This window comes from Pituophis catenifer, unplaced genomic scaffold (genome assembly GCF_029215685.1).
Source record: "Pituophis catenifer annectens isolate HBS135680 unplaced genomic scaffold, rPitCat1.0.hap2 SCAF_1, whole genome shotgun sequence".
Lineage (NCBI taxonomy): Eukaryota > Metazoa > Chordata > Lepidosauria > Squamata > Colubridae > Pituophis > Pituophis catenifer.
The window spans coordinates 258,684,148-258,756,236 of record NW_027256881.1 but is presented as its reverse complement, the minus strand read 5'-3'; the positions used below and the strand labels follow the sequence as shown (position 1 = coordinate 258,756,236).

The 72,089-nt window shown below is 37.7% G+C and overlaps 1 protein-coding gene across 1 annotated transcript; it reads left to right on the top strand.

The window, feature by feature from the left end:
* The first annotated feature begins 27,944 nt into the window (after positions 1–27,944).
* On the top strand, positions 27,945–46,695 carry RCN1 (reticulocalbin 1). Its single transcript, XM_070957511.1, has 6 exons — positions 27,945–28,459; positions 35,883–36,076; positions 37,527–37,705; positions 39,879–39,939; positions 45,147–45,346; positions 46,373–46,695. Exons 1-6 carry the CDS (start codon positions 28,218–28,220, stop codon positions 46,478–46,480), a joined length of 984 nt encoding a protein of 327 aa, XP_070813612.1. The 5' UTR covers positions 27,945–28,217; the 3' UTR covers positions 46,481–46,695.
* The last annotated feature ends 25,394 nt before the right edge of the window (positions 46,696–72,089 follow it).

Here is a 72,089-nt window from a genome sequence, read left to right as displayed (position 1 = left end):
ATATACATATACATATACATATACATATACATATACATATACATATACATATACATATACATATACATATACATATACATATACATATACATATACATATACATATGTTTATAAACCAGTGTTGCATCTTTTGGTTCAGGCTTTTTGCTTACTTTGTCCAATTTTTTTTTTAAAAAGGATTTGGTCCTTGATTTTCAATTATATTTAAACATGGCAATACAATTAATGTAGTATATGCTGTGTGTGCATCTTAGAGAGGAAGTGAAATTGTGTGCTTATTGATGTGCCATATACATTGAATCTGAGACAGATTCCTACTATTGTTGGAAGGAACACTCTTCAGCATTTCGACCCTTTTCCCTGCCCCATCTCTTGTGCCTATTTAGGTTATCTCAAAATAATGATGTGGCATCATGATATCATTGAACAAATGATACAATTATGGGATTATTTCATGTCTCCTGACCCAAGAATCTAAGTTACTTCATTGTGTAATGATGTCATGATGCTCCTTTCATTATTTATCTCACTTTGCTTCCTGTTGGCTGACCTCAAAAAGCTAAGTAGAGCCGCTGGTGAGTACCTGAATAAGAGAACATCAGGAAATCCAATGGGAATTATTTAAAAGGTTCCAGAAGTTGCCCTGGCAAACCACATCCATATTGGTGCCAAGAAAATTATATGGAAATGTCATATGAAGTCTAGAACTGAGCTCAACTCAAAGCAGACGTTCCCCAGTAATGAAAGAAAAGAAACTTAGATGAAAGTATTTTAAATAAATTGTTTAATGAAAGAAAGAATTTTAACAGTTCTGGAGAAAACCAGCCAAAGATAAAAGCATAAAAGATTACCAAGAGGCCTAAAGATTCACTCTTTGGAATTTTGCTCGTTCTGCTCAACTTCAATGCTGCTTTTGATAAACTCCAGTAAACCTTACAAAATCTGGACAATATAGACATAGGCAAACATATTTCCATAAATATCATCAAACAATTTTGCACTTTTCATCTATTGACCCATAACAATGTGGACTTGCCCCTGGGACCTTCTCAGCAATAACCATCTTCTTTTCCTTTTTTTGGGTGCTATTCCCAATACTTAGAGAACACACAGAGCAATATGCTTTACAATATTTTTGTCTTATGTGTGAACATGTTTTTGCAAACAGCTTTTCCCATAATGTCCTGTATGATCCCACAGCTAAAATGTTTTTGTTAATGTTGTTCTTGTTGTTGTTAACATGAAGAGAAATTTAGTGACCAGTTTGGCTTTTCCTTCTATAAAGGTAACTTAGCAGAACAAACAAATCAAATTAATATCCAATGTCTGTGCACTTTTTTTTTTTTTTTGCAGGAAGGACATTGTTCCTTTACCTATCGGCCAGGAAACCATAAATCAGAAAATTGTATGCTACCAAAATTCAGCTGAAGCATTTACCAAAAGGCCATAGCAACCAGACACAATGTGTATACATTTATGCATACATCACAATGTAATAATCAGTGTGTAATCCAAGCTGGGGTGTTAGTTAAATAAAATGTGAAGGCTATATTAATGAACTCTTTTGGTGTCCAACATAGCATTTCATTTTCTTTCATAGGCTGCATAATGCGGAGCCAGAGAATAAATTATAAATGAAATCCCCATCATATGTTTATAAATACACTAACATTAGCATTTTACTTCCTCATAAATCTAGCCTAAATATTCTGGCGCAAGATTGAGAGCTCTGTAAAACAATGATATATTCTCAGCTCGCAGGCCTTGCCTAGTGGCCCATTCATTTCTACCGCTGCTCTTCAAACATTACTTCTTTTGCTCGTGCCCCCTCATTTAAAATCCATTTTAATTTAAAGATGCTCGGTGCCGTCTTAGTGATACATTTACTCATCCTAGTTATACATCATGGAGCAGGGAAAAGAAAATTGTTTAATCTAGAGATACGGTTCAATGTGGTCACCATTGAACAGTGGAGTAATTACCAGATCAGCTCTGCTAAAAATGCACTCAGGGTGTTCTGTGACCTATCATCTTCTAATCTGCATAGTGAAGTATAGCTTCATAACTATAAATTGCTGACTTAATTAAAACCAGGACCTTTCTGTCATTTAATTACAGGGAGAAAGGTTATTGCTTAAATGCAATTTTCCAAATGTGATTTCTTAACAGTTATTAACTGCTTCACCATCATTTATTGTTTCAGATTTTTCAATTTGAAAATAGCCCCTGTGACAGAAGTAATGACTTCATGAAAAACTCAATCTAGATGGAGCTGAGTAGACCCATTTGTTTCCCGTAAGTGGAGCAGACAGAAAACTTGAAAATGTCACAGAAGGATCCTCTGATTGCTCTCACTTGCAGGAGTAATTAAAAACCAAAAGGTTGTTTTAGAGGTGAAGGGAAAAGGTTTGTGGCAATTTCGGGGTTTGATCCCCACTGCTGAAGGAAGGTACTTGTATTATCAACCCTAGGGAATGAGGAGAGGTAGACAGTCCCGCCATTATTAAATAATATTAATTCAAGTTACAGACTAAGATAGGTAGACCTATATCTATTTTAAATCTGCAGGTTAAAACATGGGGCTGAAAAGGAAGGAAAATGGGGTTCTCTAGAAATGGCATATATAGTAGTGAGTGGAATTTCCTAGAAATGTGCAGACTGAAAGCAAAAAATGAAAGTCCTAGAAATATTCTTTAACATGGAATTTCCTCCATAGTGTGAGAAACTTCTCTAATGCAAATGATGGGAGAGGGGACTCTTTTTGATACTGATATTCTTCTTCGTTACCCTGTTACAAATATGAACTGGATAATAACGGAATCTGATAGTATACTATAACACACTGTCAGAAATTCTGTTTGAAAGTACATGTTCACTTGGTAGATTTGTAATGTATGAATTTTTGTATCGTGCTTAAAAAAATGGGAGGTACTGTACATGTTTCTTGATGTTTTTGCTTACAAAAATATCACAAAATGTGAATGAAAAGGAAAACTGAAGATTTGCCTCATCCAGAGATGATCAATTTGCTGCCTCAAAGATCCTGTCATTGTTGTGTTTTTATTGTTATGATTGTTTATACTGGATTTGGTATTTTTATCCACATATTGAATCCTTCCCATGGGATAGGCAGATCTTGTTATTTGATGTTGTTGTTTGACAGTGTCAAAGATATTATCCCAGGATATAAATTGTTCCAAGTTCAATTGATTGATGACGATTTTGTCAATGTTGTGATGTTGTTCCAGCAGTGCCCTAATTGTTTGGGATTGCACCCAAGGAGCCTGTAACTATTGATATTATCTTTACTTTCTTTTGCCACAGTCATTCTACTTCTATTTGTGGTCTTTGTATTTTGTGATTTTTCCAGTTCTTTCTCTTCTATTCTACGGTATGCAGGCTATTACTATTACTACTACTACTACTACTACTACTACTACTACTACTACTACTATTATTATTATTATTATTATTATTATTATTATTATTATTATTATTCCAGCAATTCTCAAGTTAAAAGTATCTATAAAACTTCAAAAAGATAGTTCCCTGATGGTCAGACTAAATGAGATTTTAGAGGTCTTGAACCAGATTTAACTGTTTTTAAAAAACAGCCATTTTTTGGGGGGGGTGCAATTTAGGTGAGGGGAAAGGGCTAGTAGGAAAAAGGAAGTGTTTCCATAGAGATGAAAGGAGGTTGATAACAAAAGAAAAACAAAAACCCCAAACTGAAGTGGAACTATAGGATGAGAAATGACCAAGTCGCTTAATGTCTGTAAAAGAGGGTATTGCAGTCTTATGCAAATCATGAGGTAGTGGTGCAGAAAGTCCGCAGAAAATGGGTTGACCCATTATTAGATTCCTAAATAAATGAGCATGAAATGTTTTCTTTCTGTCCTTACCACACGAGGAGCTTGCCATAATTAGTCTCCGTCTACAACAGAAAGAAAACTACAATCTCTGTGGTCCTTGTAATGGTCTTTTTGGACCACTGGATATATTTTTTACCATGAAATCCTATGAATACATCCTCAGAAGTAGAATTCCTTAAGATCAATAGGACATTTCTAGACAATTTCAGTATGGGGTTTGCAGTCTAAATTTGGTACATAAATGCAGGATACCATTTGGATTGGTCACTGGTTTGATCTCCTGGTGACCAGCCCAGATTGGATACTGCAACATTATCCTGGGACATATATTTGCCTTCATTCATGATAAGTTATGATTAATATTTATATACATTTATATTCTCCCTTTCCTCCAGCTCTTCAGTATGGTCTATATGACAGCCCTTTCAGCTTTTCCCTGCTCAATTTTATTTGTAATTCAGAGAACTGATTTAGTGTATACAAACTAAGAACCAAGAAAATATAATTAGGATTCAAGCTGCTTGACAGATAAAGCAGAGAAATAGGTAATGGCTTCATCTTGTTATCAGTTGATTATTTGTCTCCTGGATGAGATGGGCTATACTAATCAGGAAATAATAAGCTATTCTATGGATGCCTATGTTTCCTTAGAATTAAGGAGTATTTCATTGTATTCAGATAACTTTTTTTCCCATTCTACCATGTGTGTTTGTTTGTTCTTTGTTGTATTCTAACCCAATGTACAGTATATGTTTCCTAAAGACCTCACCAAATTGGATACCGCATTTTGAATGAATGCTAGGCAGTGCAGAAAAACTGTATCAAGTTGAGAATAAAATATTTGGTTAAGATAAAGTATGTCTTATTAATAGTGGTACATGTATTAAATTTACCTACTTAAAAAAGGACAATCTCAGATGGACCAAGAAGTCATCAAAAAAAAGATATGATTATTTCAACCCTTTCCAATTTCAGCAGCTTTTGGAAAGTATATGGAAAGCATGTCCTTGTAGCTTAAGCTAATAAGTGAATGAATAAGGAGGTATTTTTATATTATCTATAGTATCTAGAATTTATATTTTCAGATCTAATTATCCTTTCAAATTTAATTAGTTAAATATTGACATAGCTTGTGTTATGATTTTTAATTTGGAAACTAAAGGTGAAAAAAATAAAGTTGAGAAGCCTCTTCCTTTCTTGTTGTTTCTCTGTCTTATCTCATAAGTAAGAGTCAAATAATTCAAACATAAACACTGAGACACACAGAAAGAGCTTTATTTAATTCAATGAAGAGATGACTCATGCTCTCCACAGACCCATTCAATTGGAAAAGACAGCTAAGATTTGGTAATTTGGTCCAGGAATCAATATTTACAAATTGGCAGGCTATGTAACATTTCTGAGTTGCTCTATGTGTATTCTGTATAAAAATACATGTCTATCACATAGGCACCTTCATGGCTGCGGACTATGTTGTATGAACTCAGGTTAATCGTCTGAAAAAGATTACGAACCTTGTTTTGGTTTGATAAACTGTCAATTGTTAAACAAGATTATTCTGAAATCTGTAGTTTTGTGCATTTGAGCGAAGGGGCTTTTGAAGAATTTGAGGGTTTAATAATTAAAGTCCTTGCCATCCTCGTCTCTTCCCACAATTCTTATTCTGTTCTGATCAGAAATTTTCATTAGTGTTTCATTCTCTTCTTTTCCGTTGAAGCACTGTCTTGTGCTGAAACAATTAGCAGTACTTTACACATCCTATCACTTGACTGTTTGACAAGCAGTGTGAGTGAACTAAATTGTGAGGAATTAAAATTTCTGACAATTCCCATTACTTCTAAATTGCTGATAAATTAAAGCATATTTACTTCTACAAATATTAAAGGTTGTTTAAAATTTAAACTGACTTTATTTTATCAGGATGTTCTGCCATGTGCTAATTCAAAATGACTACACCACCTTATTTGAATAAATTACCAAGTCATATTCCTAAGGACAAAGACATTTCCTTCAGGCAGAAAGGATTTTTTTTTTTTTACTGTTTGTATCAGTAATGAAAAAAAAAATCCTAACAGCAGACACATTGATGACTATTTCAGGACAGAAGACAGATAACTTGTTTATTTCTTTAACCTGAATAGAATAATGGTTCCAGTTATTAGTATGTCTGATATTTTCAATATTTATGCTCTGTGAACTAGGATCTATTGGCTCTGTCTATGATATTAAGTGGAAGGAAATCATGTAGTCCAACTGAAGTAGCTGAAGCAGTTCAGGAGGCCAAATACTTTGTTGAATGCCTTATCCAAGAGTGGAGATACAACTCTTTGGCTTCTCTTGATGGTAACTTTCTCACCCAAACTGACTGATCAGCCCTTAATATCTAACCCTAGCTAACACATTTTAAAATATTAAATTATCACAACCAGCAGATACAGGGCTTATGTGAGATCTTATAAGTGCTGGCATAAAGCACAAAACCCATTGACTCTTTATAAGGATTAAATTCAAACACTTGCAGAGGTTTAACCTTTGGTGTGAGTAGAAAATTGCTCATGCAGAATGGTATTACTAAGGCTAGATGACCAGGCATATAGCTATAGCTTCCAAGGTTTAGAGGGCTTGAAATAAAACCATTCATGCTCCTTTCCCTCTTTGCAGAGAGGAAGGGTAGATGAGAGGGCGGGACACCGGGAAGGAGGAGTGGGTCAAAAAAAAAGCTAGAGAGAGTAGGGACAAATTTAAGATGACCTCCAGATGGCAGTTCCTGTTCAACCCTGGCAGTGCCACTGCTCGTGGATTGGTAAAATAGATTCCAAGCTATTCTACATTGATTTTTCTTTTTTGGCGGCAACTCAGTTTTTTGCATCCAATTTTACTCCCTATCCTAAATCACAGGATTTCCTCCCTTGTGCATCCCTGTTTACATCTGGAATGGATTTGGATGAAATGCTGAAGTTTTTGTATTGGAGTCAACATACCCCATGAATAACCATGCAACCGCTGAAAGCCAATTAACGAAGGAAAGTTTGCCAGTAGACCATGCTTGAAAAGACAATTTATCAGCCATTCTGATGTTGCATCACCCGGTCCTACATGCTGGCTTTTCAGGAAAGGAAGGCTAAAGGCAGCCTGTCTTTGTGAATTACTCAGAACTCCTGTGTAGGTTGCTGATGTCAAACTGTGAATTGAAGAAGCCCAATTTTAGGCCCAGAACACAGATAGCAAACTCAAGTAGAAGTCCTGCAAATAATAACTGGTTTAAAGCTCAAAAGATGAAAAACATTAGGCAAAACATTCTGGTCAATTTGTATATTGTCACCAACACCCCAAATATTTCTGCCTGCAGCCATAACAAGGTGTGCTTGTTCAGAAATCCCACATATACAGTATGCCATGGGTTTATATATGAAATACACCAATTCCAAATCAAGAATATGTTGTGATTAGCTATTCTTTGTGAAGTGAATGGTACAACATCTTCAACCTCTCCTCCCACATTCCAAACTAGGTGTGCTCTAGAGTGGGTAAGATTATGTATATATTAGTGTGGGATTATGATGAAATTTAAGGTTTAGAATTTGTAAATTGGCATTTGGTATCAAAGTGTGCTAATTGCTATATTGTGCGCCATTTCCTTAATTTACTTTCGTGCAATACTTATGATTCTTGTATAAAGTTCTCAATAAAATTCAGTTTTTTCTACTTTACAATCACTCCAAGAAGGAACTGAGAAGTGGTAGACCTTAACCTCACAGGTTACCACTAAATCCTTGAGCCTTGGTACTACACTAAATCCACTAGAGCCTTGGTACTACAGTGGTTTAAAGCACCCTGTTATTAACACAGCTGCCTGCAATTTACTGCTGGTTCGAATCTCTCCAAGGCTCAAGGTTGACTCAGCCTTCCATCCTTTCTAAGCTAGGTGAAATGAGGACCCAGTTTGTGGGGGCAATAAGCTGACTTTGTATAAATATACAAAAGTATGAAGGCTATTGCTTAACGCATTGTAAGCCGCCCTGAGTCTCCGGAGAAGGGCGGCATATAAATCAAATTTTTTTAAAAAAAAAAATCCTACATGAACACTGCATAGTTATATCATGAAGTTACCATATATTGAGTTTGACTTGAGTGATCCTTGATCCCAATGACCTGACCTGTTGTGAACATTTTGATTTAATTAATTCATTTATTTTCAAAATTATGCATCTTCTGTCTTCTGGATAGATTCCCAACTGTGAGTCTAAGCACTAAGTACAGACAAAATAAAAAGTAGTGAATTGTGTGAAAACGCTATTACCTTAAGTTTGGTAGCTGCACCTAATTATACACATAAAAGGATATTCTCCATAGCTATTTGGCATCCAATTCAATCATTTCTCTTTCTCTCTCTCAATTTCTCTTTGAATTTCAACGTCGTTCAGCAAGCTTCATTTGAGATTCCAAAAACAAATGACTAGTTGCTTACTATTACTGCTTCTCTCAGATTCCTTTATAACACAAATATACTATGAATGAGTGAATGCAAACAAGCTTTTCTGCTTCAGCTTCACTGCCTTAAAAAACATACATGTATGATTTCTATGATCTGCACTTGTTTAGATTTGTCAACCATATTACAAATGTTAACAAGAGAAAAAAAAACACAGCATAGACCTGAATGTGTGCAAATAAAAGTAAAGGCAATACAGTAAGGAAAAGTTCTGATCTTCAAATATATAAAATGTTTAAAAGTTTGCACTGTTTGATTTAAAATAATTTTTTAATCATGAATTTTGTAAAGAGTGCAAAAAAAAATCTTAATGCAAGACTTGATGGGAGGTTCTTAAAGATTATATAATGTTGTTGATGGCTTTTTTGTCACTGTTACTTGGAACCATAACAGCATTGAAATTTGTTCCAGATGTTTTTGTCAGAATCCATGTACTATCCTTAGCAAATAGCCATGAAGTAAGGGACTCAGTGGCTAAGACGCTGAGCTTGTCGATCGAAAGGTCGGCAGTTCAGTGGTTCAAATCCCTAGTGCTGCATAATGGGGTGAGCTCCCGTTACTTGTCCCAGCTTCTAAACATGCAAATGAACATGTTTCTTTCCTTGGAATGTGATCTTCCAGCAACTGAAGCAGTTCGAAAGCACATAAAAAATGCAAGTAGAAAAATAGGGACTACCTTTGGTGGGAAGGTAACAGTGTTCTGTGCACCTTTGGCACTTAGTCCTGCCAGCCACATGACCATGGAGACATGTCTTTGGACAGCGCTGGCTTTTCAGCTTTGAAACAGAGATGAGCACTGCCCCCTAGAGTCGAGAACGACTAGCACATATGTGCGAGGGGAACCTTTACCTTTAAACATACCAATTTACAGTTTTCCCTAGAGGAAGTGGTTGTGGAGCCAGTCCAACATTTGGATAGTGCAAGACTTATTTCTCATATTGATAAAAGAAGAGCAGTTATTAAAATAATAAACAGAGGTAGACTATACCATCTTCACACAAAAAAACTCAAGTCTCCTCCTCTTTACATAAAAAAAAAACCCCAGGAAAATAGTTATGGATAGAAGAGAATATTTGTAGCTTAGAGTTGAACTGTGGGGTCCTTGGTGCTCCCTGAGCTTGATTGTTTTCTGTTGCAGATATTTCATTATCAAACTAGGTAACATCATTAATGCATGTCTGTAAGAAAACAAGCTCAGAGAACACCAAGGACTCCACAGGAAAATAGGTATTCCCCTCCCCCAAAAAATCCTATATACAGAGGATTCCATTTCACCAGAAGTAGAAGGGATGGAGTGTACAAGGGGCAGGGCTTCTGCATCCAGAAGCTCTGTCCTACTATAAAACTGGAAATGGAGCTTGTTAGCTGATATTCAAAAGCTCTTCTCCAGTATACTGGAAGAGGCAGGGCTCACAAAATCATCTTACAGATCACAATTCAGTCCAGACCAATTTATTCCTATTTCTGTTCTGTTGTTTTCTGTGATTTCAAGACTCATTACTTGTTGTTTTGATTTAATTGAGCCTATTGCTTATAGTAGTGATCCAGGTTATTTAAAAATTCATGTTGTGTCAAATATAATTATTCTTACGATGGACATCTTTGTGCAGGAGGACATAGACAAGACACTGCTGATCTATAGGTGTCATATTTGAAAGTACAGCAGTTGATGGGATTCCTTATCTTTCTTCTAAACAACTTTAGAAATGCAAGATTGTTTTAATAATATTAGTAATCATAGCTCTTACAGTCTTGGGGTAACTGTTTCCAATTCCAAGGAGAAAAGTCTGACACATTGTAAAAGCAGTGAAATACAGGGCTGCAAAAATAATAGAATTCTAGACTTAGAAATCTAACTTCCCACTTGGAAGGGATCATCACACCCAATGCTCTGCTTTTAATGAGAGCTACATTTTTCAGGGGCAGAAATCAAATGTCTCTGTCTCTGCTTAGCTACTAGCAAAACAGATCCCCTCCCCTTTCTACACCAAGTTAGTTCCATTATAAAATTCCTTTTAGGATTTGATTTATGTATTCATTTTCTAATGTTGAGCTGAAATCTGCTTTCTGGCATTTACAGCTATTGAATCAACTCCATCTTTCTGAACAACATAACCTGCTTCACCTTCTCTGATAACACTTTAGATATTTGAAGAGAGTTATCATATTTCCTATTAATCTTCCCTTTTTCAATTAAACTTCCTTAAATAGTTCCTTATGGAACATTTCTTAGATTCTTCATCTAAAGTCACCATTCAAAAAACAAAGTTCTGCTTAATATGTAACACTTCAGATGCCCCTGGCCATCAAAAAATAGAGCAGAATTATTATTTCTCATGATGTGGACTCTATGCTTCTTATAATGCAACTAAAATTGCATTAGCATTTTTATCAGTTACTGCATATTACCAGCTCCTTTTCAATTTGCAAACTGCTTGGATACTTAAATCTTTTTCATACATATACTGTAGATGCCCAACCAGGTCCTCCTGCCCCTGCCCCATTCTTTATTTCTCATATAAAGTAAAGGCAGATTCTGGCCAACGGATCTTTCAATAGTTGCCATACAATAATTCATGCTATTGATCAAGTTACATATATATGATTTGTTCATAAGAAACCTACATTATGCTATTATATATATTTCAAGTTCTTGAAGGATCTTGACAGACTTGAACATTGGGCGCTATCTAACAAAATGAAATTCAACAGTGAAAAAAGCAAGGTTCTACATTTAGGGAAGAAAAACAAAATGCACAGGTACTGTATATGTGGTACCTTGCTCAATAGTAGTAACTGTGAGAGGGATCTTGGAGTCCTAGTGGACAACCATTTAGATATGAGCCAGCAGGGTGCAGCAACTGCCAAAAAGCCAACACAGTTCTGGGCTGCATAAACAGAGGGATAGAATCAAGATCAGGTGAAGTGTTAATACCACTTTATAATGCCTTGGTAAGTCCACATTTGGAATATTGCATTCAGTTTTGGCCGCCACGATGTAAAAAAGATGTTGAGACACTAGAAAGAGTGCAGAGAAGAGCAACAAAGATGATTAGGGGACTGGAGGCTAAAACATATGAAGAACGGTTGCAGGAACTGAGTATGTCTAGTTTAATGAAAAGAAGGACTAGGGGAGACGTGATAGCAGTATTTCAATATCTCAGGGGTTGCCACAAAGAAGAGGGAGTCAAACTATTCTTCAAAGCACCTGAGGGTAAAAGAAGAAGCAATGGGTGGAAACTAATCAAGGATAGAAGCAACTTAGAACTAAGGAGAAATTGCCTGACAGTTAGAACAATTAATCAGTGGAACAACTTGCCTGCAGAAGTTGTGAATGCCCCAACACTGGAAATTTTTAAGAAGATGTTGGATAACCATTTGTCTGAAGTGGTGTAGGGTTTCCTGCCTGGGCAGGGGGTTGGACTAGAAGACCTCCAAGGTCCCTTCCAACTCTGTTATTCTATTCTATTCTATTCTATTCTATTCTATTCTATTCTATTCTATTCTATTCTATTCTACTATAATAAATCTTCTTTTTCACCACATTAGGTCAGAGTTGGTTCACTTGAGTTCTACAACCCACTAATGTAGGTAAATGTCACACAGTGTTTCTTGTATAATTATGTTTGTTGTGAAAAGATTCTTTCGCTTATAACCTGGGTTCAAGTTATTCTGGACAATGTTATGCTATCTTTAAGAGGATAACTTGGAGAGGACACATTTTTTAAAAATATTACAATAAACCACTCCAGATACTTAATGTGAATGAACATTCAGTTTCCCTTTCTCTGCTCTGAGCAGTTTCTTACCCACACTTAGAAATTAAGATGTCTCCCAATGCATTGGATTATAAAAAAAACATGGCAGTATAGAATTACATATATAATATGGGAAACCTTAATTTATAATGTGCTAGGAGACTAAATAAAATGCTATAAGCAAATGTGAATATTGGCAAAGCTAGTTTGAGGATTTTACAAGTTATCTATTTATTATCAGTGAATACCTTTGGCATTACTTCATGGTCCCCAGAGAGATTTTAATTGAGATTGCTTCCATCCAGCTTCTACCAGAGACAAGGCAGCAACACAGCAGTGTCCTTGCCTTGTCTCTGGCAATATGTCACAACAGTAACAATCCCCAAGTTAATATAAAGGGTAATATCTTTACAGGCCAACAATGGTACAGACATAGCTCAAAGATCAACCATGTTTTCTCTGAAGACTTTACCCTTTCTAGCTGGCTTGATAAACAGAAGAATCATATTATAAAATGCTGCCACTCTGTAACCAAATTCCAGATTCAATGCATCAGACATTAATCAGAATCAGATTTTAATTTTAAATGACCAAAAGCAAAGACTCCAGCAGCAGGATTTGATCATATAATCAAACAGCTGACATAAGAAAGTCCAGTTGCAGTAACTGGATTTTGGTCCTTATTGTAGTTTATCTGAAAGTGTAGAAAATGGGATTATTTTGTAATTTTTACTGTAGTCTTCAGAAAACCTTAATGCAATTATTACTAGAGGTTCAAGTACATTCCTGCGCACGTGTGCACACAAGCATGTTCTTATTGAACTTGTCCTATTGAAATACAAAGGAAAATTCTGCTGTACCTGTGGGCAGAAATGCTCAGCCTTTAAGAATATGAGTTAGCACAGGAATCCTGACTAAAAAAAGGCAAAAGCGATCATTATTGTTATCAGCTGAATTAGCCGGATGCAGATGAAGCTGCCTACAAAGCAGGAGAATCACACAGGACTCTGTAACTTAGAGTCAACTTAATTTGGAGGAACAAAGTACATGTATATGACAGGAGGAGAGAATGTTTACTTCATTGAGCCTTTATTACATGTAACCAAATGTAGAAGCTACCCCTACTCTTTAGGACTGTGATGATGAATCTATGGCACGCGTGCCAGAGGTGGCACGCAGCGCCCTCTCTGTGGGCACATGAGCCATTGACCCAGTTCAGCTCCATTGTGCATGCATGTGTGCCTCCCACCGGCCAGCTGATCTTCGGGTCTCTGACATGCATGCGCAGGGGACGGGGTGTGTGCAGAGGGCTGTGCGTGCATGTGCATGTGTGGGGCAGGGGGCATGGGCGGGGGATCCACATGTGCATGCACGGGGGCGCATGCCGGAGCATGCATACATGCATGGGGCCGCGCACATTTGCATGGGGACTGCGTGCACATTGCATTTTGGGAGTTCGGACATGCTTTGGGCACTCTGTCCGAAAAGGTTAGCCATCACTGCCTTAGGAGGAAAGGCTGAATATAAGTCTAACATATATTTCTAATGATAAATGTATGTTTCAAAAGGTACAGGAAGAAAAGGCTCTTGCCCTCATAGTTTTATGTATATACATATCATTTGCAGCTTGGCTTGGCCTTTAGGAAGGTGCTCTCTCTCTCTCTCGCTCTTTCTCTCTCTCCCTCAAACATTTTTAATTAGATGTCAATATGCTCTTATTATACAGGAATGGGATGTATTTTATATGTATAATATTCATACATGTATGTGTGTATGTTCATGTGCATGTGCATAAATTTCACTAGTTTCCTTCTCCAAGTAATGTAGAATGAATTAGTGATCATTTTGAATTATTGAGGTTATGAAAAGGGGGAATCTATGATAGTTAACTGATTTTATTTGTACCGTTATTGACATCTGAAGACTTTATTGGATTTTTATTTCTGTTTTATGGGTATTTATGTTAGTGTGTTATTACATTGTTGATAAACTAAAGAAGAACAATAAATAGGATCTGCAAAGTCTAAAACTACGGTATAAAAGTGGTTCTTTTACATTTCTTCCAGCAGGTGGCAATACGGTAGTACTGAACAAATAATAAATAGCTTTGCAATTAGTATATACAGTTACTTTAGGGTCTGAGGTTAAAGTTAACAAAAGAAAGGCCAGAAATGGGGAAAAAAGTTAAAGAAAGAATAGAAAAGGTCAAATACAGATCTAATGTTAAAATTTGGACACATTTTTCTTAATCATATATTCAAATAAAACAGATTGCAAAACACTTACCTGGAATTAATTTCCATTAAGTTCCAACAAGTGTATCTCTGAACAGATGCATCCTGAATTATGCCATTATTTTCAAAAAAGGAAACTCTTTGTTGTCTTAATGTCATAAATGCTTGCACTTTCTTTGGCTATTTACGAACAAGATATCAAGTAAAGGTACAAGTAAAAGCATTGGAAAGCTAGGTAAATTTTTCCAAAATGTGAAAATTAGACCGAGAAATAAAAGCTTTCCCCATTATGAGATGCTCCTAAAAAGAAAGGTACATGGATTTTATTTATTTATTCATTCATTTAGCTTTGAGGTCATTCAGCTCCACATTAACTCATTACATTAAATTGTAATTGCAACTGACAACTAAAAAAGAAAATAAGACATATATAAGTAAAAGAATTACGGCTGGAAGGCAAAACCAAAACCCAGAGGAGTTCAACCACCATTATAAGTCAAGACCTGGAAGAACAACTGGATTTTTAACAATTTTCAAAAACAATCAAAAGGATGGGAGGACTACAGATCTCCAGGGAGATACCCAGAAGCGGACTGCTGCCAGTTCGCATCGGTTCATGTGTACCAGTCGTTAAGATTATGTGCAGTTTGGCGAGCCAGCAAATCTCACCACTGGCTGGCCCCACCCTGCCCACCCCACCCTGCCAGTGGTGGGATTCCAATTTTCCCAGTACTGGTTCTGTGGGCGTGGCTTGGTGGTGGTGGGTCATGTGACCGAGTGGAGATGGCCAACTTGACAGCACTCATAGCCACACCCACTCAGTCACATGACATCCCCCCACCAAGCCACGCCCACAGAACCCAGTAGGAAAAAAATTTCCCACCCCAAAGTGGCTCTCAAAGAGGTGGCTCAATATCTCCATCCTGCTACTGCAAGATATCATTTAAATTTGGATATTCTATTACAAAAATCAGCTGGCACTTCAGGCCCAAGATATAATATCCCCAAACTCTTGCAACAGCTCATAGGCAGAAGGAGATAACTACATTTCTTAAGGAAATGTATCTTCTATCTAATAATAATATTTTGATGTCAAATGTTTAATACTAGGATTACTATTTTTCTTGATTAATTAATATTTAAATCTCACATTTACTCCTAGTTTCACATATTTAATTGATTGATAACATTTTGTTTTAATTATTATCTTCAACAATTTCTGTTCAAATATAGCATACTATATATCTCTTAAGTATTTGCAAAATCCAAAGACTTCTATATAATCAAGGTAAGGAACCAAGGCTGTAATCTTTCGTTTTACTCCTAGGATGTAAAGTTTTATGTAACTTACTAGTTGTTACTAGATTTTGTTCAAGAGAGAGAGAAAACATATTCTTAAAATCAGTATTTTAAAGAAAAACAAGAAAAGGAAAACAACATTTCTATCAACTCCTGGCTATACTCCTTTCTGCTATTATTTTTTTTATCCCAAACTACCTCACAAGTATGGTATGAAGAAAGATGTTGAGAGACTTTAGGTCCCTGATTCTGGACTCCTAAAGGAAAGGCCAGCTATATATAGAATAATAAATAAAAATCTCTGTAGAGCTATGTAATGTTCTCCACACTTGCACTGTGCACCTATTTCCTTTCAGGCAGCTCTATTCCTCCCCCTCTTCATTTTTAACAAATAAACCTGCTCTTCTAAAACAGAAAGTCAGCTTGTTATTTTGAAGCAGTGAGGCAAAGCATGCAACACAGAGACTACATTCGGCTTGCAGAGCAGATGTCTACAGATCACTTGATGTTAACTTCAACATAAAAGCTATTCTATTCCTGGGCTTGCCTTATTAGATGTTAAATAATTGTTTATGGTTGGCACATGAAGTTTTAGAACCTTACAGAGGACCATCAGCGTAATTCCAATAAATGCATTTGACAGAAACAGTTCTTGACCATGATGCAGTCCCGTGTACTGTTTATTTCATCTACAATTCTGTTCTGCAAACTAAAAAGTAATTTGGCACTTTCCCCCTCCCTAGGAAACCAGCATTTAATACAGCCACTAACACTATCACTCAATCACAACATTAGACACACTGGTTCACTGACATTTACTATGGTGTACAATAGGGACTAGATTACTCCGTTTATCAAAACAATCTCCTCGCTTCACACCTCTGTTGTTTGCTAATACGTTCTAACTTTAGCTTTTATATTCTTGTTTAATCTACACTGAGTGTCATCAACATTATTATTGTACTATTGATAAGCTGAAATAATAATTGGAGCCTCTTAACTGATATTTTACAGACTTAACTGCCATGTCCATACAAAGACATATGGGAATGACTGCTTGAAATATTACAGCTCCTGTTATAATCTTTTTAATTGAATTCAATGACAATCTAATGCAAAACTGATTGAATGGGTGCTAACGGGAATTAAATGTGCAAGACACTATATGAACATTTGTGAAACAAGATCTTGCCCTCTTGTTCATAGACTGCTGTCGGAAGTCATTTTGATGATGTGCTGCATTCTTCAAACTGTGTTTTTATCTAATTAACTTTTTGCATCTGTTACAGTCAAGTCAGAACTGTAGAAAGTTGGAACAACAATACTGATTGAGGCATTACATACAATTCAGTTGAGATGCCTAGTCCAATTGCTTTCTGAAAGAAGTACCTATTAAAATAGAACCACCACCATGTTTGTAGTGGGCTTAGATTTGTTTATGTCTACTCGGGTGTAATCCAAAATTAGAAATACAAAAATTACACATATTGTCATCTTCCTATCTTAAGCTGCTATCCAATACTGAACTCCAAAGCTTCAGGGATTAGTAAACTGAAGCAACTGAGTTTGGTTTAATGACTAAGATTTTTTTTAAAAAAAAGAAATATCTTTCTGAAAGATATATTAATACAAAACATATTATTTTCAGTTTGGCAGACAATACGAAGCTGACAGAACATGAGTTGTCCTGTCAATAGATATGATATGATTGATCCCCAGATAAAAATCAGTTCAAATTTAAAGTAAAGCTTAAGTTTTTCTTTGTTTTTTCAAGTCATTCCACTAAAACTAACATTGATGAATGCAGCCAACATCTCTTACCATTCTGAAAGACAGTTCCACCCTTACTTACTTACTTGTTTACTTATACTTATTTGCTTATACATTTATAAACTTAATTGAATTTATAGGCTGCCTGATTCTTAAACAACTCTGGGCTCTTTATAAGCACCATCTGAAAACTTTTTTCTCTTTTGGGTCTCATAAATTTCACTTTGTCCACTGATTATCTATGAAGGGAAGGAATACATGACATTATCCTCTACCTGCCTCAGCCTCTCAGGGAGGCATCCTCCACCCATTTGATCAGAAGTAGTATTTTCTATGTTGGTCTGATTCACCTGCTGCCTTTCATTTCATTGTAAACGAACATCTCCATCCCAGTTGGTTATTCTGTGCTGTAACAGGAATATCCCAACTCCACTACTCACTGCTCTGCAAAGGCTTTTTTTTTAAAAACTTTCAAGATTGAGGTCAATTCTCCTGGGTAAACCAGGCAGGAAACACAGCTAGATGAGCAAAAGGCTGCATTAACAGAAATTTGTAAGTCTAAAAGTACAAAACACCACTACTTTTAATTGCTTAATACTTTAGGGCGGATCCTTCCTAAGTTTCTTTCTCTGCCTGTTAAGCCACTGAAGACTCTGCTGTCTGATTGTATCCTAAGCAGCATCTCTTCCTCCCTTTCCCCATTCCCACATCCCATTACAAAGAGGGAAGCCAGACTGGTTTAACGACTGCAGCAAAAAAAGGTCGTAAAAATATAATGCTTCATTTAACAACCAGATTGCTTAATAATGAATTTTCTAGTCCCAATGATGGTCATAAGTCAAGGACAACCTGTCGTTGGCTTATGTAGGGAAGTCCAGCAGTTTAAGACTGCATGGCGGGAAGGCTCTTAGTCTGAATAGCTTGAAGAAACTGCGGAGAGTTTAATGTCTGCTTTCATGAAGAAAAGGCTGTGACCAGGAACAGTTTTTGTCATATGACTGCTTTTACAATTATTATTAATGACAGAAGCATTTTTCTCTGCAGGTGTCTGCTGTCTGTGATAAACTCAACATTTTCTTGAACATTATGGCATAAAATAAACTAGCAGAGGGAAGTAACCACCGAGGCAGAAACTATGAAAAGGAGGGGAAGTAGCAAAACTCATTTACATCCATCTTTATTTATCAAACTTTAACAGATTTTTGACATGTTTCAGCTGGAGGTAATTTAAAAAAAAAAAAACAAAACCTGGCAAACTATGCCTCTTCTCTTTTGCTAAATGTTTTGTATGAAATGTTTCATATAATTAAACTTTCAAAAAGATAGTGATGGGATGGGAAACTCCTCCCTATTCTCCTTGTCTGAGCAATGAAAGTAGAATAGTAACTTTACATAGTAATAAATATGGGAACAAAGCCTTGGTTTAGCTTCAGGTGAATCCTTGTGAAACAGCATGAACTGGACTCATCTACAGTTGTTTGTTATTTGAGTCTTTGTTTATCCTGGAATATGAACCATTCTAGTTCTTATACATCTATCTTATAGCCAAGAAACTGAAAGCCATGCGAACATTCATTCATTATCCAGCCATCTCATAATGCTTTACATTATCATGGCGTTTAGGGTTAAATTCTTCAGGTTAGTTTAGGGCTTTATGGATTTTCTGAATGGAAGTTACAAGATAGGCTTACCATCACTTGAGAATGGAACTTAGTCTTGCTTTTTAGTAGCTTGGTTTATGGCAGGGGTCCCCAATCCTTGGGTTACAGCCTACTACCAGGCTGCGGCCCATTCAGAAACAGACCACTGAAGCAGTGGGCAGGTGAGCATGCACATGTGCAGCTCAGGGGTGGGTTCTACTTACCTTTACTACTGGTTTGCAGCAGGGCCACGCGCAAGCACAGAAGCTTCTGCGCATGAGCAGAAGCGTTTTGATGACGTTGGGGTCGGTGGGCGGAGCCTCCCGCTGGTTTTACTACCGGTTCTCTAGAACCGGTGTGAGCCAGGGGCAACCCACCACTGGTGCAGCTCCATTTGCTTGTGTGTGTGTGTGCAAAACCATCCCCTCTTCCCCCTCCTGCCGGTCCACAAAGCGGGAAAGGTAGGAGACCACTGGTCTATGGCTAAGACCTCAGCTTAAACAAGGTAGGTGCTCTTCATTCAAAGCAAATCTAACTAACTAGGTTATGCATGCTTTTAAAATGATAACCTAGATATGCTTTAAATTTTGCATGAGCCCAGCACCTCTGTGCAATTTAAGAAAAAAATGTTTTTTTCTCAATTTCCATCTCAAAAAACTGTGATTGCTTTAAGAATTATGTTATTAAAATGGTAGTTTCCTTTTTCAGACTCACACAAAAGCAAAATGTCCAAGTCATTTTCAAAACATGTTATTATATAGTGATGGCTATTCCTCAACTATGCTATTTGAGGAACAGAAAGAGGACATTATTCTAGCTCACTGCAGTACCAAAGATGCATATAGTAAGTTCATTGCTGAGCAAGAAACTGAATCCCTATTTTAATAAGCTTTAATCTATTTCAGCATTTCCTCAACTGCTGGTCCATATGTGTTGTATCACAAATAGCATTTGGCAATAGCAATAGTCCCTAGACTTATATACCGCTTCACAGCCCTCTCTAAGTGGTTTATAGAATCAGCATATTGCCCCCAACTGTCTGGCTCCTCATTTTACTGACCTCAGAAGGATGGAGGGTTGATTCAACCTTGAACTGGTGAGAATCGAATTATTGGCAGTCAGCAGAATTAGCCTACAATATTGCATTGTAACCACTAAACCACCACATCCCTTTAAATGTGAATACTACCAACCAATATTACTAAGCTGCAGTTTCTGTCATGCTCAGTCATTGTGTGATCAATGACCTTTCTGAGGATTATGAGAGAAGGGTGTTCAGATCAGTGTTCTGCATTGCCTCCTCAGTCCCCATTAGCGTTCAGACTAAGATACATTTGATGTTACAAAATTTGAGAGATAAATTAAAAGCTCATTGAGTTATCCTCTAGAATATCTGTAGAAGCAGCTGCCATTGATCAGGCTGAACCTCCTAATGCCTCTTAGTCTGATCAGCTGAATATTTTAGCTTTTATGTGGACATAGGTAGACCATATTAAAATATTGCATCTAGTTCCTGGCACTGCATTTTAAGATGGATATTGACAAATTGGAGTATGTTCAAGGGAGATCAATTAAGGTGATAATGATAGAGAAAAATTATGAAAAATAGTCAGAGGCATTGGATATGTTATTCTGGCTATGTAGGGAGATATGATAGCTGTCTTTAAATTTTCTGAAAGCTTGTCCCATAGAAGACAGGTAAACTTGCTCAAAGTTGTACTAGAAGATACCCTGTTTCCCCCAAAATAAGATATCCCCTGGTAATAAGCCCAATTGGGCTTTTCAGTGCATGGCAATAAGGCCAAGCACTTATTTCAGGGTTCAAAAAAATATAAGACAGGGTCTTATTTTTGGGAAAACACTGTAATAACAGAAAATTTAAATTACAATGATTTTTGCTGAAAATCAGGAAAAAACTGATTTGTTGACTTGCTGGTCAACAATGAAAAATGCATTTTTTGAAAGAATAGAGTTTATTTTCTGGAAATATTTAAACAGGATCTATCTGACAGAAATACTGGAATCTTTTACTTGGCAGGGAATTGACCTTACACCCTATCCAAAATTCCTCCAAACCTTACATCCTATCATACTAAATACAATTAACACAAACAGCCTAGTCAAACTAGTTCCACAATACCTGTTGAACATGCTCTTGAGTTTCAGCACCTCTTCAGATAGGATTGCAGAAAGCATAATTTAGTGTATGATCATCTGAGCCTTCAGTCTGGATTTGTTGACTGTCGAGCCTTCTTTGTTTCTCTCCCCATCCCCCACTGCTTTCTGGGATGATCTTGGGAGAGATGCTGCCTAGGGAGTGATCAGATAAGAGAGGGCATAGACTGCAGAAACATTAATAGGCAAACATTCATATTAATCAGTCTGTAAATGAGATGGCAGAAGAATTGTATTGTAAGATTTGCAAGATTCTGTTAATGTAGCCTTACAATAAAGAAAATTAACCCATCTGGTCATGTTTCCTGTCTGGGAAGGCTAACACTTGTACTTCACTTTTATGGTAGGGAAAAGGTTCCATCTCTGATATTCAAAATCTAATCAGTAATTACTTAGAGGCTACTCCCAGGTTTGTAACGACCCTTGAAAGAATATAGTTTGGTTGTGCGAACTGTGTATATGGGATTATGTGGGAAATACTGAATGCTATTTATTCAGGCCTTTTAGTATGCAAATCAACTTATCAGATTCTTTGGGGATGATCTTGGGTCATACTAAAAATATAACAATGGAATTGGTGAGACCAGAATACAGTCATTAATTCTAGTCTTGAAATCATTTCTAAGCCAATACTGTTGGATTGAATTATTTTCTGGATTTATACTAGATTTATATTAGAATATGGGGACCAATGAAAGACAATCACCAAGCAATATATGCAATTGCAGTCATGATGACATCTCCTAGTTGGAAGGAAGAATCTCTGCCAGCCATATGGTAGTGCAATGTTTCTGGATCTTGACAACTTTCAGATGTGTGGATTTCAGCTTGGTGGGGAATTCTGGAAGTTGAAGTCCACACATCTGAAAGTGTGCTAAGATTGAGAAATGCTATGGTAGACAATAATTACAATTGCTCAGGCTTTGTTCAAAGGAATGCACGTGGCACTTTGTGAATTATCCAGCTGCTTGACATATGCAGTAGTCAGGCATATATTTCCAATCTGTGATACTGAATAAGGAAACAAAAGATTTGTTAGTGGGAAGTTAGTCAGGAGCATCATTAGAAATGATGTTTTGGCTCCACATTTTGGAAAGGATTCAAACATTTAGAATAGGTTCACCGAAGAGCAATGAAGATCATTAGAGATCTTTAAACCAAAGTTTAAGAAGAAAGATTTGTTTATTAGATGTATACCTAACATAATAGGGAAAACCAGATGTACAGGTACAATATAGGCGGTACCTGGCTCAGCTGCAATACTTGTAGGACAGATTTATTGTCAACTGTAAAAGTATCACAAGTAAGGCATATATTTTCACTTGACACAAGAATGTGGCAAAGTTATAGCAGAGTTTTGAGTCGCAGCTGGAAAAAAGTACTTTTTTAAAAAGCCTGCATAATATTATACCTGTGAGTGGCAACAACTGTGAGTAGCAACAACTCTTGTTGTTGTTTGAGGATCATCTGATTTTGCAGCCCTGACTGGATTGCTTTACAGCTGTTGCAAGGAAGAGCACAAGACCAAAAGTGTTAGATCAGGACCCATTTTATTTAGCATTTTACAGTGACCAGCTATTATCTTCATAAAAGGCAGGAAATGAAGCTATACCCTTCTTCTATCGTTGTTCCCTTGCAGTTGGTATTTTAATGGATAATGCCTTTCCATGGAGACAATACTTGTTTTTTCACTACAGTTCTGCCAGAATTAGATTTGTTCTTTAAGAATGTATCCAATCACTTTACAGCCATTCATATTAAAGATCATAAATTCCACAAATTATTTGCTGTGCTGTTTCTTTGCTTCTTTTGCCCATTCTAAATCTCCTTCTAGTCTCCTTCCAAAACCATGGCCTATAGTTTTGAGAGGGAGAAAACTCTATGCCTATTTTCTCCATTCCATGCAGGAGTTTATACTTCTCAACCATCACCCAGTTGCCTTTATTCAAGCTAAGAGTCAAACATTCTCATCTTTTCTGGGTTTTTGTTTGAGTCCCCTATTCATTTTAGACATCTTCTCTCACATTTTTTTCAGCTGTTATATCCTTTTTCAATCAGTATTGTACACAGTGGTACAGACACATCAAGATTTGTATCTTGGCATTTTATTTTCAGTCCTTTTTCTAAAGATACCCAACATGGGATTTGAGTTTTTCACAGTCACTGAGTTGATGCCTTCATTAAGCTCTCTACTATGATGCCACATAATTGTAACAATCCTTTTTCTGGTTTGTGACAGGATGCTCAGACTATACAAGCAAATATATGAAGTTTGGGGGGGGGGTTGCATATTTTATTTATTTAAATTTAATTGTATTGGCAATTTGGTTGACTATTCATCAAGTTAGAACAGATCCTTTTACAGATCTTTTCAGTCACTTTTGGTTTTCATTGCCCTAAATAGTTTACCATTACTCATAAGATTGGCCGACTCACTACTTATCCTTAAGTCAAGTCCCAGAAGAAACTGTTAGGGAAGCTTTGAAGAAGCACAAAGTGTAGAAATGCAGCTGCTTTGCTCTCTGGATGAGCCAAGCACAGCCAATTCTAAAGCATAGAATGGGGAAATTGAATTATAGTTATGCTTGTGATAGCTTGACATAAGGTTCATTCACAATTCTTTTCCATTTCCATTTTTTAAGGATATGTCTCCACAATCAAACCTCCATCTTGGTGCCAAGCCAGCTCCTTATGTGATCTAATAAGAGAGTGTTCTTTTCCATCAGAAAATAGAATACGCCTTTATTGCAAACACTTGACAGTTTATATCAAATGAATTAATCTTCAGAAATTTGCTGACCTGTTGCAGTAATCCAGCTAGTCCATTACAAACCTCTTAACGATTTTCTGCTTTGGTACCTGGTGACTTATTATATTGTCTAAACTGGAAAGTAAAGCTTTCTCTATTATGAACTGGGGATATTTAGTTATGATTATGGCATTAAATTGTATCATTGAAGTACTTTTCTTGTATATTTATCATACTTCTATATTTAAACTGTGAATGGATACAGTGCAGGCATATGGATGCTGGTTTTGAAAAGTGTAGTAGCAGAGGAATTCAAACAATTACAAAAATAATAATACAAAGAGTTTCTTGATTTTTTAAAAAAATTACTTTAGAAAAGAACTGACATGGCACAATGGAAAGGAAAGGAATGCACTAAGGTTGCATAGTGTCTCCTTATTTATTCAATTTACACACAGAATATCAAAAGAAATGCGGGACTACAGGAAACAAAACTTGGAATTAAAATTGCTGGAAGAAACACCAATTACCTCTGATATACTGAAGTTTTCATTTTGATAGCTAGACGTGAGAACCGTAAAGAATCTCTTGTTGAAGGTGAGATTAAAGACTGCAAAAACTTGTTTGCTGCTGTGTTAAAAATCCTCCCACACACACACACAGAGATTAAGTCAATGCCAGCCCAATGTGTGTCAGCACAGAAATTGAAGTATTGACAGATGTTATCTTCATAAGCTCAAGTGTCATGAAACAGACACTGGTTACTTGAAAGACTAACAGATCTAGAGAAAACATTAAACTCGTGACACTAACCATGACCACAAGTACTGTTGGAGCCATGTATTTTTTTTTCCATTTGTAACATGGCTATCAAAGACACAATGAAGAAAAATTGATGTCTTTGCATTGAGGCATTGAATAAAATGGTTGAGAATATTTATTTGAATTCATTATTAGCCCAACTCCAATGAACTCTTTGCCCACCAGAGGAAATCAGTCAATACATTATTTATTTTCGTCAAGCATGTATTAGATAACAAATATAAGTATAAACATAATTATGAATACATAAAATGGATACGAATAAAAGGGAACATTAGGACAGGGATGGTAGGCATGCTGGTGTGCTTATGCACGCCCCTTAAAGACCTCTTAGGAATGCGGTGAGGTTGACAGTAGACAATCTAAGGGTAAAGGTTTGGGGGTTTGGGGAAGAAACAGTCAGGTAGTGCATTCCAGGCATTGACCACTCTGTTACTGAAGTCGAATTTTCTGCAATCAAATTTGGAGCGGTTTACCATAAGTTTGTATCTATTATGTGCTCGCGTATTGTTGTGGTTGAAGCTGAAGTATTCATTGACAGGTAGAACATTATAGCAGATAATTTTATGTACTACGCTTAGGTTGGACCGAATACTAGTTCAATTTAACTCAGGAGTCATTGGAGAATGCACAGTGCTAATGCTTGGAATACTCAAAGTAGTTGAAAAAGTTCAGCAAAAACAAGATGGTTACAAGAGCTCCTTGGTGCTCTCTGAGTTTTCTTGCAGATGTTTCATTACTAAGGTGACCAGACGTCCCACTTTTGGCGGGACAGTCCCGATTTTTAGCAATTTGTCCCACATCCCGCGTCGTTTTAAAAAAGTCCCGATTTTTCATTCTGCCTCCTGAGTCCCAGCTGATGGCTAGAGGGAAAAAAACTGTTTAAACTCTTGCCGCGGGGCTTCAAAGGGCCGCCCTACAGGTGATCAGTCTTAAAAGAAAACAAATGAGTAGACTCATGCCTGCAAAAATAGAAAAAACAGCCCCTTACAGCTTCCGCATAGGTTAATTGGCTGCAAAGAGTTCCTGGAGCAGATTTTTTTCCCCCCCAGCTATCCTGAAAAAGCGAAAGCGAAAGTAAAGCTGCAACATGACAAAATGAGGCAGAGAGAGATTTCTTTTTCTTTTTCTTTTTCCTCACCAAAAAAGGTAGGTGCAAAACTGCAAACAATGGGAAATTTAGGGCAAAAGAGGAGAGTTCAAGATTTTAAAACACAAAAGAAAAAAAGCTCTATTTAACTAGGGAATTTTAATAATTGAGATACTATTAATAATTGTATATTGTGTTGAAAGCAGAAATGGTTAAGTTGTGGTTGGAGGAATATATGGGGGAAATTATTTGGTTTATTATTGGTAAATATAATTAATTGATTTGTAAGAAATTGGATTGCATGGAAATAATTGGAATATTCATGTTCATATTGATTAATATACAAAAAAGATAGTTATATAACTAATTGATTTATATTAAAATGTTGAATTTGTATTAAACAACCGTATTACATAATTACATAATTAACCAATGTGAGGATGGATATAAAAATAGATGACAATGGGAAGGGGTATAATATAGAATAGAAGGGAAAAATGAATTTGATTAAGATTAGAGATGAGGATGAAGGGTAATATTGGTTTTTTTAAAAAATTGATGAGGAATAAATATGGCAAAAAGGAAATATAGAAATTGTAAATTTAATTGAAATGACTAAACACTGTTTAAATTTGTGAACCAGCCAAATATTCTGTTCAAAGAAAATACACTGTATGTTTGTATGTGTGTTTCTAATTATTGCTATTTATTTATATTTGTTCTCTTTTATTCTTTAAAGTTTAACAATTCATTCTTTTATCTTAATATCTTTATATTTGCTTGGGGTTGGCTTTCTTCCCTTTCATCTTTTTTATTGTACAGCAATCTTTCTCGTCAAACCTACTACCTCTCTCTTTTCTTTCCTTCTTACTTTTTCTTCCCCCCACCCTCTTTTTCTCCTCCCTACTTCCTCTTCCTTTCTCCTTCTCCTCCTCTCTTCCTCCCTCTCTTACCCTCACTCCTACTCTAATTTCCCTTCCTTCATCCCTCTCTATTGCTGTATCCTTTAATGCATATGGACTACTCAGAGGGCTGAAAAAGTTATTTTTGACTGGTCCTCGCACTTTTGACCAGTCCTCAAACTTACGACTGTCCTCACATTTTACGTTTTTTGCCCTATCTTATCACCATGGTGAAGAGAAGCAGTTGTGAAATGAGTGACATGGAATGCTGCACAGGTATAAATGTGAGGATGGTCATAAGTGTGAGGACCAGTCAAAAGTGCGAGGACCTGTCAGAAATGACTTTTTTCAGCCCTCTTGAGTAGTCCCTATACATAGCCATGGCCACTCGGTCATATGACCAGCTAGCCACACCCACGTCACATGACCTCTAAGCCATGCCCACAAAATAAGCCACGCCCACAATGGTGTCCCTCTTTACCAATGTTAAAATCTGGTCACCTTATTCATTACCAAACTAGGTAACATCATCAGTGCTAGACCTAGCTTATCCTAGCACTGATGACGTTGCCTAGTTTGGGTAACAAAACGTCTGCAAGAAAAAACGACCAAGCTCAGAGAGCACTAAGGAGCCCTCATTTAACCCTGAGCTGCCAATATTCTCCTTTATTGGCAAGGTGGTTAGATATTATGTCTGATGACATAAGCACGAATTTACATGAACTCAAGGCAGTCTCGATGATATGATATCCATCAAGGCACAAACAGTCAGAAGCGACCGAGGAATATCCTTCCCAGATGAACATGACTAGCTGATCAGGCTGAATAACTATACAGCATTTCTTCCGGGGAAAGAAATAAGAGTAATAAACACGTTGGCGTTGGGAATCTTTCCCGCTGGAATCTTTTCTTTCTTCAGCCCGCCTCCTCCCGCCAGTTTCGCAATTGGTCCTCAGAAGAAACTGGAGCCGCCTTGCAAACGTGGCGGTCGGGCGGCTCCACCTTTCAGCTTAGGCATCTCCTCTTATCCAATCGCGCGAGGCGTAGCACGCAACGGCGCGGAGCTTCACCCGTTTGCAACCGCGTTGCTGACTGGCTGGGAGTGGTGGTGGTGGTGGGGGGGGGGAAATCCAATGACCAGTCCAAATTAGGCCATTCATAGGCGTCTTTTAAAAGCCAGACTTTTGCAGCTGGACCAGGATTTGTACAATGGGGGGCAGGAAAAACGGGTCGACCCCGCGTTGAGCCTTTATGAGCGCGTGGCGCGAGAGAGGCGAGATCCGCTGGACTGGGAGGCAGCCCAAGCAGAAGACACGTGTTAGGCTCTGCAAAGTGAAGGAGGTTCCCCTCTCGACGTGTATCGGAGACGCGAAAGTTTCATCGGAGACAAACCGCCCTGGGGCCGGAAGGAGCCATGAGCCTGGGAACAACTTCTAGCTCTCTCACGGTGGGGCTGATGCTAGTATTGTGCATCAACAGGTCCTTGGGCGTCCCCACTTTCAGAAAGGAGAGAGTCGTTCGTCCCGATCCCGAACTCGGCAACCGGCAACACGAAGATAACCAGAGCTTCCAGTATGATCACGAAGCCTTTCTGGGTAAAGATGATGCCAAAACTTTCGATCAACTCACCCCGCAGGAAAGCCAGGAACGGTTGGGGTAAGACGGTCCTTATATTTTACCAATACTGGAAGGCATAAAAGGTCCCTAGTTCCTCGAGGAAAGAGGACGTTCTTGGGAAGTGGGATTTAGAGATTTTCTCCAAGTAGGTACAGAGTGAAATAATAGTATTTTGCACGCCGGCGGAGTTTAGCCACTCTGCTGTCAAAGTTTAATAGTCTCTTCTCTTTCCTGATAAACGGCGCGGCAGCGAAAATCAACTCTGCGAGAGGCGAAGAAATTTCTTACTATGATGCCTTGGTAACGTGGCGGGAGGGAAAGTTCCCATCAACGCCTTGAATGGAAAATCAGTTTCATTCCTAGATCATACAGTATACAGAATTCTAGTTTTATATGGGAGATTGAAGTCGAGGATCAGCTCATTGAAATGAAAAGTCTTGTTGTAGGAGAGGTTTTCTTTCTCTTTTTTAAACTTTTGGAGGGTGACTTCCTTAATTTGTTGCAGCACAAACAAGAGTCTTTCGTGGGTGAGAGATCTACCCAGTGCATGACAATTATGTATCTTGTGTTGGCGGATGCATAATTGTGGGTTGAAGGGGTTAGGTTTACAGAGTGGGACTCGACATTATACACATAGTCCTCGACTTACAACAGTTCCAGTTGTCAAGCATCCAAATGTAAATCACGTGACTATTCGAAGTTACAACGGCACTGAAAAACGTGACTTATGACCATTTTTCACACAGATGACCATTGCAGCATCCCCATGGTCATGTGATTTACATTTGGATGCTTGACAACTGGTTCATATTTATGACGGTTGCCGAGTCCTAGGGTGACCCGATCCCCTTTTGCAACCTTTTGTCAAGCAAAATCAATGGGGAAGCCAGATTCACTTAACAACCGTGTTACTAATTTAGCAACTGCAGCGATTCTCCTAACAAACATGGCAAGAAAAGTCGTAAAATGGGACAAAACTCAACAAATTTCTCACTTAGCAACATAAATTCTGGGCTCAATTGTGATAGTAAGTCAAGGACTACCTGTAGTGCAAAACCTATTGTTTTGCAACAACAACAACAAATTTTTTAAAAAACATTAGAGTTGGTTGAAAAGATTACGAAAATAAAATCTGATTAGGTGTCCACTTCCAATTCATGTTGCGGCAGGCAGGATATGAATAGACAAGTCTGACTCTTAAGAAAAGAAACCTAGCAACTAATAAGAATTGGTGGAAAGCATTTCAATGGTGTTGGATTTTAAAAAACAAGTTGAAAGATCAAAAGTGAAATAGTAACACCATAACAGAGCATGTGAACAGTTTGCTCACCAAAGGGTGTCACAGATAGGAGGAAGTCAAACCCACAGTCACATGGATCCCATATATTACTCTCTTCTCCAAGATACTCAAGTTTAATCTTCCCATTTGATCTTCATGACAAATCTGCTGATTAGAGAAACCAGAGAGATAAATTTGAGATTACCCTGTGAACGAGAATATTCTCCAAATTTATACTGTTCTATAAATGGAATATCTCTCTTGTCTGGCCTAACTTTGTAATAAACTTGACTTTTCTGTCTGAGGCAGGCAGAGAGAATTGCTTTTCTCTAGGCAAAATACAGTCAGCAATGGCTTCCCATATAACCTAATTTTTCTTCCTCAGTTTTTTATCCCATTTAACATCCCCAGACCTGGGATGGGGAAAGTATTACAGTATTATTACTATTATAGTAGTGGCCAAAATTGTGGAAACCTTTTGGGAAAAGTGTATTTTCTAAAACTAGCTAATAACACCACTTTTTTTTGGAGTAGTACCATAAAATTATATATCAATGGAAAAATAATTTAATCAAGAATGTAATGCAATAACTTTTATGAAGGATTTGCTATTAGAATAGCAGTTACAGTATAAAGAAGAACAGTGAAACAGGTAGAAAAAAATGAGATATACAAAAATTATCACCATGTCAGTTAATACTTAGTTGGGTAATCTTTAGCATTAATTACGGTTTTACAACATCTTCCCATGGAGTGAATCAAGTCTTTTAGTTCTGCAGTTGTTATAATGTGAAACCAAGATTGAATGATTGCCTCTATTAACTGGATTTTATTGCTGGGTCGCTTCTGACTAACAAGTTTCTTTAGTCGGCTCCATAGATTTTCAATTGGGTTAAGGTCTGGGCTATTTCTAGGCCATTCCAGCAGTAGAATATGATTATCTTAAAACTCCAAAAAAAGTGGTGTTATTAGCCATCAAACCTCAAAAATACACTTTTCCCAAAAGGTTTTCACAATTTTTTTTTTGAATTTTTTTTTTATTTTTAAAACATAAAACAACATATTTTTGGAGCAAGAGTTTGGCCTGGTATAACATAGGTATAAATTCCCAATTTCATCGATTAACATCCTAAATCTAAACCCAATTTTTGTCATCCAATCTAACATCTTATTCTAACATTTAAGATTTTATTATGTAGTCACCCTAACTCTTAAACTTCAAATCCAAACAGCACTTTATAGTATTCATTTATCATTTTAAAACAATCAGTATTTCATGTATTTTCTGTACTTCAAAGACCCAAATCAAATCAATGTTTCTTTTAAAAGGTTTCCACAATTTTGACCACTACTGTATATGGCCATTGGAGGGAGCAACAAATGTTAAAACATGAATAATGTCATGCAAATGCTGTAGCTGGTGTCCTGGTGTGAATATATTTTTATGGCATTTGTATGAAGAACATTATGTCATGGTGTCATTTGGGGATCTTTGCTGTTGGCTGAGGAAGTTGAAGTCAGCAGTTGAAGTAAATGAAAACTTTGATTTGTGGGTGGGTTTTTCAAGATGTGGTGTTAGGGAGGGGAGAGAAGGCCTTTCATTCCTAAGATTGTAACTTTCTCTTGAAGAATTGTCAACTTTTATTCAAAATAGCTCTTATTGATGTTAGTAGAGCCCCCTTTAAAGTCTAATTTCTAAGATGGAGGAGAGGAGAAGCAAGTGTGCATAAATGAATAGAATAAAGGTGTGGGTGGGCCTGGCAGTTGTGTCAACACTGTGTTTTGGTGATGCCTACCTAGGATGTGGTCCAGGACACAGTTGGTAAGGCTTCCATGTTTGATGGAGCAACTTTAGACTTCAACCCAAATAGTGTCTCCAGTAACTGGGCCCAGAGTTTGATAATGTCATTGGATTTTTTGTCATCTGGTTATCGAGATGGGTCACAGGTAAAGGTGAATCAGCTGATTTCTGTCCTCTTCAGTCTGACATTCCTTCTATGCTTGGTGAGTGCTGTGTGTTCAAAGCATCCACATGGTACAGAGAAAGCTGATATGACTCACATCCCTGCTTGCTTGAACCTGGAGGCAGGTGTAGAAGACTTGGTCTTTTGTTAGGTATCTGAGGGGCATTCTAAATTCTGTATGCCTTTTTTGGTGCAGAACAAATGTCTTACTTCACTGACAAAGAAGAACAATAGTCAATCTCTCCCACCAAGTGGTCTGTTAAATTAGGATTTCATTTGTGTATAACTATACTTTGGGTCATGGGAACCTCCAGATGCAATCTGTAATCCAGATACAGATCTCTTTTCTGATGTATATCCCTCTCTCTATGGGGAAGGAAGTTGGAATTTGTATTTTGGCATGTTAATTTGGCTTAGGCAACACTCCACAAAACTTGACTAAGTACCTTTATGTATGTTTATGTGGGAAAAAAAATGTGATCGGTACTTTTAAAACATGCTAAATTATCAAATTCCTACAAATTAAGTAGCCAGATATCATCAGTTGGTGTTCAAATTTGACTCCTGTTGGGTTAATGTATGTTTACTTTGCATTTCTCCTATTTCCTTTCTCTCCCCCCCGCCCCCCATCACTGTCTGAGGAGTGGCTTAAAATGCCACGTAGGTTTTCTTGGAGAAGGCACGAGGGATTATTTCCAGAGAATGAGAATCTCTTGCATACATCTCCAATTCTTCTTCTTCTCCTGCCTGATCAGACAGCTAGTTGAAAGCAAAGGCAGAGTGAAATGGGGAGAAAGACTAAGAAAGGACATGGGTAAAGACAGAGACTGTGAAATGTCATTTGTTTATAATGCAACCCTTCCTCAAAAAATAGATTGCAGGTCAGTCACAATAATGCAATATTTTTTTTTAAATGTAATCATAGTTTATGGAGGTAAAAATATCAGAGAAAATATTTCTTCAAACAATAATGTTATCTTAGATGGATAAGGCAGTGTGGTAGAGTAGTTAAAGTTTGGGATTCATACTGGAAGTGTGCTCAATGATTTTGGGCCAGGTTTTTTTCCAGCCATTGTGCCTCACAGGTTTGTTGCGGTTGGGAACAATTGTAGGAGAGAGGGCTGTGTATATTCTCTTTGCGTCCCTGGTGGAATGGAGGGATATTGGTGTATCAGATAATTAAAAAATTACCAAAGAGATACATAGTTTAAAAATAAAAATCTAGTTTATATATTTGAAGGAGGACATTATAGTATAGTGATGACTAACCTTTTTGCCATCGCGTGCCAGGAAGGGGGCAGGGGAGGTTCGCGCGCGTGTGTACCCACACCCATAATTCTATGTGGGCCATTTTGGGCCTCTGCAGGATCTCCGAGGGGGTGGGGAAGGCTATTTTCACCCTCCCCAGATGCATAGAGAGGATCTGGATCCAGGTGAGAAAGAAAACTGGGCCTTCCCTACCCATCCCAGGCCCTCTGGAGGCAGGAAACAGCCTGTTTCCCTACTTCTGGTGGGCCCAGAAGGCCTGAAAATCAGCTGGCATGCGCGCTGGACTGAGCTGCGGTGCCCACTGATATGGTTACGCATGCCACCTGTGGCACGCGTGCCATAGGTTCGTCATCACAGTTATAGTAGATACTGAAGTGTATCATCTGCTGTCATGCATATTACATCTGCATTGGGGATACATTGGGGTTTTCCAAAAACCCTTACTCCCATGACCATAGCTGGAGGTCCTTGACTTACGACCATAATTGGGACCAGAATTTCTGTTACTAAGCAAAGCACTTATTAAGTGACTCACACCTGATTTTATGGCCCTTTTTGACATGGTTGTTAAGTAAATTATTGCAGTTAAGAGAATCATCTACACATCATGTGGAGATGTGGAGATGTTGTGATGGTTGTAAGTGAGAAGATTGATTGTAAGTCACTTTTTAAAGTGCTGTGGTAATTTCGAATGGTTGCTAAACAATCGGTTGTAAGTCCAGGACTACCTGTAGTTTCCTAGTCACTTGATCTGCTACAACTGTAGTTGCAAAACAACCTGTTAGCAAACAAATTAGCTAACAAACTTGTAAGAGGGCTATTTTCCATCTTAGTGGAGATAAAAGAGATGAGCGCTCCGGTGGCAGCAATCAGGAAAACTGAGGATAAGCTGCAGAAGGTTTACACATCTTGGGACCGACTACAAATTGTGAGTGGTATCATTTGTTACATAAGTAGAGATAGCAGATTGTTTACCTCTAACCGTATGGTTATCTATGGGTTCTGTGTCTGTTCAGTGGCCTCTTAGAAACTGTATAGAGCAGGGGTGTGAAACTCAAGGCCTGCGGGCCGGATCTGGCTCACAGGGTGCTTCGATCTGGCCCACAGGGGCCAGAAACAACGAAGGACCGGCACACGGTGCCTCTGCCAGTGAAAACGGAGCTCGGGAGGGCTGCGCACAGTTTCCCCGAGCTCTGTTTTTACTGGCAGAGGACTGCAGGAGGCAGTCACAGCTGAAAATAGGGTCCAGGAGCCCGTTTTCATGGCAGAGCTCTCAGGCCACCACAGGTGCCCCTGACACAAATGATGTCATGCTGGCCTGCCCACCTCAGCCCCCTGAGGTAAAACACAACCCTGATGTGGCCCTCAATGAAATCGAGTTTGGTCTAGAGCCACATTTTTGGTGAAAATCAGTTTTCATATGCTCAAAGATCAAGGTCCTATTTAATCACTTTGTAAGATATAAGATCCAAGTATTTTAATCCTCACAATTTATAAACAAGTCTGATTCACAAAATCAAAGATTTATTGGAGATAAAATGAAGAAAAATAAAAAGCGGTTGCAAGCACGGCCTTTTAGCCCCTTCCCAAAGGGATTGAGTTCAAAGAGCGCAAGGAATAGTTTTCAAGCTACACATTTTATACTCCTACACAATGCACACCACGCCAAAGAAGCCCTCCCAACTTCCCTTTATTCTCCTAAGTCATTCTCCAAGTTGGATCCAGTTTGTAGGGGCAATAAGCTGAGTTTGTATAAAATATACAAAAGTATGAAGGCTATTGCTTAACGCACTGTAAACCGCCCTGAGTCTCCGGAGAAGGGCGGCATATAAATCAATTTTTTTTTTAAAAAAAAAAAGTTATTTTATACTTTAAAAGGATCATCTTGGCAATTCTTGTCTAACAACGACCATCTTATCATGTTTACTTTTAACTTCACCCTGGGTGGATGTTCCTTTTTTATTCACTTTTATAAAAGAACAAATTATTCATTTCCTTCAACTTCAGTTGCTCTTTGGCTACCACGCCAGAAGAATGGAAGAGCTTTCTGAGCCGACTTACTGCACTGTTTCTTCTTATTTCCTGTTTTCTCCTTTTTTCTTTTTGTTTTTGAGTTTTATGTTTCTTTTCTCCAGACTTAGGGAGCACAAAAGGGAAACACATGATGATATGAGAAACATCATGTAAATGCTGTGACTTGCATAATTGTGTCAGACTTTGGGATGCCCATATATTTTTGCATCGTTTGTGTGATGACAAAATGCATGAATAGTCATTTTGACATCAACATGGCTTTCCATGGATGCCTGTCTCTCTTAAGTGTTGTAATACTTTTGACTTTTATCTCCCCAAATAAGATTCTGTGTAAATGTGGAATTAAGCTGCTGTTTATGGTGGTATGATCACTATACTTTTATGCAGAATAAATTATACTTTTTAGGTGTCTTTCTTTGTGCTCTGATATGAACACATAGTATATTTTTCTGCAAGAGTGGAAATTCTGCTCCATATAACATATATTCATAATTGTGGTATCAGTGGTTACAGAATCCTTCCTTGATGGCAGTAGATGAGGGGATTGTGTTCTAACAGACTTGAAAATAACCATATTGGAAAGGCTGTGGTAAAGGATTGGATGGATTGCTCAAGTATATTTTGCTATAATTCAGATACTGATTTGGATATTTGTATATGATCTGGAGGACAGATATGCATGAAGAATATGTTGGTTCAAACAGCAGTGCTAAACAGCAGAGATAAAATGCATCATGTGATCCTTAGATAGGTATCATGCTGGTTCCCATTCAGAAGATTCATTTTAAGCAAATGTATTTGTACAAGGTATGGCAATTTGTAGAACAGTTACCTAGGATAATATGGATAGTAATGCAAACTCTGAAGAATATTTACCAAAATTCTAATTATCTGATTACTTTTCCTTTTATTTCAGCAAAATTGTTGATCGGATTGATGATGATAAAGATGGTTTTATCACAACAGAAGAACTGAAAAATTGGATTAAAAGAGTACAGAAACGTTACATCTTTGAAAATGTGGCTAAAGTCTGGAAGGATTATGATCTCAATAAAGACAATAAAATTTCATGGGAAGAATATAAACAAGCATCATATGGCTACTATTTAGGTAAGAAAATTCTAGACATTCAGCTGTATTTGTTTACATTTATCAGCTATATAACTGAACCTAATTCATATGCAACAGAACTGGAATGAATGGTGGATGGATGAAAAATTAGCCTAATAACTAGGTAGTGCTAAAAAAATACCTAAGACTAATATAATTCCCATAGTGAATTAAGTTCTTGGACTTTTGGAAAATATTGGAATAAAAATACTCACACACACAGAGCACAATCATCAGCAGTTCTGAATTCTAGCATTGTTTCTAAAAAGGCTTATGGAACAATTTTGGTTATATTCCTTTTTGGTTCTTTTCCAGAGTAGTATGACTGGAAGTAAAGTATTTAGTAAAGTATTCTCTGATAGGAAACAACAGCTTAGTTCAAACCTATATCCTATCAATCCCATTTTGGCATTTTACATGTATGATAAATTTGATATAATGTATCTGAGAGTACTTGAATGCTAAAGAATATCTGAAATTTTGGAGCAGAAAAATTCCAAATCTCCCTGAAGTACCCTGCTTCACTTTCTCCGTATGAAAAGCGAGCCTTGTGTATATTAAATACCAGTTGAAATAAGCCAAGGGCTACAGCCAGGCTGCAGGTTATTATATTTGTCTTTGATGTATTCAAGATTAAATTGCAAGAAAGCAGAAACTCACTTGTTTTGTAAATATAGGCAGACAAGATGCACAGGTAAGAAATGAATACAGAAAAGAAGAAATGCATTTGTCAATTTAATCTAAATGTAAATGAATCACTAAATGGGACTTTGAATTCAGTTTTGAGTTCCAGAGGACATGGGTACCATTAAAGAGGGTGGGTATAGCGTTCCTATATCCTTTGTTTCTGACTACATGTGCTTATTCAAGCATATCAGTTTTCTGGCCAACTTGGTGGCTCTGTGCACGTTGTTAAAAACAAGTAAGATTCCTATGTATAAAGTGTATATGTCAAAACACAAATGCTTTTGGGTGTAAAGAAAAAGGGACTGCTTGGGCTATTTTCATAATACCATTGTTTTGAGGACTAAAATTTTAATTAAATCCTCTTAAAATACCTTCCTTCTGTTTAAAGCACATGGAAGCAGCAGCTGCTGCAACACTGATAGTATATATAAGGATGGGAAAGGGACGCAGATACGTAGCTTTGTCAAAGAGTCTCTCTAGTAAATACAAAATGCTATGGTTTTTTATTGTGGGTTAAGAAAAGAATTAATTTTTTTATTTGAAGAATATGGAGCTATAACTGTATATATATACAACAGTAGGTTCAAAAATCTAGTGGAGGAATTCCCATAAACAGAATACTGTACTGGATGTATGTCTTATGTAGGAGAGATTTAGAGATTTAGATTCTAGCATATCATTCCTGGATAAAACACTCTGGTGTTAATTATTCCTGCAATTTTAGTTTGGTTCATCTTATTCTAATAATTTATTTTTTCTATAGAGCATTCCAAAGAGTTCCAAGATGTCACAGAGCAACACAATTTTAAGAAAATGCTGCCCAGAGATGAAAGAAGATTCAAACAAGCTGATCTGGATGGTGATTCAGAAGCAACTCGTGAGGAATTCACTGCTTTCCTTCACCCGGAGGAGTTTGAACATATGAAAGACATTGTTGTTCTAGTAAGCTATGGCAAAGCTACCTTTATTCCTTTGGGCTTCCCTTTTATTACATCAGTTTGAAAATGACTTTCTCATCTTTCAAGGCAAGGTTTCCTAGACAGTAATTACTGTTCTTTTCATCCAGAAGGAAAGCTGCTTTTAGGAATTAGGCTGCTAAAAAGTAGCCTCTCTCCAGTGGTGAAATCCGAACCAGTTTGCTACCGGTTTGCTGGTCGCGCATGCGTGCCGCGCGCCAAAATGAGGCTTGGGAAGGTAAGTAGAAATGAAAGGGGGAGATCAGCTGTGCTGCGCAATTTAGCTTCGCAAGAAAACAGGATTTCCTGCTTTCTAGCAAAGATAAACCTTGCAGCAAAGCTGATTTCCCCCTCCTTCTTCTACTTACCTTCCCAAGCCTCCTTTTGGTGCGTACTGCGTATGCGCAGCACGCACCAAAAGGAGGCTTGGGAAGGTAAGTAGAACAGCGGGAGGGGGAATCAGCTGTGCCACACGATTTAGCTTTGCTAGAAAGCAGGAAATCCTGCTTTCTAGCAAAGATAAACCCCACGGCACAGCTGATCATCAGAAATACTGGTTCAGAGGGATCAGTAGCTTTTTAAACTGCTGGTTCAACCAAACCAGTAGCTAATTACCAGTTCGCCCGAACCGGTAGTTTTTATCACTACCGGTTCACCTGAACTGGAGCGAACCGGTAGCATTTCACCCTTGCTTCTCTCCCAAATTTTGGTGATCTCTTATATGTTCAATTCTATCTGAAGATTGTTTAGTAGTAAGGTGGCAAATAGAGTGGACCCATGAATATTGCTTTATTGAAGTATTCAACAAATCCTTGATTTTATCACATACTAAAGCAACAATACTGAGAAAAAATGCTTGTGTTAAACGTTTTAAAGTGGCATCCATTGAAAATCATAAAAATGCAAACTTTGTGTTTTGCCTACATTTGTCAACGGCCAACCCTTTGCCCCCTATTTTTGATACATTACAGGCCCATTGATGCTTCAGTGCTACAAAGCCGGGCTGTTCTCACAATCCTTCAAATTAGCTGTAGAAATCAGGGTGTGGCTGTTTACTATGGCATAATTTTACTTTATCAGAAACATAGGCAGTGCCTTATATGGTATAATTCACATACGTTAAGCATCATTTATCGCGTACTCAATTAACCACGATTAAACCGTTGGCTAGTTTCACACTATTATATTTAACAAAATCAAATAAACTAGTGGTTCTCAACTATTTCTTTATCACAGATTCCCTTTAAATACCTTTTGTGGCAATGAACCATGGCCCCAGTCCACCAAGACTTAACTCAAGATTTAAATCGTAATAACATTTCTTCAAGCCTTCACGGACCCCTATGATGACATCATGGCCCCCTGGGGTCTACAGATCCCAGGTTGAGAACCTCTGAAATAAAAAATATTCCAGTGTGTGATATCAAGCTAGGCATAGTCAGCCATTGGCCCAACTAAGTGATGTCAAGACCAGTTTTCTCCGGTCGTCCAACTGTTGACTATAGTTTCCAAAATTCCCTGGTTTCCAGGCTTTTCTTTTTTGTTGTTGTTGAGATACTGAGATTTGGGCTTAAGCTCTTCCCACAGTATGTACTGAATCACAAGTTTACTGCTGTTTCTGAGGCTTAGAAACTGTATTTGCTATTCCTAACTTGGAACCTTACAATATTATTAGTCATATTGATTTATTAAATGACCTGATATTTAATTGACTAAGCAACCTTTGAAAGTTCAGGTATTTATATATATATGATATCTCCAGAGAAATATTACAGAAGCTCCTGTAGCCAATTCCTGTGTATAAAGAAGATTCTAAGGTAAAACATACCTTGCATGTATGTTCAGGAAAAATATTTAGATAATATAACATTACATTTGTTATATGTTTGATTTTAAAAAAAGGCTCTACTGCTCTTGGTGTAAACAGTCTTTCCCAGACTGTACCTTTCCAAATATTTTAGATGTCAACTCACATAATTCCTAGCAAGCACTCAATAGGCCAAGCTGGCTGAAGATTATGGAAGTCCAAGACCACTGGAGGGCTTCACATTGGGAGATGCTGATGTAAAAGGACAGCTGAAAATGAAAGATTTATAAGCAGTTTGCAGAAAAAACTAGGCATCTTTATACTGACAGCTTGTTTCCTCTTATTGTGACAGGAAACACTGGAGGACATAGACAAAAATGAAGATGGTTTTGTGGATCAGGATGAATACATTGGTATGCCATGGCATGGAGAATTCTACTATTTATTATAAATATGGTTTCTTTTTAAATAAATATGTGATTTTTACTGAAACTTTTAAAGTGAATACAAGGTAATATAATGTAAGGAAGAAAAAAAGCAAAAAGCTCAAGAAAAGACAAAAACTGAATAAAAATAGAAAGAAGGAAAATATATATAAAGAATCATATTCCTCCTTTCTATAATTTATCCTCTTTAATCCTCAAAGACATAAATCAAAAGCTCATTTTTATAATTTCTTATAAAATATCCATAAGATAGTTCTACTCACCAATAATTGTAGATAATATCTTTTCTCTAATCAAAGAAAATAATTTAGCCATTTCAGCAAAATATGTTAACTTCGCCAATAATTCTTCCATTATGGACAATGTTGAATCTTTCCATTTTGGTGCATATATTAATCTCATCACACTAATCTTATATTGAAATAATCTCCCATGACATTTTTCTAACTATTCTCCCATTAGTCCTAAATTATGACTTCAATTGAAAACTGGTCTTTAACATCCTCTATATCAAAGTTTGTATTTGAATCCATTTCTTTTACTTTTATTAATGTCCACCAAACATGATAAAATGTCCCTTCATGTTTACATTTCCAACATACATTTGAAGTGCTTTTATATGTCCTAGACCAGTGATGGCTAACCTTTTTGTCCTTGCGTGCTGAAAGTGCGCACACGCGTGCACAACAGCACACATGCGCATGCCCACACTCATAATACAATGCACGCACGACACATCCCCTGTGCATGTATGCGCCACCCCCCTGCACGAGCTCCCCCCCACCCTCCTTGCCTGCGCACACGACCCCCCCCCCCGTGTTCCGTTTTGGACCTAGCAGGCCTCCCTGAAGCTGCCTGGGACCAAAAACGGGCAGGGGGGCACACCACACACCCCTGCACTCCCCCCACCCCCCCCTGCATGCCTATGCTGTCACAGGTGTTATATGTGCCTTGTATGCAGCTTTATTCCTCTCTAGCTTTTATCTCCATTGTTCAGTGATGCATTTCCTGCCTCTCTAGGATTTATCTCTATTTGCTCCTGTGAGGCACTTCCTATTCCTGTTGGATGTATATACAGCTCAACTGGGACGAGGGCTTGCGTGCCGGCAGAAAGGCCTACATGTGCCACCTATGGCATGTGTGCCATAGGTGCGCCATTACGGTCCTAGACAGTACATTATGTCATGTACTAATGATACATCATTTAATACAAATTCTCTTTTAGATCAAAACACAGTATAAATTTCAACTTTTAACCACATATTTTCCCATCGATCCATCTGTATATTATAACCAAAAGCCTTGACCTGCTTTATCATACATTCTTTAACTTATTTTTCATGTTTCAAATTTCAACAAGCGATTATGTATTTTTAGGAATTACATGTTCATTTTTATTTTTATTTTTTTAATTTTGATTTATATGCTGCCCTTCTCCGAAGACTCAGGACAGCTTACAATGCGTTAAGCAATAGCCTTTATACTATTGTATATTTTATACAAAATCAGCTTATTGCCCCCACAAACCGGGTCCTCATTTTACCTACCTTAGAAAGGATGGAAGGCTGAGTCAACCTTGAGCCTGGTGAGAATTGAACTCGCAGTAATTGCAGGCAGCTGGAAGCGAAATACTACCTTTAACAGTAGCATTAGTCTGCTGCGCCACTCAGGCTCATTATCAGTACCCAAATGTATTTCAAGTTCTATCTTACTTTGCTCCATTTTAAATCTTTTGGATAACTATAAATGGGGAAACCATTGACAATTATATCCTCCTGCTTTTCATTAGCCTCTTGATTTCATTTTAAATTTGCCTTGGTAGTTTTCTAATGAGTTCCAGTATGTCAACTAGTATTTTTTTTCTGCCTATTCTCCTCCCTTAACTTATACATTTGTTTTAAAACTTAACTCCTACAATTTTCTAAACTTGTCGTCTTTTATTCAATACTTCAAGAACCATAATGAGCAAAAATGGAGACAGTGAATATTCTTGTCTTATTCCTTTTTGAATCTCACAAGGTTTTGTTATTTTCCATTAACAATTGTGTATGCTTTCTGAGACATATAAATCAATCTTATATCTTTAATAAAATTATCGCCAAGTTTCATATGTTCCAGAACTGTAAACAAACAAACAAAAATTCAAATTATCAAAGGCTTTCTCTGCATTTGGAATATCAATGCTTGTTTTTCATTATGTTGTTCGAAGGTAGCCCACAATATTCAAAACATTTCTAATATTATCTAATAGTTGTCTTTTAGGTATAAATCCATATTGTTGTTCATAAAAAAAATCCTGTAAAATAAATATGATTTCTTATGACCAGTTTGGGTAGTCTCCCCAGTTAGAAACTGCACATAGATTGGTAGTGAGACTACACATTCTGTCTGTAAGTACTGGGCATCAGTCGTGTTCTTTCTTAGAAATTACCTGAAATCTAGATGCAAGCCTAATATTATATAGGATTTTCGTGGATAAAAGCCCCAAATCGTATTCAATATTCATAGAAACTGGAAATCAGCTAAAGAGCTCAAATGTCTTTGTTGATTGTGCATCAGCATTTGTTCAGAAGTATGATAAACACACTTGATAAGAAAGACATCATCTGGCTTTTGACTTCCTATTGTCAGTTTAGGGAAAAGAATGTTACCATGTCCTTACTTGTTAAGCAACTCAGATACAGGTAGTCTTGACCTTTTGTTTAACAACCGTTCAAAGTTGCAACAGCCTCAGAAAAAGTGACTTAGCAACGATCCTTAAAATTACAATGTTTAGTATTATTGCAGTGGCTTGCAGTCAAACGATCATGGTTTGTTACCTTTTCAGTTGGCTTCCAACAAGCAAAGTCAATTGGGAAAGCCACATTTGTTAATAACACTGTGATTCACTTTTTTCTTGTTTTTTACATGTTGGAAAAAAAATATTACTATTTTTTTACATTTGTGGCACATTTTAGTTCATTCTGAGCCTTAGCTTTCCTAACTCATTTTTTCCGAGTGTTGTTTGATTTCCAAGTCGTCCTGCTTTTTCAAAGCAACATTGGTACCTCTTTGGAGTACTTAGTGCTCAGGGCAAAGAAAAGAAAAGGAAAGTTAATGAAAAGGTACCGGTACTTCAAATGAACGGATATATCTAAAGCCTCACTAAAGACCACTAAGTTCCACATAGCTGACTGTTGTTTCTCTAAAATTCCTGGTGCTTTCTATTCCTTCAGCTTGTTTGATTCTGATGTTATCCACAGAGACTTCGGCTGGCAGAAAGAAAATGCAAAGTTGCTCTAGGCTGTTTTTCTAGTCAGCCTTCTAAAGGTAGCATAAAAGAAAGTGGTTGGATTGTGTAACAGGAAAGTGTGACTCTTCCAACTTCTCTCATCTTAGAAGATATTTAGTAGGTAAAAAAAGGGATCAGCATTCTCCTATTTTATTAAAAAAAAGTTGTTTTCCACCAGACAAAAGATGCAAGAAGATAAAACAATACTAAGGCTTGTAAATAAGCCTGCTGAAGTAGCATAGGTTTAGCAGCGTAAACCAAAGTAGAAATTGTTTAGTTTTGAAGATGTGGTGAGAATAGAATCTTTTAATATTTGGGAAGCAGCAGAAAAGGGCAACCATGGCAACACAATTACAACTCTACTTGTTTTATACATGCAGCACGCATAAAGTGGGCAGGACAGGTAGTCCTCGAGTTACGCCCACAATTGAGCCTAAAAGTTCTGTTGCTAAGTGAAACATTTGTTAAGTGAGTTTTGCCCCATTTTGTAAAGTTAGTAACAGGGTTCTTAATGAATTGGCTTTCCCATTGACTTTGCTTGTCAGAAGGTTGCAAAAGGTAACAACATGACCCCAGGATACTGCAGCTGTCATAAATATGAGTTGCCAAACATCTGGATTATGATCATGTGACCACGGGGATGCCACAATGGTCATAAGAGTGAAAAATGGTCATAAGTAACTTTTTTTCAGTATCATTGTAACTTTGAACAGTCATTAAATGAACTGTTGTAAATCAAGGACTACCTGTACTGTAATCCCAGTTGCAGACAATATCTTGATTTTGTGTGAACTATTTTATATTCTAATATACCGTGCAGAAGAAATTATCTCTAAACAAATGCATTTATAATTATATATTAAATGACACTTTTCCCTTATCAGCTCGGCCTCTTTCATATTATCTGATGACTTAAATAAAAATGAAGCCCACTTTTTTTGTTTGCTATAGATACGATTATATCATATATCAGAGCAGCAAATAAGGAGAAAGGTGACTTACAGAGTGTGTGAAATATTTAAGCATATACATGGATTTCTGGGTTGTCCTTCAAGTAGCAGTTACATTATCAATTCAAGAGCAGTAAAATGCTGCATGATGATAAAAGAAGTGTGACGCCACCATGCAAATAACATAAGAGCATATGCAAAGTGGATTCTGAGAATCATTACACTCTTCCCCCCCCCCCCAATCCCTCCTATCTGGTGCAGAAGTTCACATCTAACTCTTGAATTTTTAACTGGCTATAAAACAAATTTTCTCCCATCTTACAAGCTGAATCCAATTTCTGCAAACTACAGTCAGTATTAATGAAGATGTAGCACTAAACCACAAGAAAAGGAAATGATGGAAAATTATGTTGTGAGATATAATTGCATGGACCACTTCTAATACATTTACCATAAATTGCCTACATACGGTTCATATGATTTTTCCAACCTAGTGTTCTTTTAATGTTGGTTTCTATGAGTTTTACTGTCTCCAACTCTTCAAGATCAGGTTGATAGTTGTTTTTCTTTCTTTTGCAGAGTATGGATTCTCCTCCCCCCATGAATAAACATATTATAAAAAGTTTGGATTTAGTAGGTCCTGAGTTATGGGGATAAAGAAAGGGGGTAATTAAAAAAAGCTTGAAATTATCTTTAGCCTAACAACTATCTTGCTAGTCTTGTACATCTATTTAATTTTAATCATTGGACATCTGTTTATAGAAGCTTCATTGGAAGTTTATGGTCATGATTTATGTGGTTTTATTGGTTGGATTTTCATACCGATACTTCGGGTGACTATAATGCATTTGATTTTGTATAATCATGAATTATTGGGAAATATATTTGTATAGAAATATACATCTTTTCTCTAGTACAGAATCTGAGTTTTACATACTATTTCTTGTTTCCAGCTGACATGTTTGCACATGAAGATGGGGGACCTGAACCAGATTGGGTGGTAACAGAACGTGAACAGTTTGCAGATTTTCGAGATCTAAACAAGGATGGAAAAATGGATAAAGAAGAGATTCGACACTGGATTCTTCCAAAAGATTACGATCATGCACAAGCCGAAGCAAGGCATTTAGTTTATGAATCAGATGCAGATAAGGTATTTAGTGCTTCCCCCGCCCCCCCCCAAAGGTGTCATGTTAGCTTATTGGTTTGATTCTATTTTGCCCAACCATAAATTTAAGATTTAATAATTCTGGTAAGATGTTTATTAAAAATGCATGATTTGAATGAGTACTTTGATGTCATTAGCTAATCTTTCAGAAAATGCTTGAAAAAAGTATTACAGTAAAAAAAAATGTAAAACTGTAAATCTAATGTGGATTTTTAACATTTGTTCTAATCTAAAGAGTGTACCTCTACCCCCAAATATTGCTTCCGATACAAGTTAAAATTTATGGGTGTTTTCTTTAAATTAAGGAAGCAAGATTTAAGATTATTTTTTTTCACACCAATAATTTATTTTTCAAATTGTTTTGGTATTTTTGCAAACAAATGCCTACTGACACCTCTTTTTGTATATTGTTCTTTTATATGGCCTGAAGCATTGAGGCCCGCATATAGGCTTTATAAATAAAGGGATTTAGAGAAAAGTATGAATAAATACCAATCCAAGTTCTTATACCAGAGTTTGGATTTTTAAAACAAAGAGGCGCAAAATTGACTAGAATGGAACATAGCTGTGTATAGGGTCCCTTCTAAATCTTCTATTGATCTTCTGCTGAATCCTTGGTACATTTGCAGGTCTCAGAGGAAAGTAATACCCAGAAATACCTACAAAAGTAGCAGAATATAATCAATATAACCCAGTTGTCTCAGGACAACTGGATTACACAGGTCAAATTTTCATCATGGAAACAAACTAAAGCATTTTAGAGCAACATTAAAAAGGGACTGTTGGTATTTTTACAGTTTATCTGCAGCTAATTATTGTCTGCAGCTTACGATTTTGAATAATCATTTTTCATAGAGCCAAGTAATTTTGTATGAGAGTGTGCGTGTTTATGTGTGTACACACATATATATACACACACACACATCTTGTTTTTAGATATACATTAAAGCTATGTAATTAGAGCTGGATATTTGTAGCTGTTTCTCTAACCAGCTATTTTTTTCCTTGCAGGATCAGAAGTTAACCAAACAAGAGATTCTAGATAATTGGAACATGTTTGTTGGAAGTCAGGCTACAAATTATGGAGAAGACCTCACAAAGAATCATGATGAGCTATAATGTTTTTGGAAAAGCAACTACATCAGAGACTTTTGTCTAAAGTTGCCTGTAGATGACCAGAATAACAATGGTCATTATGGCAAATTAATTTTGCACCAGTATATACTTTCTAACAAAAAGCAATTCTGTTAATACCATTGAATGCCACAGATGTCACTTCTTCTAAATGCATATTTTAATGAATTCATTGTAACTTGGGAAGCGCACTTTCCATTTGTAGGTTGACATACTTTCACTTCAATCCTATATATGTAACCTTGGATTTATCACTAAAATCAGTGAGATTTAACCTGTGAAACAGAGTAAGATAAACAGCCTCCCATCTTACTACTTAACATGTACTACATCATACTGTGTGTGGAGAGTTTAATAATTCAGTGCTTTTTCATGGTGTAGTCAAACCCCCATATTTCAAACAACATGGAGTCTACCAAATGTGTTGGGATATAACTCATCCCCAAACCCCATGACCCAATGGTAGATGAAAAGCTTGGCTTACATCCCTGCAATGTAGGGATTTCTTTGATGTCAGAATGTTTCAAATGTTTTATCTTATGTATAATGAAGTGGTAGAGTATCATATAAGGCTACATCACATGAAGTATACTATCATCAGAATGCATTGCTCAGGTTTTCAGTGATAGGTCTATACTCAGAACTAAGATCTCATCTCAGAAAGTTCTCTAGTATTTTCATAATGAAGAAAATACTTTACATAGTTTTTCTAAATTTTTCTTCTGAGATGGGCAGGCATTCTTGGAGACTCATATTTTGTTCTAATGAAAGTTGCAGTGTTAAAACATCTGAAACATCTGAAAATTCTTAACAGCAGAAAAGGTGCTCGTTTTCCATCTTCATTTCCTCCTTACAAGGAAGTGTAATATGAAAGACAAAAGTACCACAGGGAAGGAGAATTTGTACACATCCCCTTTGAGTATTTGCTATCAGAGAAGACTTGAGCACAGGCCACTATCTTGATGTGGGATCTTGTGAGGTAAATTGCCACTTTTAGATTTTTGCTCTTGACTGTTAACTTATTCTATTTCGTATGGCATACAAACTTTTCTAGTATTTTTGCCTTTATGGACCAGAAGCCATGAACAATAAATACGTTGATTTTAAAATCTCAAAAGTGGTGATTAAGAAGGCATGCTAGGTCTCTGATGGCGAACCTTTGGCATGTATGCCAGAAGTGGTACGCAGAGCCATCTCTCTGGGCATGCCAACTGTTGCCCGTTGCTCTTCCGGTTTCTGGTGTGCATGCACGTGCGAAGACCAGAAACCAGAAGAGCAACTCCCTGGTACTCATGCACAGGCTGGGAAGCTGAACTTCCGGTTTCCGATGCGTGCATGAATGCTGGCCAGCTTGTCTTCATGTGTGCATTAGTGCCAGAAACCAGAAGACCAGGTAACTGGCGCTCATGCGCACACTGGAAACCAGAAGCTCAGCTTCCCGATGCATGCATGCACACCTGGGAGCTTTTCTTCCAGTTTCCGGCACACTCTCGCCGTACGCGCACACTCCCATTTCTGCACTTGGTGCCGAAAAGGTTCGCCAACACTGTTCTAGATGCTTTCTTTTCTAATACAATTAGTGACTGCCGGGGGGGGGGGGGAGCCTTTCCTGTAATATTTTTAATTCATTTTCTGACAAACATCAATCTGAAGTGAATGGGGAAACACCACATACAAGTTGTAGGCCGCAACAAGATAAATTGCAGCCTTTTCCAACTTGACATTCTCCACATGCTTTGGACTATAGCTCACATTATCTACAGCATGAGGAGAGACTAAGTTGAAATTTATGAAGTTGTAGTCATAATACCTCTGAAGGCACCAGACTGAGAAATATTGGAACCCAAGCATTGTGGTTTAATCAATCAGTCATGGGTTTAATGTTATGTGAATCCAGATGATTCTGGAAAGCTATATTCCTGCAATGCATCGTGTCAATTGCTGCTGTTGTTCAGGAGTAATAGTTTTTATTCTGCATGGATGACAAAGATTGAGCTAGCTTCCCCCCCCCCCAAAAGGCAGCTGGCTGTATCTTGTGGGAGGATACATCATAGCAGAAATGGGAAAGGGATTGCCTCAGTAGCATTCCATGCCCTAATAGCATTCCATTGTCCTTTCCTAGTGGAGGAGAAAATCTCAGGCAGTTATTGGGAAAAATGACACAGTTTGCCTTTGTAGAACAGGAAGTGAATGCACTGCCCTTATTAGCTGAAAGATAAAATGGCTCCTAGGCCTTGACGCAATGTGTGATTTCTATTGGGAAAACCTAATCCCATAATTTACCTGGATACCTATGGATGACATGCAGGAATTCATACTTTACCTCTGCTGCCAACTAGTGGTCATCTAAATTATTGCAGCCCAGATATGCCATATAGCAAATGCAGCATGTGATTAAAACAGGCTTCAATTTTCAGAATTTCCAAACAATCATAGTCTTTAATGATTGTATGGTATTTCTGGAAGCTGCACATTTAATACAGCTGAAGAACATTGGATTGGGAAGTTATTAATTTTTGGAACCAAAGAATAATGGGAAAAATGCAACAAAACTTATTTTTTTAAATACTTTAAATTCTTATAAGTTAAATTCTTGAAGTTATATTTAGGATGTTAAAATGGGAACGAACAAAAATCCTAACTACAGCAATCTTGAAGCATTTGATAATATTTCAGGATGCTTTTTTATATACTCAAGTAACTGTAAAACAGGCCAAGGGTGCTGGGTTTAAATTGAAACACAATCAGACCTTTGCTAGATGATAAGCCTAAGCATAATCAATCAATCAAAAAGGATTTTAATGGATCTTGACTGTTCCAGAGATGTTTGTCTTGGTAATATCATTAAAATCCAATTATGATAAATGTTACAAAATGTTACAGTAATACTATGTCGTATAGTATTATTTATCTTCTTAGTATGAGAAAGTATTAATTGCTGGAAACCATGATTCATTCCCGCAATATAGAAATCCATTTTGTGTGTTTTTCACCAGTTACTTCAGATTTTTTTCTTCATGAATGGATTTTTGTATCTGTAGGTTCTCTGTGCACACTGTTGATCTTCATTAACTGTAGTGGGAGAACTGTAGATCTTCCATTAACTAAATGCTTTTATTATGGTGATGTCATGACATACCAAAAACGCCTTTCTTAAATTCATAGAATGTTTTTAAGAATTAAGTTTTTGTTATTAGGATTTACCAAACTGCCTAAGTGGCTAATACTCATTGTCTTAAAGCCTCACATGTGTCAGCCATTTCCAATCAAATTAGTGTTTCTCCTACAGGATGAAAATACTGCACATATAGTTCTGTTTTTATATAAGGACTATCTCCATGCTTTTATACTGTGCTTTATAGAAGCCGAGCTTATTCTTACTGACATCTTACTGTCACAATTCATAATGTTATAAAGAGAGAGACATAACTCATTGTGATCACAGATAATAAGTAAACTTACAGTTTACTTTGGAACTTTTGTCCTATGTTTACTTACTTGAAACCCTGCCCACCCACCCCCCAAAATGTGTACATGGAATAAAGCTTCTGACATAAATTGCTGCAGATACAAAAATATTTCTTTATATAAATGTGTTGGGTGGGTGGGTGGATGGAAGGAAGGAAGGAAGGTAGATCAATAGCAATAGCACTTCAATAGACTTATATACCTCTTCACAGTGCTTTAAAGCCCTCTTTAAGCCGTTTACAGAGTCGGCATATTGCCCTCAACAATCTGGGTCCTCATTTTACTGACTTCAGAAGGATGGAAAGCTGAGTCAATCTTGAGCCACTCAGAATTGAACTGGAGTGAGCAGGGAGTTAGCCTGCACTCCTGCATTCTAAACACTGCCACCATGTAGATGGACGGATGGACAGACAAAATGATGATGATAGATAGATAGATAGATAGATAGATAGATAGATAGATAGATAGATAAACTTCACATGGCCCATCTAGAGTCCCACTAGTCTTTGTATAAAAATTGTTACTTAGGAGATAGACTATGCCTGTTTGCACTGCTCTTGTCCTCTATAAACTTTTATCATAAATCAAGTACATCCCTACGTGGAAGAGAACCTTGGATTTAGTGATACATGTGCTAGTAGTCTCAAGTTTTTCATTGTTTTAAATGGTAGTGTGGGCACTACCATTTAAAGTAGTGCCCACACTATCTTAAAGATAGTCTGGAATTTGCAGCTGGCCCACAATATTTCAGCATGGGTGGTGGGTGGTGAGTAGTTCTATATAATCCTCACCTGAAGAATATCACTGGTTACCAGCTGCCCTCTGAAAATATTCAGAAAAACATCTTTTAAGCGTTCATAATGGTGTATTAAGCGTGAACAGTTTAATCCCAAACTGTTTTATGGAAAACATCCTCCCATGTTAGTCTGCTGTTCATTCTTGATATCTTGTGGTTGATATCAAGTTATCTCTGCAATGGGAGGTCATATAGAATGAATCGCTACTGGAACTGAAACAAGTGCACCCTTTATTACTGTTCAGGAGTTAAAGTCTTAGTACTGGTTATGTTTTTGAAGTTTTTTTTTATTTTGTGGGTTTTTTTTTTAATGGGTTCTCCATTTTAAATATAATGAAATGAGAGGGCAGCAAATAAAATGTCCAAAGAAAAGCCTCTTTTTAATTTGTAGATGCTATACTTTAAAGAATTTTCATAAAACCTTGCAAGAGAAGACAATCACTGTAGACAAACGTGCAGAGTTCCTCATCTGTTTACCTTTAACCTCATGTTCCATTTATGGATAATACATAGTAATGTGTGGAATCCTTAATACTTTCTAAGCTTTGTTGCTTGCTTGCAGACATTTCATTACCAAACTAGGTAACATCATCCATGAGTCAGTATGGTACTTACTGTCTATTTATATACAGTTGCTTGCCCTGCCAGTTTAAAAGGGGGGGGGTCTCCTTGGTAGTTCCCTGATTAAGGTATTGTTTTCCACCTGATTGCCGATGTTAATCCCTGCTTATCTGGCTTTTGGCTGCTGGGGAGAATGTTCTGGTCTTTTATTTTCAGTAACAAAAGGCTGAATGTTTTGTCACTTCATATATTACCGACAGAATTAGCATCGCTAGATGTATCTGTGTGAATTGAAACATAAAGCAATATCTGAATTTAAGGCTGTCCCTGCTGGACAATGGACATGGAGTCATATCTGGTAACTAATTCAACCAGAATAATTCTTGATGATAAGATTTATTGCTGCATTGTCCAGATCACTCTATTTCTGGTCTGCATTAGCTTAATATATACTTCATTACAACACCTTCAGTCTAATATAATTCCAGGTCTGTATGTCAGGGTTTGTATATAGCACTGGGCAGGACATAAGCCAAAGCCATACAAAGCATTCTGAAAACATACAGCCCATAATGTACCTGTATAGCACTACATATGTATAAACATACTCTCAGTATTATTTTTTAACAAACATTTCCCAAATCACATATGTTTGCATATATTTAATCATAAAATACCATGTTTTCCCGAAAATAAGACCCTGTTTTTTTAACCCCGAAATAAGCGCTTGGCCTTATTTTTGGGAAAGTCTTATTATTTTGGGGCACGTAAAGCAAGACGGGGCTCCTCTTACCATCTTACCAGATTTCCAGCTCTGTCTCTCTAACCCTAACCAGAGGAAATCGTGGGGACAGGCTGCACATGTGGTTAAATATTTTTGGGGATGTCTTATTTTCAGGGTACACATTTTGTGCATATTTACCCTATTTAATATTTCCGTGCAGCTGCGACTTGTATTGCAACCAGAAAAGCATACACAAACTGAGGGATACTGTGATTTGCACAGTATATCTCAGAAGATGAGAGCTAGATGTATTTGCTTTAAAATGTGGCATTCCTATGCCATTAATCCCTAGCAATTGCAGTCAGTGTCATGTTGTGTCAGAACACAAATTTCACATAGCCATGATACCAACATCCATTAACAGACTCTTTCTAGATGAAAATAATACGATAAAATAAAATGTTTAAAAGCCATCTAAAACAAAGTCCATTATGAATTCTAGTGATTCAAGTGATTTTTTGGGAAGGTGGGGTATTGGAGATATCTATTGTCTATTGTATACTACTCTGGGTGATTCCAAGTAAGCTTAAGTTTCCATATTATATATAGTACACTTTCATTTAAAAAACAAAATAACCTCTCTCCAATTATTTCCTTATCACAATATAGCTTTGTTTTATAAAGATCCTATAATATGCCCAGTGGAAGGCGGGAGAAATGTTATTTACAATAATCTGAATGAGAATATAGATTAGGATGATGCAACACTCCAGGTATTGATTCACCCTCATTGATGAGTGCCAAAGGAACCACACAGGGCACATCACCTCAGCTCTAATACTAGAACTAGATCTAATTCAAAACACAAACACATTTTTTTAAATGTACTGAATAAAGAAGCCAAACACACAGTATTTTGATGTGTGTGATACTTTGTTGGGAATTACTTGGATGGATATATGTAATGGGAATGGCCTTTAGGTAGAAAAGAGAAATAGAAAGAAAAAAAAAAAAGAAGGAAAATAGCAAATGTCAGTGAAGCATAATTGTCTTCCTAAAGTGAGGAGCGGGGAGAAAAACAAAAGCTGATCTCAGGAACCTTTACTCTTAGCCAGATAACTGTTATGTTTAGCATTAAAAAATGTCCTTCATATGTGCTACCATTTCAATACAATCTGGTAAGACACTACTTTCTTCTCACAAATTCACTTTGGAATCATTTTCTCACGATATTACTGCGTGCTGATAAGAAGTAGATGAAGGGCAGGGCTCTGTGGAAGAGGATGGGAGAAGCTAGTTATAATAAATGTAACTAAACAGTCTTTCCTCACTTTCAGTAATCATGGCTGAGAGATGTTTTCTTTGTTTGCCCCCAACTCATAAACAAACAGCCATAAGTTGTCTGTAGGTGTGCTGTCGTTAAAGTAGTGTTTTCCTTGTAAGCCAAGAGCAGCCAGGAGCATCTTTGAGATATATAAAATCTGTCACGCTTCACTATATATAATAGCAGATGTAAATTTCCAGTATGAAGTCAGGTGATAAGTAGTAGGTGGTACCAGAGCAACAATAAACTGAGGGACATGATAAAATAATGTACAGTGCCTATAATAGAAGATTTCACACCAGAGAACCCATTTTCTCCTTGCCTCATTGGTGTGTGCATTGATTGATTATGTGCCATCAAACTGCAATCAGTTCCTATGACCACATAAATAGATTTTCTCTATGATGACCAATTCCCTAGCCTGGACTTTCAGTTCTCCCAGTGGAGCATAGAGCAGAGATGTCAGCTTTGTAAGGCATATTAACCTCAGAAACTTCCATGCTGCCACCTTCTTGCGTTTGGAAAATTTGGAGGGGGGATTCGATAGAGTGATTTTTTAAAAAAATTGATTTATATGCCGCCCTTTTCCGGAGACTCAGGGCGGCTTACAATGCGCTAAGCAATAGCCTTCATTCTTTTGTATATTTATACAAAGTCAGCTTATTGCCCCCACAACTGGGTCCTCAATTTACCTACCTTAGAAAGGATGGAAGGCTGAGTCAACCTTGAGCCTTGGCGAGATTCGAACCTGCAGTAATTGCAGGCATCTGGTCTTAATAACCAGCTTAATAACAGGGTGCCTTAGACCACTGTACTACCAAGGCTCTGTTTTTGTTAGACATAATAGCATTCTTCTTTTTGGTCAAGGTCATGGTGCTCCTGCATCTGGAGGAGGAGTGGTTGCAGTGGTGTCTCAAGTTGGGACAGATGGTGATTGGGCCATGTGATGGACTGATGGGTGTAGGGGCTGGATATGTGGTTTTGATTTATTGAGGGAAAACTCGGAACTCTCAAATTCAGGTTTTCCCAGATGTGCCCGTATACCTATTCCAATAAATGAAGGATTTGAGATGAAGCGTGTCTCAGAGTTTTTAATTGGAGTTGGGTTGTTCTGGAACACTGACATTAGACATGCGAGACCTATGAGTTTGCAAGCTCATGTAATTCAAGTGAAGAGTCAAGAAAAACCAGATGACTAAAACTATCGGCATGGAATTAAGCCTCTCATTTTTTACCATGTGCTGATTAGCAATGAGGAAGGGTCTACTAGACTTCCTTTATGTCCCTAATCAGCCACTGTCAATGGAAGGATCAAGTCTAAAGATACACTAGACTAGAAGTGTTCTCATCCTAGCCAACATAAATGTTCGCTAAGCTGGATAGGAATTATGGGAACTATAGCCCATCGTGTATGAAACATACTGAGTATGGGAAAGAGCAAGTTAATTTTTAAGGTAGTATTTAAAGTCAGCAAAAAGTGCATGAAAAAAGCATTGCTACTATTCCAGAAACATCTACTGACACTAACTATAGAAGACATATAGCTTCCTGTAATTAGTGTGCACCCTTTAGATGTGGCTAATTACCTCTTATCAATTAATTTCTTTCTCATTAGAGACTGTAGACATGAGAGAGAAAATGAGAGGTCCGGACTCATAAGGCAGCAGAAAATTCAGTTAGATAATTTTTCCAAGGTGGTTAATTCCAGGTGACTATTAGGTTATTCAACCTAGGAGAATTTAATGATTCCAGACAGTTTGTGCAATGAATGTCCCTGTAAATCATTTATAATTACAAATATAAAAATTAAAAATCAGTCTGAAGAGAAAGATAACATGCTATTAATGATAGAGAGCAGTAGGCTAGCAATGAACGCCTAGGCCTTTTTAATCAGGGGCATTCTGGTGGCAGACCTCAGCACCTCACAGGGATTCTATTGGAAATTCAGAACTATAGGTCTCAATCAAATTAAGTCATTAACACAAAGTAGAGTCCATATTTTCTCCATAAATAAGCAAGATTTGCCTACTGTCAGGAAAAGTCTAATCTTATCTAACTAAAAGTATAGTTTTATTTCTGTTCTCATCAAAACCTCAGATTATTTATTTAAAGGCAGCACATTTCCGATTATTCTGATTAATTTGCAACAATCAATGCAATCACACGTGCAGTATAATGGGGGATGGGGGAAAGTCCAAAGCCTTTTACATTTGTCATAGTTCCTGGGCCCCTTTTGAGTATGCCACTTTTTGATGGCATAATTGCTGAACTATTGTGAACATTGCTGCTTCTCACAATTTGAGATGGAATAACTATGACCACGGAAATTGCCTTCAGACAACACTGGCTCCTTCAGCCAAGAACCGGAGATAAGCACTGTGCCCTAGAGTTGGACATAACTGAGAGAGAAATCTTTACCTTTATCTTAGGGGTGACATGATGGCAGTGTTCCAATATCCCAGTGGCTGCTATAAAGAAGAGGGGGATCAGATTATTTCCCAAAGCACCAGGACAAGAAGCAATTGGTGGAAACTAATCAACCTAGAACTAAGGAGAAATCTCCTGACAGAACAATTAATCAGTGGATCAACCTGCCTCCAGAAGTTGTGAATGCTCCAACACCGGAAATTTTTAAGAAGAGATTGGATAACCATTTGTCTGAAATGGTATAGGGTTTCCTGCCTAAGCAGGGGGTTGGACTAGAAGACCTCCAAGGTCCCTTCCAACTCTTTTATTCTATTCTGTTCTATTATTACACATGAAGTCTATAGTGTGAGTCCTAAAATAAGCTTAACGTATTAAGCAATAACCACAGCAACAAGTGTGAAAACTCTATCTCTAAAATCCATATTGGCATTTACTACCTTGCATCATTGTACAATTTATGGTGACCTAATTATGAACGACAAAAGATGGAGGTCAAATAGTGTATTTACAGTAGAAATGCCTTAATGCACAGACTAAATAGCACAATAATGCAGTCCCATCCAAGAGTCATAAATGTAGGACTCTATTCATACCATTTGTGCCTCTATGGAGAGACCTGGATTGGAAAAAGATGCTGGGCATATTTTAAAACCATTGAATGACCATCGTTTACTAAACCTAAGACAGAGCTGCTCAACCCCACCTTCATTATGTACCCATGTCATAGCCGGTTGATTGGCCGAATTAATGTCATCTTATTCTCACATTAACTGTTCTATTTACTTGAAATGATAAGAGTAAAAAATTCTGTTATTAGAAATTCCAGGCATGAAAAATAATTTAAAAAAGAATTTGACATTTTTCCTTCATATTTCAATGACTTATGTCCCATTATTAATAAGTCAGCTATATTTTGTACACATCAATTGAAAATATGTTTCCTTCCACCTAGGTGGTATTGAAAATATATTGTTGAAAACTTTATACATTGGCATATTTCGAGTAAAATCAATCTTCATTTTCTTCATATAATATTCATGTATAGTCACATTAGCACATTTCACTGTACATTAATAAAAATGAAAGTTAATGTGACCTGATACTAATCCTACATGACAGAAAATTCCTAACTCAATAAAAATTCACATTATATAGGAAAAATAAAGTCTGTTCTTTTATCTTCCAGGTCACTTTCATTATTGCTCTTGAACCTCAAATAATGAAAAACATTTGTTCATCTGCATGCAAAATTCTGTCCATTACCGAATTTGGTAATAAAGTGGAAATGAAATGAAATTATACATTTATTTTGTCGATAAGCAGCCCTATATAAAATATCTATAATGTAAGCTGTTGCTGTATGTGAGAATTTAATTCATATTAGATGCTGTCATTCTGTCAGACACTTCCAAGTAAATGTGGGCAACCAGATTTCCTACATACATACTCGGTCTTTCTTTTTAAGATGGAACAAAAAGCGTGACAGTAAGAGCTTATTGCTGCTTGAAAGCTGTCTGTTTATTATTTATTTATTTTACTAAGCTTGTAAATCATTCCAATTACAGCTTATCACTACAAAAGAAAAGGGACAGTAAAAGAAAACAAAATAAGAATCTGGGATTCCAACATGGGTTCATTTCTTTCATCTCTATTGATTCCTCTGCGTTTTAATCCTTACAGTTAGCACAATTTAAGCCTATAATACATTCTATTTTAAGATATCCTTGAATTGAGGAAGATTTTTAAAAATTACTTAGAAATTCATTTAATGGGTGAGTACAGAAATAGTATTTAAAATTTTTAACATCAATATGTATACAAAAAAGTTGTCTTTTTTGCATACCCAGTTATTTATTTGATTAATTTACTTACTAAATTCATATTTTTATTGAATTCCTACTTAGAATTCTTCCTACCAGTACTAGGAAAGCTATAAATTATTTGGGACATTTGTTTTGAATCTCACAAAGATGGGAGTTTCTTACATGCATCCTGCACCAATAAGCACTCTTACTCTCTAATGGCCTATGTCAGGGGATCAGTATCTTCTTGCCTTTCACCAGTGCCTTCTCAACTATATATCCTCTTCTACATCATGACCTCCTGTTCTACATTATGAATGCAGAAATGGAGCAGATAGTTGTGTCCAAATCAGCAGCCATCCTGACCCATGTAGCCCTTAGAATCCTTCTAAGAATTTTATTTTTTATTTTATTTATTTTATTGGATTTATATACCGCCCTACTCCCAAAGGACTCAGGGCGGTGAACAGCCACAGAATAAAACACATAAATACAAAATTTAAAATAGAATAAAATGAATTAAATAATTTGGCTGAGACAAATTTAAAATACCCAATAATTTAAAAACAAATTAAAATTTCCATTTAAAAGGGGAAAAAGATTTAGGCCAGGCCAGCTTGATGAAATAAGAAAGTCTTGAGTGCGCGACAGAAGGTGCACAGATCCGGGATCCTCCGTATCTCCGGGGGGAGCTCGTTCCAGATCGTAGGTGCCCCCACAGAGAAGGCTTGCCCCCTAGGGGCCGCCAGTCAACATTGTTTGGCTGACGGCACCCGGAGGAGCCCCTCTCTATGGGAGCATACTGGCCGGTGGGAGGCTATTGGTGGTAGCAGGCGGTCCCGTAAATAACCAGGTCCTAAGCCATGGAGCGCTGTAAAGGTGATAACCAAAACCTTGAAGCGCACCCAGAAGACCACCAGGAGCCAGTGCAGCTCGCGCAGGAGAGGTGTTACATGGGAACGCCACATCGCTCCCATAACCACCCACACGGCCCCACTCTGCGTCAGTTGGAGCCTCCGAGTGCTCCTCAAGAGGAGCCCCATGTAGAGAGTGTTACAATAGTCCAAATGGGAGGTGACGAGGGCATGAGTGACTGTGCGTAGGGAGTCCCGATCTAGAAAGGGTGGATCAGGTGAACCTGATGAAAAATCCTCCTGGTCACGGCCGTCAAGTGCTCTTCTAAAGACAGCCATGAATCCAGGAGGACGCCCAAGTTGCGAGCCCCTTCTGTGAGGACCAATGATTCACCCCCAATAGTCAGCGATGGCACCAGCTGACTATATCGGGACGTCGGAAACCACAGTCACTCAGTCTTGGATGGGTTGAGCCTGAGCCTGTTTCTCCCCATCCAGATCCGTACAGCCTCCAGGCACCGGGACATCACTTCAAGGGCATTGTTGGGGTGGTCTGGGGTGGAGATGTACAGCTGGATGTCATCAGTGTACTGATGGTACTTCACCCCGAAACCATGGATGATCTCACCCAGCGGCTTTACATAAATGTTGAACAAAAGGGGCGAGAGGACCGATCCTTGTGGCACCCCACATATAAGGGGCCTCGGGGTCGACCTCTGCCCCCCGTCAATACAGACTACGACCGATCAGAGAGAAAGGAGGGGAACCACCGTAGTACTGTGCCTCCCACCCCCAACTCTTCCAACCGGTGCAACATGATACCATGGTCGATGGTATCAAAAGCCGCTGAGAGATCTAACAGGACCAGGACAGAGGACCAACCCCTGTCCTGAGCCCTCCAGAGATCATCAACCAACACGATCAATGCTGTTTCCATGCTGTACCCAGGCCTGAAGCCCGACTGGAACAGATCCAGATACGTCGTTTCATCCAGGTACTGGGGAAGCTGTCGTGCAACCACACTCTCAACAACCTTCACCACGAAGCGAAGGTTGGAGACTGGACGATAATTAGTCAATACTGCCGGGTCCAGGGAAGGCTTCTTGAGGAGAGGCCTCACCACCACCTCCTTCAGGGTGGCAGGAAAGACACCCTCACCCAATGAAGTATTTATAATCCCCTGGAGCCAGCCTCGCGTCACCTCCTGGGAAGCCAACACTAACCAGGAGGGACACGGGTCCAACAAATATGTGGTCGCGTTCAGTCTATCCAGAATCCTGTGCACGTCATCAGGGGTCACAGGATCAAACTCATCCCAGATAACATTCTCAAGACCTGCCTCCATCACTCTCACTGGATCTACCCAGTCAGAGTCCAGATCTTCCCGAATCTGAGTGATTTTGTCATACAGATACTGAACAAAATCCTCGGCTCTTCCCTCCAGGAGGTCCTTCCGTGCTTCCTGGTGGAGCAGGGAGCGGGTCACCCTAAACAGGGCGGCCGGGCGATTATCTGATGATGCAATAAGAGCAGCAAAATGGGTACATTTTGCTGCTTTTATCGCCACTAGGTAATTCTTAATATGAGATCTTACCAGTGTCTGGTCAGATTCAGAAAGACTGGCCCTCCAACTACTCTCTAGGCGTCTTTTCCGGCGCTTCATCTCCCTCAGCTTCTCGGTGAACCAAGGAGCCAGGTGAGATCAGCGCCAGGTCAGAGGCCTCAAAGGCACGACTCGATCCAGAGCTCCAGCAGCCACCATGTCCCAGGCAGCCACTAGGTCTCCAGTTGAGGCGTGAGCCAAAACCTCAGGGATTGGCCCAAGCTCCATCTGGAACCTGTCAGGTTCCATCAGGCGCCTGGGGCGGTACCATCTTATCGGTTCCGCTTCCCTGCGGCAGGGTGCAGCGGTTCGAAGGTCAAGGGGATCAATGTCAATGATGGTTCTGGCAGTCTTGGCTTTGGCAATAGAACAAAGAACATCCCGTTCTCAGAAGTGTCTTCCATCAACCAAATCAGTTCGTGGAACAGATAAGAACATCTGGATACCAGATTAATACTTTCAGTGTTGTCTCCAGCTGGTTTCATGACACATAGAGTATTCATAGGCAATGGTTTGTTGGATATGTCTTCTCTTTCACATCCCCAAACACCTTCTCTTGTTATGTTGATGCAACAACATTATTTGTGTAATAAACTATAGATTTTTGGGGTGTAGAAAGAGTTTCATTTTTCCTGAAATCTAACTTTGGATCTTCAGGGGTAATGGATGCACTGTTCTAAAACCTGAAAGAGAGGTTACAGATAGATTGTCATAGAGAAAAATCTATCTATGGGATTGCTAAGAGTGGACACTGACTTGTTGGCACATAATCAATCAATTAATCAATTCACACAAAATCAGTTTTCAACCATTGAGAATATCATTAATCTGATAAAAATGTATGTAAATTTTCTGTCTGCTGGAGTAACATATAGAGTTAACAGATTTTTCATTTGGGTTAACTACGCTAATAAGTACCATCAAATCAAGTTACCTTTTTTTTTTTTGGTTAATGATTTCATGTTGTTTTAGAATTGGATACTCAGTTTTTCCATTGGTTTATATAAATTGGGGAATGGCCAAAAGGTTTTGCTTGTTTGCATTTTCCTTTTGGCTGTATACATTTCCACTGAAAATAGCCATATTGTATAAAAAAGGAAATTGACAAAACCAGATTAAAAAAAACAAATAGATAATATGCATTTAAAATATTATATAGCCTCCTGCAGACAGGAGCCATGAAATCCATGAAGCACCAAGCAAGGCCCGGAGAGGAAATTGGTCCTAATCGGGAGTTATCACACAACAGGCTTACCTTTGGGATATCAGAAGCCACTTCTAAAAGATTTAGCAGAGCTCGCAATGAATGCTCCAACTGAAAGCATTTGCTAATACTTAATCTCAGTTCAAGAGGTCCTGATGACTTCAGGGACCCAATCATGTAGCAAAGCACTTGGGAGTTGAGCCCAGCCATTCTCACCTAGCCAAGCCAGACTCATACACGTAGCATGTTGTTGAGAGGATTTTTTTTTTGTTTAAAAAGTTTTTAATTAAATATACAGTTAAAAACATTGGACATAGTGTGCCTTTTCTGGTTCAAACATTTCCATCAAGTTTTACCTTACAACAAACACAATTCATATTCGATATATAAATATGTATAGTCTATCAAAATTCAGACACATAAATCTCTTCATCTGTGAAAATTACTTTCAATACCAATATAATTCCTACTTATCTCATAATACTAACATAATAATTTTCCAACTCTAGACTTATCAATAGTTCTTTATCCTGACATTCCTCCTCCTCTCCAACCATTGATACATTTTATTCCAGATTTCATGATATTCCGTTTCACCCTTGTCTTTGAGTTCTAGAGTCAGCCTGTCTATTTCTGCGGAAGTCAGTATCTTATTTATTATCTGTTCTTCAGGGAGCGGGGTGTCTCTTTATTTTTCCAATTTTGCGCAAAGACCAGTCTTGCTGCCGTTAGTATATGCAACATTAAATATATTGTTCCTTTATTATATTTATCCTTTGTGATACCCAGTAGAAAGAGTTCTGGCTTTGGATCTATATTTTGATGTAACATCTCTTCCAGCCATCGTTTTATCTGATGCCAAAAATCCTTAGCTTTCGGACAAAGCCACCACATATGATAGAAGGTTCCTGGCGCTGCCATACATTTCCAGCACATCGGTGAGAGGTTTTTGTTCATTTTAACTAATCTTGTGGTTGTTGTTGTTGTTGTGAGGACTCTTGATTGCTTCAGTATCCTTTTCTCCAACAAGCCTGTAGAAAAAAAAAAGCAACTTTGCCCACCTGTAATTTAATTTGCTTCTTCAGCTGAAAGGTCTGAGCTTCCATTCCCAAATTCAGAGGGTCATAAAAAATGTTGGATCAATTGATGGGGGAACATCAAGGATAGTCCATCAGTAAGTTCTGAGAAGATGAGACAACCTATGATTATCCTGGTGTTAGTTCATTATTGGTGAAGCCACAGATCTGAGATCTGAACAGGGCTACAACATTATGCAATTTATTTTGTCATACTGGTTAGACTTTCACCTAATAAACACTTTTAATAAAATTGATGTTTAAGTGCCTGTAAGCCTATTAGCTTCAATGTGGCTTAAATTAAAACAAAAGCTGAAGGGTGGGGGAAGGGTAGAAGAGGAGCAAGAGAAGGGAAAAAGGTGACCAGGTTACAAAAGAACTGGAAATTTCAATAGTATCCTCACCATGAATTATTACAAGTGCAAAATGTAATTACCTTAATGCTATTTTGATATCATATCAGCAAATTGCACTGAGGCCCAGTGTGACACTTGCATTAGGGTAAGAATTATCCTGTTGTGAATGTCGTTCCCCAGAGAAAATGAAGCAGCACAAATGACTGTGATGCTTCAACAATTAGCTACTTCAAAACAGCAACCATTTCTGTTTCTGCTTTTTTTTTTTAAACATATACAATGTTTAACCTATAATCAAATAACCATTCATATTCCATTTGTTTCCATCTTTCTAAGCAATTAATTGCCTAGAGTCTGTTGAAGCACCTGGTCTACCCCAATATGGGAGGAAGCATACAGCTTCCCTTTCACCTTTCAGCTCCAATCTAGGAGCCCTTAGGCAGTTGCTTTCACGACAAACTATTTTGTATCAAATTTATATTTGCTGATAAAGATAAACTGATAAACTTGTGGCTCAGAGGTTAATACAACTGCCTAATATGCAGGCAGCCCAAGTTCGAATCCGAGTAAGGGTATGGTTAGCTGATGAGAATTAAATAGCTTAAAATAGATCTATACTAGTCTCCCTTTATTTCTTTATCAGCAAATATAAATTATATATATATATATATATATATATATATATATATATATATATATATATATATATATATATATATATATATATAGTGTGTGTGTGTGTGTGTGTTTGTATATGTATGTATGTATGTATGTATGTATGTATGTATGTATGTATGTATGTATGTCAGGGCTCCAAGTAACATCTCCAAAGAAAGAAAACTCCAAGCTTGATTTTCCTCAAAGTTCCATTTTATTAGAGATGTCATATTGGCACATCGGGGAAAACCCGAATCTGAAAGCTTCCAGGTTTTCCCTATCCAAAAGAAAGTTCAAATTTATGCACACACACACATATAAAAATAAAAAATGAGGGAGAAGGAAAATCACTTACTTGTCTGGAAATAGGCAATGTAGAAATTTGGATGTTTGAAGCATGCATGCCTTATCATTAACACTAATGCCACAATACCATAAGACAACAATGTAATGTGCTGGAGGATTATATCACATCATGTTGATCAAACAAAAATTAGACTGGCTACAGCCCTTTTGATGTTTCTTTTTAAAGCTCTTGAGGATTAGAATCCATGGAGGAAAGGAGCACTTACAGCTTTACTTTTCTTTGCAAATTCTTCCTACTTTATCCTGATCTGTGGGAGATACCAGCATGGACAGAAGACAACACTGTGTACTGTTATACAACTTCATAGGCTGCAGAGAGCACTGTAATTAATATGCCATTCAACAGAATACTATAGTATATAGTACAGTGTGGCAGCTTCATATTTTATTTTTCCAACAGTTTGTTAAACAGCCTGTCTAGCCCCCACAACTTATTTTAAGGGGGGGAGGGTTCCCCTTGTTAAAGAACATCACTTTACAAAATAACTGATGATACTTTTTTTTTCATATATCACAAAACACTGAAATAGGGTATTTCTTGTGGTAGATGTGCAACAAGAATGGGAAAAGGGCTATTGTCATATGCTTATATACTTTTCACCATGAAAAATAGAAACTCTGATTTGATCTAGCATGGCAAATTGTATGTATACCATGGAATAAAATCAATATTTCTTATTTATGTCATTGTCCAGACAAATCTACATTTGTTCTATTTTTCTGTCATTCCTAGCCAAACAACAGTCGCCTTCTTTAAAAAATTAATTTATTAATATTATAACACCCTTCTATGTCTATTTTGAGGTCCTTGGAAACTTGCTATTCCCTTGTGTTTACAAAATTGCAGACTGGCATTATAATCCTAAACTCCACACAATACAATTACACTTACTACTCTCACATAAATGACTTTAAAGCTTACAGGCTATGCCTTGGAAAAAGATATTATTGATTGATGTCAACATATGAACAGAATTTGGTCAATTAAGTATGCAAATTAAGATTTTGTTGGACATAGTGAGATCTGCTTCTGAATAAATGTAATGTACAGAATGGCACTGTAATAATGCATTAAGTATAGCTTTTAATTACTTACTTGTCTTAACTAAATATTGTAGGAAAATGGGAAAATGGTTTGACGACAACTTTTTAAGAATATTTTCATTAAGGTTTAAAGATACAAAGATAAAAACTTAATACAAACTAAGAAAAATATAAACGAGAAAAAGAAAAAATAGTAAACAAGAAATATACAAAGAAATGATTTCCTCCCTTTATCACAAATACAATTTTAGTAACTAACCATCTTCTCTGATACTACCACAAAGATAATGTCTTCCCATATTTCATCTCTTATCTATAAACCAAATTCTTAAAGCCTCATCTTTCATTACTAACCAACAACTTCAGACTTTAAGCTTTGTATGTTTAATTTTCATTCAAAATAGGAATGAAGCCTTTTCAGCCGGAAATGTGTACTGCAATGGTAGATGTGTTTATATCTTGTAAAATGTATAAAAAAAGAAAAGGGGTTGGTGAACAAGTAGTAGTAATAGTTCCAGAAAAAGAGGATAGCATTTGTCCTTGGCCTAAGTGAGAGCATTTTTCTTAAACCACTCTTTCAGATTGAGGAAGCAAAACATGAAAGTATTTTCTAGAGATATAGAAAAAAAGTTATACTTTATTTTCTACTGGTAGCTAGCAAATTTAATTAATTGGGTGATTTTGGGCTAGTCACCTTATACAGCTTACAGTATATGACACTTATTCAACTTCACAGGGTTGTTCTTCTGGCCAAAAATTGCCACCATGAGCTTGCAGAAGAAAGGCAGGATATATAGGTAGACCTTGCTTAACGACTGCCCTTTTTGGAGACCATTCAAAGTTATGATGGCACTGAAAAAATAACTTTATCCCCAGTCATTGCACTTACTGCCATCAAAGTATCTCCACAGTCATGTGATCAAGATTCAGGAACTTCACAACCATCAGCCATATATGACTATCACAGCATCCTGTGGTCACGCGATTACCATTTGTTGCTTCACATCCAGTTTCTGACAAAGTCAGAAGGACAGAGATGTTGGTTCCTCCTGAGGTCCGGACCACCCCCACCCTATTGGCCTTCCAAAAAGCGGTAAAGTCCTGGCTTTTCCGGCAGGCCTGGAGCCGTTGATCTCGCTGTTGCGATCTTGTGAGATCTGGCCATGAATGGTGTGAATGGGTTTTAATTTTTAAATGTTTTTATAATGTTTTTTTTAAAATGCATTATAAGTCGCCCTGAATCTCCAGAAAAAGGTGGCATATAAATTGAACAAATAAATAAATAAATAAATAAATAAATAAATAAATAAATTGTGATCATTAAGCAAGGTCTATTTGAAAATCATTATCATCATCATCATTGTCATCATCCTCATTACAATAGCAAGAAATATTCAAAAATTATATCTATGAATTTGATTTATCCTGTCTCTGTAGATTATGGATAGGCAGCAGTCAAAAGGTAGATGAGAATCTTCCTGCTTTTTTATTTCTTCCTTTTGCTTCAACTATGCAGCGATTCAGATTCAGAATTGTGAATGTGATGTGCCAGTTCAGCTTCCTTCTCTAGGCTCTTGTGTCAGGTCTTGTTCTGTCCCCGTCTCACACACGCACACAAACAGTCAGCCAGGAGTTAAAATAAACTTGCAGACAATAATTTCCTTCGATAACAGAATTGGCAGCAACCCAGTAGCTGCTTGTCAAAAACTTTACTCACAGAGGGAGGTGTTCCTCCTCCATCAGATAAACCAAAATAAATTCACAAAGCCAAAGAATTGTCAAGTCCAGTCCATAATAAATCCAAGGAAGGCAGATAACGAAGTTCCAGAGACACAGTATGACTTGCTAGCTGTTCAGTTTTGTCCGTCACAAAGCCTGAATGGCCACCACACCCCCTTTTATCCCCTGTGGGGTGTGGTCCAGTGACTCAGCTTAATCTCTGGCACGCCTCCTTCTCTGCTGCGTGCACTTCTCTTTCCGATGCTGGCGGGGATCCAGCCAAGACTTATCTCCGTCGCTGTCTAACTGCGGCTGCTCGGAGATGCCTGGCTCCTGGCCTATCTCTTCTCCTATGGGAGACACCTGAGGCATTGCCAGAGAGGAGGGTCCTGGAGAGGGAGGCCTTGCCAACTCCTCTCCTTCACTTTCGGAGTCTTCTTCCTATGATAAGACGAGCTCGGGGGTCGGAGTCACAACAGGTCTTTGCAAGAATAGCCAGGTATCATGTCCCCTTCATGTTCAAAGAAGGACTCCCAAGATGGTGAAAGGACTGGAAACCAAATTCTTCAAAGAATGGTAAAAAGACTTACATATGTTTAGCTTGCAGAAGAAAAGGTTAAGAAGAGACATGATAGCTGCCTTCAAATATCTGGAAGGTTGTAGGAGGTACAGACTTATTCTCACTTACTTCATAGCGTAAGATAGAATGGATGGGATAAAATTTCAAGAATATAAATACAGATTAGATAATAGGAAGAACTTCTTGACAGTAACAGCTGATAATCAGTGGAATAAATTACTGTATTTTTCGGACTATAAGACGCTCCAAAGTATAAGATGCACCTAGCTTTTGGGGAGGAAAACAAGAGGGAAAAAATCTGCCTCTGCCTCCCAGCAATTTACCTCCTTGCAGCAAACAGCAAACAGTCTGGTCAGCTTCAGCACAGCCTGATTTAGCACAAGCAGCTGATTGGCAGCTGGATCGCCCCCCCCGGAATACCGCCTATCAGCTGTTCCAGGCTGCGGGGATCACCATCACCCATCGCCACCGTCACCGCCCATTGCTGCTACTGCCTATCGCTGCCTCCATGCACCCCATTTTCAGCCTCTGCATGTCCCATTTTCGGCCTCCGTGCATTCCAGGTGGTGGAGATTGCTGCTGCCACCACCTATCCCTGCCACCTGGAACGGGCCAAAAACGGGATGCGTGGAGGCCGAAAATGGGACATGATGGCAGCAACAGATGGTGGTGATCCCCACAGCCTGGAACAGCCTGGAATAGGCAGCCTGGAACAGCCTGGAACAGCCTGATAGGCAGTATTCCGGGGGGGGGGGCATCCAACTGCCAATCAGCTGCTTGTGCTAAATCAGGCTGTGCTGAAGCTGACCAGGCTGTTTGCTATTTGCTGCAAGGAGGTAAATTGCTGGGAGGCAGAGGCTGAAGGGTGGGGGCCGGTGGATGGGCGGGACTTCAGCAACATTCACTATATAAGACACACAGAGATTTCCACCCACTTTTTTTGGAGTGGGGAGTACGTCTTACACACCAAAAAATACAGTACCTCATGTAGTGGTTTCTTCCCCTTTGCTGGAGGTTTTCAAACAGAGACTGGATAATCATCTATCGGGATGGTGCAGTGAGCTGGATTTGATGACCTCTTGGATCCCTTTCAACTCTATGATTCTATGATTTGATTCATGACTTGATATATAACATCAACATTTATTTCTCACTGTTTCAGCATGACAAGTAGGTGATGTGCTAGGAAATAAAATGGTACTTTGTTTTGATTAGCTACAACATGAAGCTGAGAAAAGGAAAAATATCCAGGATTTCCAAGATATTTGGCACTCATCAGATTAGAAGACCAGCAGAGGAAGAGAAAGCCCCAGTGGGCCAACTTGTACAGTATAATGTTTACCAAGATTGTTGATTTCTCTGAAGTGTTGTTACATATATCAATATTGTTCTCCTTATGTGCTGCTAATATATAACACATTGCTGCTCAAGATGGAACATAGCCAATTGCCAAATTCAACAGCATCTTGAAATACTTTTTCATCTCCAGTGACATGTTTCATTGAGATTTTTATTTTAAATCACTAGGAAGCCCCCTCATGTTACACTTTACTCATTATTTGTCACATGGGGTTCTGTGTTCCTAATGAACTGTTAAAAAGCTGTTAATGAGTTATGTAAATGAGGGAAAGAGTTCACTGTAGAATTGATGGAACTTGGGAATTTTTCTGTTCATCTTTTTCCTAAATATAAACTAATAATTTACTGTGTTGAATTCCTAAAAGCTTATATTGTAATTATTATATGGTCTCTTTAACCCAGAATGCAGCTAGTTTTTATTTTACATCTTAATAAGACTGGGACTGACTCCTTTGGGAAGCTCTCTAGCCCAAATTATGTAGAAATTAAGATGCTTCTGATATATTATCTGTTAAGAGTCAAAAGGGGAGAGAAAATGTTATATTCTTTTAATCTCAAGGATCATTCCATATGGAATAAATTGCTGATCAAAGTCTAGCACACCTGGAGGGACCAAGTTGGGAAAACATTTTGTTGACCAGATGTGGCAGGATATATTTTCCTGATGGACATGGCATGATATAATGTTCTTAGATTTAATTTTTTTTTGCATGCCAAAACCAGAGACATTTTGTGCCTAAGGAAAACACCTGAATGCAGACACACTGCACACTTGCACATTTGCACACAGTTGAAAACTATACAACTACAAAAGGAAGAGACATTGAGCATGGAGATGGATGAACACTGTTGGAATTGTTCTGTGTAGTGTGGACTGTATAAATACTATGTGTATCAAGGAATAAGTGGAGGAGGAACATGGAATTGGAAATCCAGCAGGAGAGAAAGAGCTGTGGGTGGAAAGGACTGCAATTTGTGGAGAACGTAGTCAAGGAGATCCTGACAGCAGTGTCAGGATCCCAAAAGAACTGTTTTGTCTCGTCATTTGGCTCAAGAGGGACCACAGAAGTGAAAGTACTGAGAGAAGATGCAATAAGAAGGGAAGGGAGGAAGAAAGTGAAACAGATAAGATATTCTAAACAGATATTCTAAACTGGGCAGTGATGGGCTAAATCTTCTGTGGAAGCTTGGAGTGAAAGGTTTTCTTTACATTGAGCCTATTGAAAGATTCATATGGAGTTTCATACATTTCCTCCCTTAGATTTTAAATGTAGGCAAACATTTGAAGCAATTGAAATAAAAACAGCTCTCCAGTTTTGCATTTAAGGTTCTCTTGTTCACTCTGCTCTAGTGAACCATGGATTTTGGCTCCTCCCACAGTGCCTTCAGAGTAGGGTAAAAAAAGCCAAGATTATGACCATATCAGTGTAAAGTACAAATCAAATTTAAAAAATGAACAGTACTTTGATTGTACCATCACAACTGCTATTTTTATTTGTTTTACTATATCCTGTGGATGCTCCTATGCCCTCTGGTTCTGCCATGCCAGCATCCTAATATGTTCCATAAACTTGAGTTGAGGAGGACAAATATATGAGATCATTTGCTAATAAATTTCATCATAATAATGCATCAGGCTTAATAACTAATGTTTTAAGTAACTAGAAGGTACCTTTACTAGGACAAGAAAAATTCCTCATTTTTAAGGGTAAATGATAAATTATGGAATGAAACAAGTGCTCAAGGTTGTGTCACATAAGTGTTAATATTATGCTCACATCAGCAGCATTCTGCCTTTTTAATTTAAAGTGTGTATTCCTATGAGATTAACTATTATCTGTTTTTTCACTTTTTTTTTTTTTGTTCACTCTACCCATTTCATTATAACATTCTTTTCATGGATCTTTAACTGCCATGGCATCTGAAAAGAAGCTTTCCCTATATTTCACTAGGAATAATCACCCATTTGAATTAGACTTCTTTATTGATTACTTCTAAGAAATGAAGTTCCAAGTATTACCTCATATCTTTTTAAATGTTTATTGTCAATTATTTTTGCAACCAACATCCATTGAATTCAGGGGTGGGATCCTACCGGTTTAACAACCAGTTCGCTAAGCATGTGCCAGACACGCGTGTGCGCTGTTTGGAGAAAACTCACCTTCTGCATTGCTGCCAGCAAGAAAAACAGCTGAGGCGCAGCAATCCACTCTGCCGTCCCTATCAGCTGGGCTTCAGAAATGGAAATAAAAGTGAGTATAACGCAGGGACGGGTGGGAGGCCCCTCTTCAACTGGTTCGCTCATGGCTGAAAGTCAGAGCTAATGGTTCGCCCGAACTGGTCTAAACCGGTAGAATCCCACCATTGATTGAATTTCTATGTAGGCAATGTTGCCAAAAATAAAGGGTACAGAAAACGTTCTGTACCAAAACATTTTTGTTCAGAAAAGCTTGGATAAAGAAGAAATGGTTCCCTGACCCCACCAGAGATGTCTGAAAGAACTAAAAGATTAAGAGCATGCTACTCTTAAATGTTACTTAATTCAGGGACAGTATAATTACTTGAGAGAGAAAAATGTAAACCTCTCTGTTTGGGTTGTTCATTAATTCATTCCAGCAAGATTTTAAGGATCGTTTCTAAACTGTAGAATAAGAATTTTCCAAATTTTCTATCCTATAGACCCGTGATGGCATACACAGGTGGCACACAGTGCCCTCTCTGTGGGCACATGAGCCGTCACCCCAGTTCAGTTGTGCAGTGCATGTGCGCATGACTCCCACCAGGCAGCTGGTTGTCGGATCTCTGCCGCACATGCGCGGGGGTGGGGGGCACATGCAAAGCTGGCTAAGGAATTCTGGGAGTTGAAGTTCACAAGTCTTAAAGTTGCCAAGGTTGGAGACCCCTGGTGTAGGATGAGGTTTGTGGAAGCAAATGCTCTAGCTCAGTGTTTCTCAAGTTTGGCAACTTTTAAGATGTATGAACTTCAACTCCCACCATTCCCTGACTGAGGAATGTTGCGAGCCAAAGTCCGTGCACCTTAAAGTTGCCAAGTTTGAGATGCACTGTTCTGTTAAAGTCCCTCAATTTGCCAGAATTAGTTAAGGGCTTTGGGTTCATTGGTAAAAATGATTTATTTTCAAGATTTCTATTCCATTGACTGCCAAGGATTCTAAGCAGGGTACAACAGAAATAAAAAATTAAAATTACAGAAGAAACAGGAAACAAAGTAAAACACACTGCATAATCCAACAAGGGCAGTTTCCAAACTGCCTTGTTCCAAACTTATTCCAAACTGATGAAGCTTCTTGGATAAGAAACGAAACATTTTATTTTTTTTCCTCAAGGAAAAACAGTCCAGTTGCCTTTTGAAGAAAAAAACACCTTTGAGTTTCCAAACTTAAGTTTTCCTAAATGTTCTCTCTGGAGCCAATCTTTACCCCTTTACTGCATCACTGTTTGGTTTGATAGCAGCAGTGCCTCAGATAGAAAGTCCATACAGAGAGTGGTAAGGACAGACCAGAAGATTATAGGAAGCTCGCTTTCCATTATTTAGAATACTGCTTATAAGCGCTATGTGCTTAGAGCTCATAGCATTGTTAGAGACCCTACACACCCACTTTATCGTCTGTTTCTGTTGCTCTCCTCTGGGAGGAGGTTCTGAAGTATTTCTAGCA

Coding starts and splice junctions, on each gene's coding strand:
- RCN1 (XM_070957511.1), top strand. CDS start 28,218: ATGAGCCTGGGAACAACTTCTAGCTCTCTCACGGTGGGGCTGATGCTA. Junction 36,077..37,526: donor ATCATATGGCTACTATTTAG/GTAAGAAAATTC, acceptor TTTTTTCTATAG/AGCATTCCAAAGAGTTCCAA. Junction 37,706..39,878: donor TGAAAGACATTGTTGTTCTA/GTAAGCTATGGC, acceptor TTATTGTGACAG/GAAACACTGGAGGACATAGA.